Source organism: Lissotriton vulgaris, chromosome 1_1, assembly GCF_964263255.1.
Source record: "Lissotriton vulgaris chromosome 1_1, aLisVul1.2, whole genome shotgun sequence".
NCBI lineage: Eukaryota > Metazoa > Chordata > Amphibia > Caudata > Salamandridae > Lissotriton > Lissotriton vulgaris.
The window spans coordinates 86,194,679-86,266,767 of NC_141685.1; the positions used below are offsets into that span (position 1 = coordinate 86,194,679).

A 72,089-nucleotide genomic window follows, 5' to 3' on the forward strand; every position below is an offset into this window, starting at 1 on the left:
AGCGCCCAGAAGCCAAGGGGAGATTCGCGGTTCGCGCCACCCGCCAAAAAGACAGAGAGTGCCCGGTGGCGCCAAAAGGGCGGCCAATGGGCAGGAAGCGCTATGTTTGCACCCCCCAATCATGGGGCTCCACTGGAGCGCCAAGGTGAGAAGATGGCAAATATAAGTCGCCGCTCGCCCAGGTAGCTCTCAACTTCGTCGAGGAGCAGGGAGAGCGGCGCACCTGACGAACTTCTGCAGACCCACCCACCCACACCTAAGGAGCAGCAGTGTCGCAGGGCTGGATGGTGGCAAGGGCATTTGCGGAAATTGGTACAATGGTTGGCTAAGGAAACACACCGGCGGGCGGTGTGTAGGAGGAGGGCCACTCACTTTTGGATGCCGCACGGTAGGGTGAGGTGGCCGCACCAAGGAGGGGAGTAGCAAGAGGAGACAGCACTCGCGGCCCAGACCCGGCCGGACGGCAGGGCGCAAAAGGTAGCGAGCTTGGGCCTAACTCCAGAGAGAAAAGCTACCCTCCACTACACACAGAAGGCGTGGGTGACCAACCAATGGTGATCCCGGAAATAACCAACAAAGAGGACCACCGAGGACTGACAAAAATAGCTGTTTTTTTGGGGTGCCATTTACGAACTGATGTGTAACACAAAAGTACCGGCCCAGAGTCGGCCCAAGATGTTTTCTGACATGTATGACTTATGACCAACATACGGCAGTTCGCAAATGACAAATGTATAACCAGCATGTGTGTAATACTAATAAAACTGCGGCCAACAATGACCACAACATGCACACGCATTGTTGGCTATCTTTACTGTAAGGAGGGTAGGCGGGCGGGGGTGTCAGAGATATGTTTCCACGGAATGGACACGGTGCGAGGGTTAATCTGACCTCATACTCCGGAGGTGAAGGCAAGTGCGGTATCTCACATTCGGATAATTAGCACATCAGGGCGCCCCTGGTGAGTGCCTGGCTGCAGAGCAGTTATATCATCGTGTTCACAGGGCGGCCCACCCCCTCTTAATTGGCAGCAACTGTGTCTGAGTACTTAATCCGCGTGGCGCGGCAGGAATAATTGCAGCGCCAGCCTGGAGCCACTTGTTACATTGTAAATGTAGCCGCCTAGCGCTGCCGCGCTCTCACTGACTCAGCCATTATTAGGTATTTATGAACTAAGAGCTGCTCCTGGCACTGGCAGCACGTCTCTCGCAGCAGGAGCAGTGCACAGGCACTGCTGGTGGCGCGACCTGGCGAGTCTCAAATGCGTGACAACGCATTTCAGTGTGGTGATACGGAACACCGCACTGAAATGCGTGAGTGTCACACCGGATGCGTGATACTTGACAGGACTGCTCTAGCGCTCGGCTGGACCCACCCCACCCCGTTCGGTGGGAGAGCTGACAGGACCCCTAGGTGCGCCCTGGATGACCGTATCCTTCACCTCTCGCACCCGCCGTCCGGTCACAGAAAGTTCAGCACTTTCCAGAGTCAGCCAACGCCGGGGCAGCAGCAGGGTCATTGGGTCCCTCCTGGGCAGAAACATGTCCCGCCGCCGGGGCAGCCACGTGCCCCACCTGGGGACATTTTGGGAGATCAGTTCCCCCGGGCCCGATCGAGCCGCAGCCGGGCCGACTATGCCTGTTATCGTTTCAGGGGGGCCATGGGAGGTCCGAAGAGGAGAGCCGGCGGGCGCGGCAGTCTAGATCCGAGTTACTGATGATCGATAATTATAAGGCAGCGGTGCAGGTCATTCCGCCGTGACCGCAGGAGCACTGATATCAAAATGTCAGTTTTTATCATGCATAATTAATGAATACACCACAATAAAACATGGAACACCAGGGATTTATTGAAACCTGCGTACACACTGCAGGCAAAATGTTGGAGGGCTGGAGGGGACGACTGAGCCATTCATTCTTCAGAAGCGGATGGCATGTGTTCGACGGCTGAAGTGACTGGCCTCTTTTGTGGAGACGGCGAAGTGTGTGTGTTTTTACATTTTAAACAGATCTTATTGACGGACGTAGGTAATTAAGTGGCGTTTACTAGGGGTTGAGAGCAAATAACAAACATCGCTGGGGTGCAATTAATGCCCTGTCATGGGTCGCCTCACTGTGTGTCCCGTGGACGGGCCTCGCTGCTTTTATTGCCCACTTCCTCTCGACGGCTCCTCAGGCCTGGAGCGGCCCTGTGGCAGTGCTGACGAGAGCTGTGGGGGCGGAGGCTCCATGTCTTTCAGGGGGCCCTGGATGGCAAGCACCGACAGCCTGCAACCAGCAGTGAACTGACGAGTTCCGCATGCGATATACATGTGCAGTATGTACACGTGCGTGCACGTGCATCAGGGAGGATTGTACATACCATGAAGCAGTGTGGATGCCGTGGGCTGGCGCGATCACACGACAATCGGCCCTCGAGCCAATGAGGGCTGGAGTTGTGATTGGTATCAGAACCCCGAGAATACATTACTGGGCCACAATACATAGTGTATGTATTGTTTATTTTACAGCTGGTCCCATGAAATTCCTCCAGCCTACCCTATATACTGTCAACACTGCCTCTAGGACAAGCTTCCCCAGCCCCCTCCAGTATGGATGTGCCCCCTCTCTGCCCGAAGCTTGAAGCGGTAACAAGTTGTGAAGATTTTAGGGGTGGAGTGGTACTTAACGCCATAAGGGTGCCCTGCCGCAGGGTTTGCATTTTGGGAGGAGGCGGGAGTATCCTTCAGTGTCGCCTGGTGAAGGGCCGAAAGATGCGCGGCTCTCTGTACTCCCAGCACTCCAATGGCAGGGGTGGGGGGAGGCTCTCTCCAGTGGAGTCAACAGGCAACTGTACCCCCACATGGTTCCCTTTGACGCATGTGTGTCCCCCAGAGGGGGCTCAGGGGGCGGACATGTAACACTTCAGAAGTCAGATTATGTTTGTTCCTATCGCCCCTCCAGACCTCCAGACTCCCGGTTCAATCATCAGTCCTATTAAAAGGGGGCGCCCCAGGAGGGACGGGCTGCAACTCTCTCCTTGTGAAGAAAAAGAAAGGGGCAGAACAATGGGGCCGTCCGTCCGAGGCACATGTCCAAAATAAACCCCCTCCCCCATTCACTTCACTAGAAAGGTCCAGCTTTCGTGTTTTTTTTTAGGTCTCGACTATTATACCCCACAGGGATTAATAGGTGAGTATATAGTAGGCGAAACAAACATTTGACCAAGTGTGGATTACGTGCAGTTCATGTGAACTAGTTGTGTGAGACGTGCGTGCACGTCAAACCCATCAGCCTCGCACCAAACACCATCTGGCTCGTATCCGACTTCAGAGGAATCCGCTCTCAAGCCTCTCCTGCCCCTGCCATCAGACTTCAAGGAAAAGCGCTCCAGCTCCCCTGCCCCCTCCCCCAGCAATGCTGGCAATGTTTACATTTAACTTGTTGGCTTCCCTCCGCTGTCATACTCCTAGCTGTCCTCCAAATGACGTGCTGTATTTCTAACACACACAGTTTAGTAACCAAAGCACTGCCAAGTAAAAACAATTCTGCTTCTCACAGGACTTACAAAGATTCAATTGCTTAGCGCCCAAACACGTAGTTTAGCGATGTGGCAATAGCATGCTGAAGTCTCCATGTCTGTTTGCGTAACATTAACTTAACTGAATCACATGACGTGAGCAATTAAACTATGTACTTCCAGAGATCAAATTCTTTTTTTTGCTGGCAGTTTTATTTAGCGTGATCTCGACCTGAAGGTATCAGCTTGCTGTACATTGAGCACTTGTTGCATTACAGACGGACATATTCCTTTTTTTAGGCACGGGTAGATTAAGTGGTTTGCGCAAAATCACATGATGTTGAACGTCACTGCCCAGACTCGAACTGAAGCATTCATTGTGTATAAGGCCTGTTCTTTAAGTAAAGTAGTGCTTGCCTCACTGACTTTGACATGACAGTCATGCTTCATTCCTTCTTGTATCCCTTTATCCACACACATTTCGTGCGCGCGCGCCGCGTTCCGCCTCTGCTGCCACTTCAGCTCACCAGGCTGCACATCCCCTCCCCCCTCGCTCGCCAATGTCCCTCCCGCCCTTCCTTTGATCTTGCCGCGAGTTCTCTCAGTCTAATGACCCTCGCCCTCCCCATCACAGAGCGTGCATCGCTTATCTGTTTTTATTGTGTATTCCTTCTTTGATCTTTCCCCTTCCTTATTTTCCTGTCTTCCCTTTGCATTTCTCTTTTGTTTGTTTCCCATTCTCCTTTATCTCTAATTTCTCCTCGTTTCCTTATTTCATCTTTTCCGATTTTGCGGATAGTTTTTGGCAGATACTGGCCGGGTGCAAAACTCATGGTAAATTATCATCAGTTACCGAAGCGATATGCTTTGCTATGGTGTAAAAAAAGAGATGCATAGGCAGCCTCCAATTCATGATAATTTTTGGGTTTTTCATTGTTACCTGGACTTCAGATTAAAGGCTTTCCTGTTGTTCTTGTTTACCATGTGCCACGACAAGATGACAACCTATTAGGCAGATTCACAAAAGTCTTAACAAAATATAGAGTTTGTTCTTTGAAACCATGGTCGATCTTTCTACTGATGTGTTCTGTGTGTTTTGTTGTATTTTTTACCTGAGTTTTGTTGCTTTTTCGCTAGCATGTCATCATATATTTGACTACACGCTTCACAGTGACCCAAGTACTCTGAACTCATACGTTGCAAGTATCAATTTGTTGCTAGCAGACTCTTATACAAATACATTTGACCTGCTTTTATAAGTATAGTTAGTTTCACAGTTGTTTTATTTTTGACATGCCTGATCCCCCAGTTTCAGAATCCCAACCACAACAGGAGCTACTACAGCGAGTACCAGACTAACAGTGGCGCGTTTCTGCTCCTATCACTGGTTATTTCAGCAGGGTTACAGACATTAAATAAGATAGATAGATATTGGACTGCAGCCAGACTGCACAGCTTTCCAGCCCCATTTCTAAAGTGCACCTGGGAGGCCTGCTTAATATTCAAGTCCATATCCCTGTGCATGTTGAATAACACAGTCTTGCTTTTCTAATTTCTGCCCTAGCTTGGTTATGTTTCATCGTGCACTAGAGTAGCAGAATGAAAATCTGGACAGGACCATAACCTGGTACTAAGGACTACACTTGCACTTAGTACTTGGAAACTTGCTGACTCTGTTGAGTATCTGAAACTCCGCCATCCCACAAAGTAAGCCAAGAACATCAAAGTGACCAGCCGCTTTGAGTCTATTTGCCACCATCCACTTCAGGCGCGCCGCAGGTCATAAACAGGACCATCTGCTCGTGAATCGGGATGCTGGCATGGATGCCCAGCCCCCCCCGCTCCACCACCAGCGCTTCCTTTCCTCTGCCGGCTACTTTTCACCCTTTTCTTTTAGTGCTGACCTGCTGCCAAATGCTAATCCGGATTAAAGGTTCGTGATTTAGACGCTGCGAAATGATCTTTAATCAGCTTTATTTACTTAAGTAACACACATTTTTCTCTACCCCCTTCCCCTCTCTGTACCTGCTCGCTCCCTCGCCTCTATTTCTCTCCCTCTCTCTTACTTCCTCGTGCCCTGTTTCCCCACCTTCTTCCTCGATTGGCCCCTCCTCCCTTCTGTTCCTTTAATTTTTTTCTACCTCCCTTTGTCCCTCTCTTCCTCTCTCATCCTCATTTTCTCTAAACGTCTCCCCTCCTACCTGTTTCTCTATCTTGTCACTCTGCTCTCTTTCTATCCATTCTCTCACTTTATTCATGCATTTGTTTCTCCTCTGTCCACACTGTCTTCCCTTATCTGTTATCACTGCTCCTATTTCATTTCTCGCTTCTCCCTCCCCTGCTTTCCCTCCCTCTACCTGCCCTTTTCTGTTGCAGAAGAGGACGCGTCGTCCTTCCAGGTGAGTTGCTGACCGATACCCAGAGTGTGTCTGCAGTGCCTGACCCCTGACCCACTGTTCCTGGATGGAAGCTTCCGGTTCCGCGCCCGTATATGTTCCTCGGTTCTGCTCTGATTTTACATGTGATAAGAGTTTCCCAGTTCACAAGCGCCCTGTGTCTGTGAAGGAAGGTGGTGCTACTGCTGGCACACACTACTGTCCCGTCTCGTGTCTGGCTCTCAGGGGCAGGTGCACTTTCCACAATAAAAGCTTCACTGTGACCTTACAAGCATTGTCCCCCATTCACCAAACTGCTGGTGGTGGCAGAGGTGATTTTACGCACCCTTTGACCTTTTCTGAAATCAGTTGGATCCATCCTCCCACAGCATCTTTCAACGCCACAGCATCACTCAATGGCACAGCATCACTCAACGCCACAGCATCACTCAGCACCACTCAACGCCACAGCACCACTCATCGCCACAGAACCACTCAACACCACAGCACCACTCAACACCACAGCACCACTCAACACCACAGCACCACTCAACGCCACAGCATCACTCAGCGCCACAGAATCACTCAGCACCACTGAATGCCACAGCACCCCTCAAAGCCACAGCACCACTCAATGCCACAGCACCACTCAATGCCACAGCTCCACTCAATGCCACAGAACCACTCAGTGCACAGCATCCCTCAACGCCTCAGCATCACTCAACGCCACAGCATTACTCAACGCCACAGCATTACTCAACGCCACAGCATCACTCAATGCCACAGCATCGCTCAATGCCACAGCATCACTCAGCTCCACAAAACGCCACAGCATCACTCAGCACCACTCAGCACCACTAAAGGCCACAGCATCACTCAGCACCACTAAAGGCCACAGCATCACTCAGCACCACTGAAGGCCGCAGCATCACTCAGCACCACTGAAGGCCACAGCATCACTCAGCACCACTAAAGGCCACAGCATCACTCTGTGCAACCATTAAACAATAACTGGTTCTAATATGTTCTCTCAATGTTTCAAGCTTTATTACAAATGTCACAAAAAGATGTTAATATTTCACTTCTGTTCTTGGATTTTCATCACAATAAAATACACTGAATACAATGTTCCCAAAAGTTATTTACAAAAGTTTAAGCTATTGCCATTATAAATTAAAATAACTTTTATTTAAGTATTAATTATTAAAAAAAATAAAAGCCATTGTTATTTGTAATATTGATAGATCTAAGTCATGTAAATACAACACATATTGCATTACAAATGCTATAGGTGTCACGTTTGCGAAAGTTAAAACTATTGGCATTGTAAATGACAAAGCTATTAATTTCGCTATTTTCAAAACCAACACATAAATAAAAAATGTGTCATTTACAAGACCAATAGCTCAAACTTTCCTAATGCGAGACCTATTGCATTGCAAATGCTTGTTTTAAATATAACTTGTGATAGAAAAATATTTTTAAATCGATGTGTTATATCTATTTTGTGGCGCAATCCATAATGGCCTTGTTTAAGCAAAGGGATTTTTTGGGTAAGCAGTATTTGATGCTGTCTTTGGAAATCAATGTGCAGTTGTTGTTTATTGCCACCATTGTAAAACTGATGTTTCTGGGGATCACTGGGCTATTGATATATTGTTCGATCAGTGTACATTGAGGCTGTTCTGTATGCATAGAGTGCATTGATTGAGGCCACAACAGCTGGAAAGGCTTGGGATGAATGACTCAGTCCATCTAAGTTGTTCAAACGTAAGAGCGGGCGGGCTGGCGTTTCATGCTAAGGCGGGTGCTGTGTGTGATTGTTTGCAGGCTTCTGATTACAGTCGTCAGCGGTTTGTAGAAAATGAATCTCTGGCTGTTTTGTGTCCGTTGAAAATGCCCTTTGTATAATGTGCTACCGGTGGTTTGATTGAAGTTTTTCTGAAGTTTCCACTTGCTATGCTATGCAGCTGTATGCCACACCTGGCCTGGTGAAGCCCCCTCCCCCCGAGTGCTTCCAATGGCTCTGCAGGGCAAGGTGTGGCCACAGCTTCTAGCCGGGTTACACCATTTTAGATGCTGACTTGTGAGACTCGGGAACTAAAAGGGCTCAAAGAAAATCCAGAGTAAAGCCCTCTGCATTGAAAAGCTGCACTGATCGATGGACCTTACGCCGGGCATGGCAGGTAGGCACTGAATCCCAAATTAAAGGTCACTCAGGAAGGCTACTGTCATCTTAGCTGAGCTAGACCTACAACTCCAAGGTTCTTAACTAATGCGAAGGCGGTTGGTGGCAGTCCATTCCTTGAGGCAATACGATAACAAGCATTGAAAATGCAATGGGTCTCGCCTTTTATTAAGTAAAAGCCATTTGCTTTTCTAATGGTATTGTATAGCAAAGCAAGTAGCTTTAAGTTAATTAAAGGTGAGACCTATTGCATTTTAATGCTTGTTTGGTAGGCTGTAGGTTCCTAGATCCGTCCCCAAAGCTGTTCCGTGGTGCCAGGCAGCAGCAGAGGCCTCGATGGGCAGAGCACACAGCTCCTGGGCTTGGCATTATCCCGGCTCCTTCACGCCTCCCCCTTATCAGTTGACACAAGTATTTAAGACCTGGTAATGAAGGGCCTCTCTCTCCCCAAGAAAGAAAGCCGGTTTAAAAAGCCAAACTGCGCATCAATGACATAGGGCTCACGGAGAGGAGTGATGGGGCTGCCTCTTAATTGTGGCCTTTAGGAACCCACTTCCTCCAACCCCTCAGAGCAGATAATCAGGTAGAGTCAGCCCTGCGAGAGTCAGGTATGAGGAGGGCGGTTCACCACGCGACAGCGTCACCGAGGCGCCGGAGAGCAGGTTCTCTAGGCACTAGTAGGCGCTGCTGCACACCCCGTGTTTTGGTGAGTAAAGCAGCAAGCAGTGTCCGTGGCCAGCAGTTTTAGTGTTTGTGTAGTGTAAACACTGTTCTCGAGATTCGCTTATTACGCTAACAAGCAGAAGCTTCACCATTTCATTCTGCTCGCCCACACAGAACAGCAGCCGGTCAGGCAACAGTAGCACAAGCTTCACACACACACACACACACTGGCAGGCACCCTCTGGCAGAAGCAGTGCTGCACATACATGTGCTTTCACAAACATACAGAAACACACACACACACACACACATGACTGGCAGGCACCCTCTGGCAGAAGCAGAGCTGCACATACATGTGCTTTCACAAACATACAGAAACACACACACACATGACTAGCAGGCACCCTCTGGCAGAAGCAGTGCTGCACATACATGTGCTTTCACAAACACACACACACACACACACATGACTGGCAGGCACCCTCTGGCAGAAGCAGTGCTGCACATACATGTGCTTTCACAAACATACAGAAACACACACACACACATGACTGGCAGGCACCCTCTGGCAGAAGCAGAGCTGCACATACATGTGCTTTCACAAACATACAGAAACACACACACACATGACTAGCAGGCACCCTCTGGCAGAAGCAGTGCTGCACATACATGTGCTTTCACAAACACACACACACACACACATGACTGGCAGGCACCCTCTGGCAGAAGCAGTGCTGCACATACATGTGCTTTCACAAACATACAGAAACACACACACACACACACATGACTGGCAGGCACCCTCTGGCAGAAGCAGTGCTGCACATACATGTGCTTTCACAAACATACAGAAACACACACACACACACACATGACTGGCAGGCACCCTCTGGCAGAAGCAATGCTGCACATACATGTGCTTTCACAAACATACAGAAACACACACACACACACACACATGACTGGCAGGCACCCTCTGGCAGAAGCAGTGCTGCATATACATGTGCTTTCACAAACATACAGAAACACACACCACATCAGGTACAGTACATCAATATCAGAAAAAGCTTCACTCGCTCTCTCGCTCACTTGCATATGACATGTACAGTCAGGCAACAACAGCACAAGCTTCACACACATGTAGCAGGTACAGTACAGCAGCTCATGCTTCATACACACTACATGTACACACAATCACAATTATATATACACATTATAAAAGGTACAGTTGTGCATGCAAATCGGTCAGTTTGAGGAGGAAGTTGCTAGAATGTTTTTAAATTTGTGACCCCATGTCTAATTGCATGTAAAACAATGTTGTATTAAAGTGCACTCTTTTTAAAGATTTTCACAGAGGGGACAACCCCCAAATCCCCTTTTGTTGATCAGGCTTGCTTGCTTTGCTTGGTTCCGATGTAACACTCAGCCCCAACTTCTACGCCTTACTACTTTCAAAAGTCACAAGCCGCCACTACAATGCACCCCATTATGTTTAGGAATATGTGGTTCGTACGGCCATCAGTGGCATAACTAATTTAAAACCTGATACTTTAGAAATCTCTTCCAATGATACGCATCCAAACACAGCCCATGGATAGAAATCCAAGGGCCTTAAAAAAAGAATGACATTAATAAGAACGCATTTAGGTGCAATTGTAAAGCTAGAAAATGTTAGATAGATGCTGTTAAGATAACGTATGGTACAAATAGACAACCAGAATGCGAGCAATGCGCTTGGCTGACATTACAATGGCCAGGCCGGAAGCTGATTCTGATCCTTTGGATCACGCACATGCACGTTCTTTCCCGGCGTGTAGGGACCAGAAAGAGCAAAGTCCTATGAACACTCTAGAAAGCTTAAGACAAACCTCAAGGTGACTGTCTAGATGACTCCCCCCAGCACCCCACTCAAGAAGTGCTGAGGATACTGGTCTGTCCCCTTCAGCTTTGACACATGACCTATGCCTCATTGTCACTGATCTGGTGTTTAAAACACCATGGTATTTTCCTCTGTTTACTTTCCTATGTACCACGCTGTGGATTTGAAAAACTGCAAATACATGAGTTAAATAAATAAATAAGCTGCCCAGTTTAATTGCAAAACTGACCGATATGCTCATATATTAATTGAAATACAGATATGTTCATTGAAATACAGATATATTCATTGAAATACATATCATTCATTGAAATACAGATATATTATTTGAAATACGGACTATCACTTCCAGTTGTCCCCTTTCTGTAAATACTCTTTAGTCCTTTACAACAGTGTTTGGAAGAAGATCATCTGAAGTGAAGCTATAAATACTTTTTTACAGCAGCAGCCAAGTGTGAGGCCCTGTACTTGAACTGTCTGACCCTTAAAAACATTCATGTCTGAGCAGGGCTTAATTTGTGCCGGGGCTTGCCGGTGCTTAGCACCGGCACCTAATTATCAGGGCCGGGTCTACACAGTGAGTCACGCATCGCATTAAGTGAGTGCACCGTCCGCACATCAGTTACATGATTTCCTTCGTGCATGTGTGCTGCTGTCACTTAGTTATCCCGTACTGACTGGTTGTGTTGTTTGAACATGATGAGTCATGACTCTGAACAACTTACTGTCTTAATGGTGACGAGTACGAGTCCGACTCAATTTCTCCTCCTCACTCGTCTAATGTTTTTCACTGACAACAGACTTCCGGGCCGGGTCTGGCCCAGCCCAGTGGACGAGGTCACGCGAGTCAGTGTTGCCGGCCCCTAGTGGGCGGGACACTGAGTTGGGCTGGTCTTCTTCTTCTGCGGGGGTTGGCCGTTGGGTCTGTGCGCGGCAGAGGGAGTGACGCATGCGCAGATTTTGTAATTGCTGCATCATTCTCGTCGTCGTGCCCACCACGTTGAACTTAAACGCTGCTGCCGTTGAAAGTAGCGGGAGTCGGTCGGACCTGAGGTTGGCTGACTCGGTAATCTTAGAGACTGACTACTACTGTTGCAGACTAGCTCACCAGGTGAGGTACGGTGAGGCATGGCCTGGGGTAGGCAGCGGCCTAATCATCTGCATCCAGGACTGCCTGCATCATAATTTATAAAACCATAAATAAAGCTGCGCAGGTGAGGCATAGCAGGGGACAGGGTCGGGCAGGGCCTGGCAGGCCGCAGGTGCCGTGATTACTGTCTGGTTAACATTTTATGTTGATTATTTTTGTATTTGTGGGTTGTTCTGATCATGATGGCCTGCTGGGGTAGGCCGGCGGCCTAATCATAATTTAAAAACGTAAATAAAGCTGCCCAGCGCAGGTGAGGCAGGGCCTGGCAGGCAGAGGCCGCAGGCGCCGCCGTGATTACTGGTTTACTTATTTTTATTATTATGTTGATTGGTGAGGGTCTCTCCGGTCTGATGATCATGATGATGAGTGGCCGCGGCCATTAGTTTGGGGCCCTTAGTTTGATCATCATGATCATGTTGCCAGGAGTAGTGTGTGGGGCTATTGACTGCGCAGTTTCAGGCCGGCCCGGGCTGCCTGGATGGATCAGACATTACTGGGCTAGCCCTGGTTTCAGCTTCGGTTCAGGCTCGCTCGTCACCATATCGGTGGGGGTTGGTTGGGGCTGTGCTCGGCAAGCAGCGTGCGCAGATCTAATTTTCACATTGCAACGCAATGTGCGCGCATTCGCTGCTTTGCCGCACCCAGGGGGCCTAGCATACCTGCACTGCCTCTCAGGCACTGAGGCTCCCCAGTCACTCACTACCACTATAGCGGCGATGATGCCTGGCCCTGGATTGATTTTGTCACTTGTTGTGCACGGTTCAACTTCATACAGTATGTTAATGGAAGGGTCCGTCCGACTCCCCCATGCCTTCTTCTCCCCTCAACACACCCCAATGCCATCCTGCTTCCTGCCATTGCCTGCCTTCTAATCGAGTGCCAGCTGCACCCGTGCCGTGCACCATTCATTTCCCACTCAAACAGGGCCCTGTGGAAAAAGCGGCCTTTACCTTTTAATGACGGCACTCCAGCCATAATGTAACTGCGCAGTGCGCACAATCTTGGGGAGCTCGCCTGTGCTGCGTTTTTTGCCTTGTAGTTGTAGGTTATACAACCATCATTTCACTTGCTGCCTGCTACCTAACCCACCTCAACTCACCATTCGTGGTGCTACTCTCATGCTAATGACTGAAGTGCGCCAGCAGCGGTGCCTGAACCCGCACACTTGTCCAAGCCCAGTCTAAGCCACCTCTGCCCTCTTCGCACCCGCACCGTGGCCCGTCCGCCCAATCTCACCCCAGCACAGGCTCCAGGTCTGCGCGGGCAGCGGGTGAGCACTGCTGGCCAGGCATACAGGGAATAAAGAAATGTATTTACTTCTGACTACTCTCCGCACGTTTCCCTGGCTCAAAATTGACTGAATTGCGTGAGCAAAAGCCATGCAAGGCTCGAGCATGAACTGCGTCCAAATATCTCTCCGAGTTCTCCCAAGCACAGTCTCATAGCTCCTTACCCACTACAACTCGGCTGAATCACTACAATGTGTCAACACCTGCTCACAATGCTGACAATATCCTGTGCTCAACGTTGCTGTAGCTCGTTTTCACGGAGCTCAGGGTTATTTTCATTCTGACCAGTTTCATGTAAACTGACTGAAAAGCATCGTGTGAGCCAAGAATTTCACCCGCATGGACCGAAAGGCAGTGTTCCCTTACCAAGCCCTGGCACTCTTATCTCGCGATAATCAAAGCATAAATATGTGTTCATCCCCGCAAATAACAGAATACATGGATGGTCTGCACTTCATTCCCACACTATTATTGTGAAGAAACGTTTGAGTCCATTCAAGGGCTGACCACAATAACCCTACACATTCCTCGAGGCTGCTCCAAAGGAGGGTGTGGCAGGGCTGACTGTATAACAGGCAACTTTGAGATGAGAAACGAAGCCCCTGGTTAGCCTTTGCATTGGGACCCCCATTCTACTTAAAACGTACATAATAAAACCCAAATATGCACTTTAAAAAAAAGGGTTGTATTTATCTACATAGACATTTGTTTGCTTTCATATCCACTTTAAACTTGTTGTCAAACACATTACATTATTACAAATACAATCTTGCTAAATCAACATTATTCTCATAAAGAAATTTATTTACATCTGACTAAAACAGATGAGGCCAGCGCTGCCCCCACTCACAAGAGGCCTCCGTGGTTATTTGTATGGCAAGCATGAGTGTATGTGTAATGCACGCGCACGACCCTTAAAATAACCACAGGCGATAGTCAGACGCCCACCCTGGACCCAATCCCGCTTTTTGTCCGGTGGGTTCTCGTGTTGGGGAACAGGAACACCAAACCCCCCTGCGGGCTTTAAAAACCTCTGACCGCAGCCCGGATTATGAAAAAGGGTTATTACTGCCCTGGCGTTGACCCATTCCCGCTTTCCTTCCTGGTTTCACAGCCACCTTGCCATCTGTAGGGCTGCAAAGAAGCGCCACCCTGGAGTGTGATGTGAAAAGTGAGGGTATTGCGCTGCAACCAGTCAAAGCTGCGCCTTTGTTTGTTTGTGGTATTTCTGTAGTGCGTGCGTTGCCAAAAGACAGTGGATGAAGCTGTGACTGCTTGAAAGGTAGTACAGGGTTATATACCTGCTGCAAAGAACGTCTACTATGCATATAATGTAAAATAGGTCAGTGTGTTTGTTACTGCTTCTGTCGGAGAGATCCTTTTGTTACTTGCAGTTTGTAAGTTAGCATCTTATCATAGAACAGCAAGCTATTAATATTAACTAGTCTGTCAACAAAGAGCTGCATGCAAACGGCAAGTTATATATTAGCGCTATATGTTTTTTGGGCCAATCTTTCATTATCCTAATCTTGCAAAAAGGGTTAATGTGGCTAGAAATCGATTTTTATTGAAGAGAACCCCTATCAATACTGGTATGTTTTAAATTCTGAAATTGCCCTTTTCCAGACTTCGAACTCTTAAACTATATTGCCTACAATGACAATCATGGATGACATGCGACTCCTATACCTTGTAGTCCTGTCTGATGGGAAAAGTGGGCGTGGTCTCCGACAAACATTTGAGCACCTGCACTTCATAATTTACAAATTAAGCACTGTGTCTGTGACATCTGAAATCCCAGGTCTTTACAGGTATAAATGCTTGTTTGTGTGAAATATATTCACTCCTGGAGTATGGAAGCGGCGGTTCCGTCAGTGGCCACCAGAGGGCGCTCCTCACCTGCTGATGAATCTCACTGAGCTGCACATTGGATGAAAGGGAGAAGGGTTTCCTCTTCCGGGTCACCGGCAGCAGAGACAGCACCAGCAGCGGATGTTGACATCACTTCCGGCCTCTCCTGGTGTGTCCAGCCTGCTGCAGAGGAGGAAGGAGCCCTGTCTGGTGGGCAGTTACCGCCATCTATAGACCCTCACAGACCCCTCCCTCAGACCCCAGACCTGCCCGTCCCCCCCAGACCCCAGATCTGCACCTCCCCCAGACCCCAGATCTTCCCCGGCACCCCCCCTCAGACCCCAGATCTGCCCCCCCAACCCCCGGCACCCCAGGAGGAGGAGAGAGCCTGGACATGTCTGCACAGGTCTCTGCTCAGGTAGGAGATTGTCAGCACCTTTTTATTTTTTATTTTTTTATTTTTAGCGATTTGTAAAGCGCCTGGTGACCCGAGGGCATCCCCGCGCTATAATAATTATGAAGATCTGAGGACAGAGAAGGAGGGACTCTATTTAGGGAACAACAGCGTTTTCAGTTTTTTCCTAAACATTAAATGATTAGGTTCAAGCCGAAGGGAGCGGGGAAGTGCATTCCATCTGGTGGATGCTTTAACCGAGAAGCGACGGCCGCCAGTACGTGTCTTCCGGTGTCTGGGGATATTGGCCAGGTTCTCATTCTCCGAGCGAAGGGACCTGGGAGCTTTGTAGGGAGTGATCAGGTCTCTCAAAATGGCAGGGCCAGACACACTAAGCAGTTTATGTGCAGTGCACAGGGCCTTAAATTCGACCCTTTGGCGTATTGGAAGCCAGTGGAGAGCCTGGATTGCTGGTTTGGCTGATACTCTGGAGGGGAGATTCCAGAGTAACCGGGCGGCCGCGTTCTGCGTGCGTTGGAGTTTAGCCATGGTGGATTCTGGGGCTCCAAGGTATACCATGTTGCTGTAGTCCAGCCGTGCAAGCACTAGTCCCTGGACCAGGAGTTTCCTGGATAGGGGAGGAAGTAATGGAAGGATCTTCCGAATGGAGCGCATTAGGCCGAAGCAGGTCCCTGCTGTCTTGGTAGCTTGAGTTTTCATCGACAGCTCGGGTTCTAGCCATACTCCTAAAGTTTTAATTTCTGGTTTCGGGGCGGGGATTTCCCCGAATTCATCTGGCCAGACGGATGGAGGGATGGTGGTCCATTGCTTACCCAGAAGCATAACTTCAGTCTTTGAGCCATTTAATTTGAGCGATGACTCACACATCCAGTTGTGGATATTTTTAAGGCAGTTTTGCAGATTGTCTGGGTGTTTGTCCAGTTGGGAAAGTGAGACGACTAGTTGGGTGTCGTCTGCGTAGCTTACTATTTTAATCCCGAAGGGGGTAACCACATCTTCGAGAGGGGCCATGTAAGCGTTAAATAGGGTTGGGCTTAACGATGACCCCTGAGGGACCCCACTCATGAGGGGGAGGGTGGCAGAATGGAAATTGCCATCCCACACCTGGAACGAGCGCCCTGAGAGGAAGGACTCTATCCATTTGAGCGCTGAACCTGCAATCCCTGCCGCAGCCAGTCGATGAAGTAGGACCAAGTAGCAGAAGTAGGACCAAGTAGCAGAAGTAGGACCTTCTGCTGTGTTTGTAGAAATAGACTGAATAATCCTGGAGGGAATCTCTGCAGAAGCCGAGCTGAGCTGGGCTCTTCTGTCTGGGGCTCCTGGGGCTGAGCTGGGCTCTTCTATCCGGGGCCCCTGGGGCTGAGCTGGGCTCTTCTATCCGGGGCCCCTGGGGATGAGATGGACTCTTCTATCCAGGGCCCCTGGGGCTGAGCTGGGCTCTTCTATCCGGGGGGCCTGGGGCTGAGCTGGGCTCTTCTATACGGGGGCCCTGGGGCTGAGCAGGGCTCTTCTATCCGGGGCCTCTGGGCTGAGCTGAGCTCTTCTATCCGGGGCCCCTGGGCTAAGCTGGGCTCTTCTATCCGGGGGCCCCTGGGGCTGAGCTGGGCTCTTCTATCAGGGGCCCTGGGGCTGAGCTGGGCTCTTCTATCAGGGGCCCTGGGGCTGAGCTGGGCTCTTCTATCTGGGGGCCCTGGGGCTGAGCTGGGCTCTTCTATCCGGGGGCCCCTGGGCTGAGCTCCTTTAAAGCCACATCTCGCCTGTGCTTTACTGCACTTTTATAGTGTGCCCTAGTACTCAAATGAGGTTAGGATCTCTAGGGGAAGCTGATAGGGCAGCTCTGAGTTCTCTGTTAGCCCTGGAGCAAATGTTATCAACCCACCTAGGGTCGGTATAGGTGTAGCTGCGGGTCTGGAGATTAGTTCTTCAATACCTGCGCATAGTAAGATAAAAGCAGAGACTGCCTCTGGGTTAGGGTTAGCCAGTGTTAGGCAAGTCTCACAGAGCGATGGATAGTTTTATACCATCTTTTGGAACACCTTCGTGCAGTCCAATGCTTTCCATTTAACTCTTAGGTTATAAGTGGAAATGTCTAAATTGCCAGCCCCTGCCTCCTTTCTAGTTTTGGGTCTCGGGGCTGCCCAGAAAGAGACTCAGATGGGATTGCGATCCCCAAAACTCGATGCCCTAACCTCTGCCCAAACCAGATGATCTTCTAATTGTGCAGATATAAAAACATAGTCTATAGTTGAGGCTCGACCAAAACCTCTATAAGACAGTGTTGAACCTTCCCCATTATTTACAGAAACAATATCCATAACATTTAAAAGGCTGTTATTTGATAGGTGGTTTATTAATTTGTGTCCTCTCTTACATGGATTAACTGAGATATGATGGGTGGGACTCGCAGTTTTTCCCCCTGCTATCTTCGCATTAAAGTCACCTCCCAAACATATCCCTACCGGTTTATGCTTTCCCAGTAGATTATTCGTGTCTGAAAAAAAGTTAAAAAGATTAACAAAATTAACGTTAGGTGTGATTAAGAAGTCATTATTATAAAAATTAATAAAACAAATAGAACCCCCCGTGTATTAATCAGTACTTGAAAGTTAGCGTTTCTAATGGGAATGAATTTCGGTCTGCCACCTGATGCGATACTGACCCATATTGATAAACCACAAGAGGGTCTACCGTGTTTGGGGTGAGGGGGTATAATATTATAGCACTCATATCCTTCTAGGTATAATTCTTTAGTTGCCCAGGTCTCCTGGAACATGAGGATATCAAATGTATTTACCATATTAACCCATTCTTCAATAAACGTGGCAATTTAGGCTGCGGGTGTGTGCTTGTCTCGCTGAACTTTATTTTAAAAGCTGATCTAATAGCTGTGTTGCAATTTTAACTTGACTGTACAATTTATTCGGTGTTGTATGCTTAAGGGTACTAGAACTCACTTACCTGTTCCTAACGCTCTTGGCCCCGTTCCGCCCCGGCATTGTGCCGTTTGTGCGGAGGGTCGTCTAGTTGAGCGCCATTTTCTGCTCCTAACACCACTTCCGCCCTGCCCCTCCACCTCGCAGGTTAGCGGTCTAGTGGCTGCAGACATTTTTCTATTTTAGGCACGGTAGTTGCACCTTTCCTCAGATAAACGCGGCGATTTAGGCTGCGGGTGTGTGCTTGTCTCGCTGAACTTTATTTTAAAAGCTGATCTAATAGCTGTGTTGCAATTTTAACTTGACTACAATTTATTCGGTGTTGTATGCTTAAGGGTACTAGAGCTCACTTACCTGTTCCTAACGCTCTTGGCCCCGTTCCGCCCCGGCATTGTGCCGTTTGTGCGGAGGGTCGTCTAGTTGAGCGCCATTTTCTGCCCCTAAGACCACTTCCCCCCTGCCCCTCCACCTCACAGGTTAGCGGTCTAGTGGCTGCAGACATTTTTCTATTTTAGGCACGGTAGTTGCACCTTTCCTCAGATAAACGCGGCGATTTAGGCTGCGGGTGTGTGCTTGTCTCACTGAACTTTATTTTAAAAGCTGATCTAATAGCTGTGTTGCAATTTTAACTTGACTGTACAATTTATTCGGTGTTGTATGCTTAAGGGTACTAGAGCTCACTTACCTGTTCCTAACGCTCTTGGCCCCGTTCCGCCCCGGCATTGTGCCGTTTGTGCGGCGGGTCGTCTAGTTAAGCGCCATTTTCTGCTCCTAACACCACATCCGCCCTGCCCCTCCACCTCTCAGGTTAGAGGTCTAGTGGCTTACTTCCTGGGTAGTATAAATGGTGGCCTGGCGGACGCTCAGCGGACGAGCGCAGCGGGAGCGCCGACTTCGCGCCAAAGTTGCACCTAAGTTAAGCCCGTCTGCGCCCGTCCGCGGACGACCGGGCCCTGGGGCCAGTCACATTGCCCAACTCATCACCTATTCCTCCGCTGACCTTTTAATGTTTTGCCGCACGGTACCCTTACAGGCCCGCGCCGCAAGGGCTGCTCTGGATTGTGGCATTCTTGTTTCCCTGGATACTCCTATTTTGGAGACTCCTTCTCCCTGCTCTAAGCCGATATCTTCTCGCCTCAAATCGTCAACTCTGGGGGCCACTCCATTGACCGTGATATATCTCAATACCCGGTCAATGGTGAAACATCAACTCGAAATTTTCCAGCTGCTAGACGATAGAGCTGTGGATATCCTCCTTTTATCAGAGACTTGGCTGACTGAGGACTCCGCCCCTGACATCCTTGCTGCTATCCCCGCCGGCTATTACATCCTGCAATCTAATCGACCAGCTGGGCAAGCCGGTGGCGGGTTGGTAGCCATCACACGCTCCCAGTATATTTTTACAACCTTAGCTTGTGCTAGGATCCCCAAAACGGAAAGTCTCACTATCAAATTCACTTCTCCCAGGTTCTCTTTTATCGTTGTTCTTGTGTAAAGACCCCCTGACCCCATGCCCTCCTTCCCTCAACAGTTTGGTGATCTTATTTCCCAACTCATCATCAACCATGCTAAGGTTATCATTATCGGTGACTTCAATTATTGGCCCTCTGACCCCCGGGAAAGCCGTCTCTCAGAGGAATTCTCTGATCTCTTATCAGGCCTGAACTGTCATCAACACATTAAAATACCCACTCACTGCAAAGGCCACATCTTGGATCAAGTGTGGACGGCCAATTTCGAAATTTCGTCCCCTATAGCGACCCCTTGTTCTTGGTCAGATCATTGCTTTATTTCTTTTTCTTTTAACTTGACTACCCCCAGTCGCCCCTCCCCTACGACCAATTTCACTACTCGGAACTGGAAGAGAGCCAACCTGGTGGAACTTCATTCTATACTAGCCTCCACAGTCCCTCCGACCTCCGCCTTGGTGACTCGCCAGGCCTTCCTTCTTGAACAATGGCTGCTGTCCGCCTGTAATACTGTCGCCCCCCTGAAAACTATAAAAACGAAGCGCCCTCATGACGCCCAGCGGTGGTTTACGGATCAACTAAAGCTGGACAAATTAGCCCTACGCCAGGCTGAGCGCCGCTGGAGGTGTAATTATGACCAACAACTTAAAGCTGAGTTTGTGGACCGTCTGAAAGCCTATAAAAAATCCATCTTATCGGCTAAAACAATGTATTTTTCCCCAAAAATTATGGAGTCTGCTTCCAAGGCAAAGGATATTTTCTCCATAGTGAATGAGCTCTCTTTGCCAGACCGTGTCACTCCTCAACCTCAACCTACACAGTCCTTGTGCGACTCACTCAATGCTTTTTTCATTGATAAAATCATCACTATCAAAAACAATATCCCCCCGCCCTCATCCTCTTCTCCTCCTCCATTACCTCCCAGAAATCCTTGCTGCCTGGATGTCTTTCCCCCGATCTCCCTCTCGGAGTTTTATTCGTTACTGCATAAAGTGAGCTCTGGCTCCCCCAATGATTGCTGCCCTCCCCAAGTCCTTAAGGAAATCTTCTTGGCCTTCCCCGACCCTCCACTGGCATTACTGAACAACTCGCTGGCGACGGGGGTGGTCCCGGACTCCTTTAAACAGACAGTTGTGATACCGATCCTAAAAAAGACCAATGCCGACCCTACGGTCTTGAGCAATTATAGGCCCATCTCCCTTGTCCCCTATCTGGGGAAAATTTTGGAGACACATGTCACTTGCTGCCTGAGTGCTTTTATTGAGAGCGCGTCTTTTCTGGAGGCCCAGCAAGCCGGTTTCCGCCCACTTCATTCCACCGAGGCGGTCATTGTGGCTGTGATGGATACCCTGAGAAGGGGCGCCGACAATAACATCTCTCAAGCACTTGTCTTGCTGGACTTATCGGCGGCCTTTGACACGGTCGATCATGCAATATTGAACGACCGTGTCGGAAATGCCGGCATTCAGGGCGTAGCTCTCGACTGGGTTAGATCCTTTCTGGATAAACGCTCTCAGGCAGTGCACCTGTCTACCTTCTCCGCCTCCTATTCCCCCCTATCCTGTGGAGTCCCACAGGGCTCCGCTTTATCCCCTTTGTTATTTAATTTGTACATGCAGCCCCTAATTGCTTCTCTTCGCAAATCCGCAGCCACTATCTTTAATTACGCGGACGACTTGCAGTTAATTTTTCCTATTGACACCTCCCTTTCCTCCTGCACCAGCTTCCAATTTACCATGCTTGAGATATCGGAATGGATGTACCACATCCAGCTCAAATTAAATCCTACCAAGACCGAGCTTGTGCTGGTGGGCGGAGCAGCCAACCCATGGAATGACAGCTTTTGGCCTCCCTCATTAGGGCCGCCTCCTTGCCCCGTCAACTCTGTGAAGAGTCTTGGCATAGTCATCTCCAGTGACCTATCTATGAGGCCTCAGATTAGTGCTGTCACGTCATCCTGCTTTTTCCATCTGCGCAGGATACGTAAAATCAGCATATTTCTCACTAGAGATGCACTTATCCTTGTCATCGTGGCCCTTGTTATGTCGAGAATTGACTACGCCAACACTCTGTATGTGGGAATTCTTGCATACCACCTCCACAGGTTGCAGCTGGTGCAAAATCAGGCAGCACGCTTGGTTTGCCATCAGCCTAAGCATCAGCATGTTTCGCCGCTGCTGCGGAGCCTGCATTGGCTCCCGGTGGCTAAGCGCTGCATTTTCAAACTGGGCTGCACGATATTCAAAGCTCTGTCTGATTTGGCTCCTGTTTTCATTTCTTCTAGTCTGAAGTGATATGTTCCCTCGAGAGATCTTCGCTCCTCCTCTCACATCCTTTTAGTTATCCCTAAAATCAAACGCAAAAAACATGGTGGTTTATGTTTTTCTTTTTTGGCCCCCAAAATCTGGAATTCCCTTCCGTCTGCTTTCCGACATTGCCCCACCTACGACTGCTTTCGTAGGATGCTGAAAACGTTTCTCTTCCAATCAGCCTTCGAGTAATACCCGTTCCTGCCCTCCGCATTTGTTATGAGCGCCATGAAACCGTCCGGTGACCGAGCGCGGTATAAATAATTTTAACATAACATAACAATGTCTAGTTCAGGAGCCAGACCAGCCACATTCCAGCTCAGCACCAGTAGTAATGAGTCAGAATGATCATTTGGAGAAACAGTTTCCACCTCAGTGTCAATATTAATTTTAGGAGTCTCAAAGGGTGCCGTGAATACAGAAACAGTCGGTTGAGATTTAGAAAAAGGTCAATCAAGAGTGTCTAGGTCAGAGAGGGGAGAGAACCTATTTACCGATTGGGAAAATGGGCTAATGAATGAGCACTGTGTCGGTGGTGGTCTATAAAAGAAGCCGAGCGGTTGTGTACATATGTTTGTGGGTAGGGGGCAATTAGTCTCTCTAACAACTAGTATAGATCTAACAATACCTGGTCGGCGAAAGTTGATGACAATACAATCACCCCTAATAGTTTTTCCTGCTGGTCCCACCCAGCCTACCCTTCGTACCATTAGATTATAATGTATATCCCACCTCCTGTACCCTTTGTATTTAGCCAGCCAATCCACACTTTTGTTCCGAAGTTGTTCCCAGGACTCTAATTTGTTTTTCTCTAATGGAGGTACCCCTGCAAGAACCAAAGCATACGGGCAAGATGCTGGAGGTATATTTAAAAAGATTTAAAACGTCCTTGTTTGGCTCAATATGTTTGCCGATATTAATATCGACAGTATTCGAGCGGACTGTCGGGCCGTCATGAGCACAAATGACACTCATGTTTTGAATATTAGCAGGTCCAATGCGTGCTTTTAAAGCTGCAGAATCATTAGTTTTACTGTTAATATCACAGGGGGCAGATAACGACTTTGCAGTTTGAGGTACATATTGCCCACTCTGGGCTAAATTTCCCTGGGGACCGGCCTTTTCAGGCTGCTGATTAGGTTCCCTACAGGGAGATTTTGCTTAGTGGTTAAGGATTCCAGGCAATCTAGACGCTTCCATAGTTTTGCAAAGCTTTTATCCACAATCCCTTTATCACGTTCATACAGTGTGTCTACAATATTATCTATGGCAGTGTCCCCAAGTGTAAAATTAGAAAAAGCAGCCTGGGTGGACTCCATCTGTGTGTATACTTAAAACATCCAATGAAACTAAATCAATTGAGTCACTGCTAGGGATTGGGTCTACTATGGCTTTCAGCCCCTTAATCCATGTATTCAATGTTGTGCATTTTGAGTTCAAGCGTGGATGTTGTTTCCGTTTGGAGCAAACTGGTTTCGCCGCCTTCCTCTTCCTTTTCACTCCGCATACCTCAGGGTTAGGGGATATGTCCGAATTAACCAAAACTGTAATGTCAATTGGGCAGCTCCTAGATAAAGAGTCCACTATTGCACCTATATGGTCAGAGCCTTCCACGTTCAGTAAGTTATCTCCAATTAATGGGTGTGGACAGTGGTCAGCCTCATTGTATACCATTATTTGAGGGTCACTTATATCAGTGTTCTCAACTTGTACTGCAGGTTGGGGTTTCGTGAGACCCAGGGACAAACGTCTCTCTGTCAGTTCGATCTCGATACTGACTATGTCCATCGCCCTTTCCAACATAGTATCTATAGACATAGCATTACAAGCTGTGGCGGTTGGATTTCGTTTGCCCATGGTGTGTTTTACCCCAGAAATTCAATAGGTACTTTAAAAAATACACTCCACTGACCGTTGCAGTGTCCAGCTGTCCTTGGAATGGCAATATCATGGGGGTGGCCCAGCCCGGCCTCGAACGGTCCAGGATTGGCCCAGACGGGCCCGCCTTTGGCCCGGACTTTGCCTGGGCGAGCCCGAGCACGTCTCGCGCCACGGGGTCTCCCTGGCAGATTTATGTGGTGGTGACGCGGGTCTTCTCGCGCCTCTTCCCGCGAGACCGCACTGCCTTCTGGGGGATGTAGTTCCCCGGCAGTCCGCGGTCTGCGAGGAAAGCGCGTGGATAGCTTGATGTAAGGATTGAGCCCGCAAATCTCAGGAAGCTCTAGGCGGCAGCAACAACGGGCAAAGGAAGTACTTCAGAAGATCAGGTAATCGGTAAACAGCGTCCTGCACTGCGGGGTCTCCCTGGCAGATTTGTCTGGTGGTGACTCGGGTCCTCTCGCGCCTCTTCCCGTGAGACCACACTGCCTTCTGGGGTATGTAGTTCCCCGGCAGTCTGCGGTCTGCGAGGAAAGCGCGTGGATGGCTTGATGTAAGGATTGAACCCGCAAATCTCAGGAGCCTCTAGGCGGCAGCAACAACGGGCAAAGGAAGTACTTCAGAAGACCAGGTAATCGGCAAACAGCGTCCCACGCCACGGGGTCTCTGAAGGACTGGGTTATTCTAAGACCCAGTGGTGCCAGGGATAACACCTGAAACCTTCGTGGGTTACCTGTTCCGGCGTACAAATAACAGAGACACGGGACACTTCCTTCGGCGTCAAGGATTCGAGGTTTATTTACTGCAGGGAACACAGAAGTCACGTGAAGTACACAGCATGTAAGTTCGCGGAGTCTGATTCAAATTGTATCTGTGGATCGCTCTTTTTATACAGTTTTTGAGCATAGGATAACATAGAGCACAAAGGATTACAACCTAATTCCCATCGTAAAGATCGTAAGGGGTCGCTTTCATGTATTCAGGGCCCGGAACATAATTACAGTAGCATTTCGCGGTTCCCAACTGTAAATGTGCATCTTCCCACCATTAGTACATTCCATTTGACAGTAAACGAATCAAGACAGAAACAGGTGCAGAGGAAGACGAGAACAGTGAGCGGATCGAAGAGAGTGTAAAAGGGGAGGTATCAGGAAACACGATTTGCAGGAATCAAAGGACGTGCCTAATGAAATGCACAACTGAGACAATAGACCGGCACGGCAAGATGAGCCTCCAGCGGGGCCATCTGCCTTACAGTATCATCCCCCTCGTCATAAAGACACCCTCAAAGGAACACGTGTCTACCGCAAGAGCTTGGGAATCCCAGGGTCGCGAAGCGGACAGCGTCCGTTCGCTGGCTACTTGAGGGCAAGAAACAAAATGGATGCCGTATCTAAGATGGAACCCGTGGGTTCAGATGAAGAAACCCACGGAACAGACGAACGGTTTAGGTTAGCATAGCGAAAACGCGTATACCCACTAAACTCGTCATTTGCGGTTCATAGATACCAGACTCGACCATATTCGTGCGAGTCGAAAACACCACTTATAATTGCCAAGCAACCTCAGACGCTCCTTTTGCCCTCATGTAGGCAAGCACTAGTCGGAATCATAATCGATCTCGATATTCATTAGACCATCCAGATGCTGCTGTAACATAATTCTATCCATCAGTGCTTCCTTGGTAACAGGTGGCCGCCTCATACACGTCGTAGCACAGTAGCCACATAAGGCAGGACCACATTGCACACAAAGACAACACGTGAACATTAATGCTACAACAACCCCAATGATCATCTGAATCATCCAACCCCAAGTCGATATTAGGCCCCGAAACCACCCGAGTAGCGTCCAATCCCCTATGTCCACGTGTATGGACTCGGAGATCTTATGCTACTTCGAGATGGCTTGACAGACAGTCGGAGCGTTGTCTGGAATGAATATACAACAACTCGAATGGATCACCTTACATACTCCACCTCGATCTGCTAGGACAACGTCTAAAACCATACGATTTTGTAACGTCATAAGCCTGTCCGCCTGAAGCTCTGCTGTGATATTGCCAAGGGCACTGGCAGTGATATTAGCAGTCGATTCCACCACTCGAGTCAACTGTCTCAGGTTCCTACTATTAACCATAGGTCCCCAAAACGGAAAGAAACCCTTGAAAAAGTCTCCTGCCTCTTGACCGGCAGTGTCCTCTTTGCTAATCTCGCCCCTCACAACTCTGGTCTTGTGATAATCCGCAGCAACCGTAAAGGTTGGTGGCAACAAGTTTGCAATATAACAGGTGCCCGCGAAGTCAAGGGGCAGCCATGTATATGCACGGTCGTAGCAGACAAAGTACGTACCCTTGGCAGTCAGGAGAACAGGGGAAGAGAGCATTGGTAAAACATATGTTTCAGAGCAAGCACTCTCCCCGAGATGAGCTCTCGGGCTTCGGCCACGACCTTTTAGACAGAAATTACCAAGGTGGGGTACGATCCATATAGGAGATGAACTTTTAAGCTGTCTATCACCCACTAGCACGCTATACTCAGCCTCACTCAGATCCCTGTAGGCTCGCACCTCTTCATCTGGGATAAGCGATGGATCATAGATATCCCTATCTAAATCAGCAATCGCTATTGCCAACGACTTATGGTACGGACCGGGACCAAAGTGTGGAGAACGCGGCTCTCGATTGGGGTAAGAATCTAGTGCGCTTCGAAACATTGTTTGGAATGCTCGAGCTGAACCCTGGGAACTGTAAGGAAGGACTAAGTACGGAATTCCCTTATCGGTGGTATGCGGCATTAACCCACACACCCAACAGTTGGTAGTGTTTACCACCAACTGATGCTGATGAAGGAGCTGAACAAAGGAATTGTTCATGAACTCCGCACGTCTAACCTGCTCGTGTTGAGGTAAGATGTGAAAGGAATAAGGAGAAACAGTGGTGGTAGATTTAGGTTCAGGAGAAGGGGTAGGTGAGGCAGTAGGCAACAAGGACTGTATTGTGTAATACACCCCACCCACCAATAACAAAGAAACAGTTAAAAATAGAAGGAACACCTGAAACATGAAGCATTTTCTTCGTGCAATTCTACGCAATTCGAATCTTTGAGCCTGAGCCTTTTCCAAATCCGACAGCTTCGAGAAAGCCATCCTCTAAAACCGTCCGCAACGTTCTTGACGCACTTCGTTCTGTGTAGCAGTAGTCAATCCCCAGGAGTTCCTAGGAACCGACGGTCTTCGACCTAGTGTCAAGACCTACTAACCAGAAGGAAGTACCCGTGCGGCCCTACGGTCCACCCGGATGTAAGGTATTTTTAATCAACAATATATACAAAATCTCCTAGCTGTGGAAAAAAACGCATACATGGAAGAAAAGACTCAAAATTTTCAAAATCACAATAATGCAAGTGTGTTCAAAACTGGATAGCGATAATGGGGTAACGTGGATGTCAGGGGAGAAAGCAAAGATATTTGTTTATTAGTCTCTGGTATTGGAGCAAAGAAAATATCGGCTTCTCCCAGGACGAGTCTGATCATCAAACAGTTGGTCCGATGGTGAAACAGAGTTCCGTTGACCAGCTAATTGTTCAGATCTTGAGTTCTGGGATGACAAATCTTCAACAATATCGTTCTGCTGCACTGAGGTGTCTCCGACAAGCTGAGCGTCACTGAATGGAACAAAGTTCGGCAAAACCTCGGTCTCAGATGAAGCGATGCCCTTCCTCACCCACGAGTTCGCTGGTAAAGGGATGGGCACCTTCTTGGTGTGGGTGGCATGCACCCAATGCTTACGCCCCTCCAAACGAACAGCAGTCCTCGTGGTAAGGAGCACCTGGTAGGGTCCGGTGAAACGAGGCTCAAGGTTGCGCTTTCGGCCAAAATTCCTCTTCACCACCCAGTCTCCGGGCTGGAGCTGGTGGCCTGGAACCTCCGTCTGCGTCGGCAGTGCTTCAAAAACCTGTTGGTGAATTAACCTCAGTTTAGCAGTCAGATCATGAAGATAATCAATCAACATTGGGTACTCAAGATCAGAGAACACACTAGGTCTAGGGACCCCCCAAACATTGGCAGGGCGGCCGAACACAATCTCATAGGGACTGAGCCCTACTCGGGAGTGTACAGTCGCCCTGGTTGACAGAAGAGCTAAGGGTAAAGCGTCAGGCCATGAGAGACCAGTCGTAGCCTGAATCTTTGCTAGTTTCAATTTAAGGGTGCCATTATAACCTTCAACCAGACCTGCTGACTGGGGATGATTGGCGCTGTGGAATTTTTGAGTAATTCCAAGGCCCTTACACACATTCTTCATCACACTCCCCACAAACTCACTTCCGTTATCTGACCATACAATTCGTGGCATTCCATACCGAGGAAAGTATTCCTTCAGTAGGATCTTTGCAGTGGACAGGGCAGTGTTGTCTTTAAGAGGGTAGGCTTCAATCCATCGGGAGAATGCGCAAACCACAACTAAAACGTACTTTAGGTTACTGCATCGCTCCATATGGATGAAGTCTAGCTGGATTACTTCAAAGGGACATGAAGGAGGAGCAAAATGGCCAGGGGGTGTAGGAGTTCCCTTACCAGGATTGTACATCATACATATCATACAATTTTTGACCAATCTCTCAGCACATTTAGCGATACCATCATTCTTCCATACAGGGGACAACAACTTACAAATACCTTTCGCACTAATATGTGCCAAGCCGTGTGCCATAGTCACAACAGCCAGCACATATGCATCCGGCAACATCCACCTCTTATTCTCCGACAAATCAATCCAACAGCCAATCGCATCCAACTTTCCCGTACTCTCTTTCCACTTCGTCTTTTCAGACTCAGTGGCCTCGTTCTGAATCGCTTTCACACTCTCGATAGTGTCCTCACAAATACCAGTTTCTGCAGGCCACCTTACCGAACTCGTCACATACATTCTAGTGCTAAGATTCCTTGCGGTCTCCTTAGCAACTTCATCAGCGAACGCATTGCCACGACCAACATCATCCGTCACCTTACGATGCGCACTACATTTAATAATCGCCACCTGCTCGGGCAATGTAAGTGCATCCAAAAGATCATTCACAAGCTGTCCATGCTGAATCTTCGTACCATGCGATGTCATAAAACCTCTCTCTCTCCACAATCGTCCAAAACTGTGCGCAACACCAAAAGCATACTGGCTGTCAGTAAACACATTCACCCGCTTCCCTTTCGACAAAACACATGCTCTTGTTAAAGCAATCAGTTCTGCCGCCTGTGCAGAGTTCTGATTCAATCTCGCAGTCTCCACAACCGTACTCAACGTTACCACAGCATACGCAGTCGTCACATCACCATTCGGCAACTTAAAACCCGAACCATCCACATACAAGGTCCCATCGGGGTTTTCCAAAGGAGTGTTTTTTAGGTCAACACGACCTTTTGTTTCCTCCTCAGTTCGTAAGTAGCAATCATGGGGTGCTACCTCATCTGATTCCATATTGATTGGCAACAAAGTCGCCGGGTTTAAGACATTGCAGCGTTTTATTTGGATGTGACTTGCCAGAAGCGTCAACTCATAACCAGACAACCTTGCACTCGTCAGATGTTGAGTTTTTGTACGATTTAAGAGAGTGTCAACTGCATGCGGAACCATCACCGTAAGCATATTATCCATGACCAATCCTGCAGATTGTCGGATGGACACCGCAACTGCCGCTGTTGCTCTTAAACAACTCGGCAATGCTCTAGCTACTGGGTCCAAGGTCGAGGAAAAATATGCACATGGACGCTGCTTACCACCGAATTGTTGCGTCAAAACACTCAACGCACAACCTTCCCTCTCGTGAACGTATAGTGTAAACGGCTTACTGTAGTCAGGAGTACCTAACACAGGGGCCGAACACAACGCATCACGTAATTCAGAAAAACTTTTCTGACACTCTTCCATCCATGGTAAAGGAGTTGGAACATCCTTACACGTGAGGGCTACCAATGGTTTTGCTAGCAATGAAAAATTTGGAATCCATTGCCTGCAGTATGACGTGATACCTAAAAAGGCACGCACATCTCTCTGAGTTGTTGGCACAGTTATTCGAGCAATTGCTGCAATTCTCTCTGGGGTCAACCTTCTTCCCTCCTTTGACAATAAGTGACCTAAATAGGTTACTTCTTGGCAACAATATTGCAGTTTAGAAGGTGACACCTTGTGATGCAAGTCACAGAGATGCTGCAACAACGACACCGTAGCAATTTTGCAAATGCCCTGGGTGTCCGCAGCCACCAACAAGTCGTCGACATATTGGATCAAGGCCGCACCGGCCGGCAACACAAACGCATCAAGTTGGCCTTTCAAGGCTTGACTGTATATCGATGGACTCTCACAGTAGCCCTGAGGAGCGCGTTTAAACCTAAAACTACCACCTCCTAACGAGAAACCGAATAAGTCCCTGCTCTCCTCAGCAATCGGAATGCTAAAGAAAGCATTCTTCAAATCGATCACTGAGAACCAGGACGCAGATGCTGGAATCAGAGTCAGTAGAGCCGTGATGTCAGGCACCACAGGGAACTGAGGAATCACAATTTTATTCACCTCCCGTAAATCGATAACAAAACGATAAACAGGGGCCTTAGATGGATCAGTGCGTTTCAGAATGGGCAGCACAGGGCTATTACTCACGTTTCCCTGAGTCTCCTCGATAACATCTTTCTCAATCAAGTCGTAGATGATTGCTAACAGCGCTCGCTCACCATCAAGAGAGATACGATACTGGGGAATACGTGGTAAACGCACATTAGATTTCAAGTGAACAACATAAGGGGAGATGTCAAGCAGGCCCACGTCATTAGGGCCCGTTGCCCACAGAGATGCAGGAAGAGAACTCAATTCCGGTGGAAGCTTATCGAGAGACAAGTACATAGGAGAGATGACTCTCTCTCCCAAAGTAAGCTTCACTCCCGCAGGAGAACAATACAAAGTCGCATATAGTCGTTTCAGCAAATCCAAGCCCAAAATATTTTCACCACAACCAGCAGTCAAAATCAAAGGAGCTCCCAGTTCACGTGGCCCAATTGTAAGGGGCAAAGGACGAGAAACCGGATTGCTAACAGGGGCGCCGGAGAATCCAACGGAAACATTTGTTAAGCCAGACAAAGGTGCGCCAGGGAGTTTCGAATGCATGATGGAACTTTTCGCTGCACCAGTCCAACAGAAAAGGCTCAACTACGCCCGAGGTGGCAACTGAGACGTAAGGCCCTCTCTGATCAACCGGAACTGATACTACTCCCTCTCTTTGTCTATGGCTTTCCTAGTAATCACCGTCGTCAGTACCCTGATCGACGTAATAATCATCCACGTTGTACTGTGCGGATCGGCCTTGCGACGATCCACGCTGATCAAAACAATTATTAGAATCGGAAGAATTAGTAGAACGATCATTTTGAGCACCGTGGCCTCTACCACGTGATGCCTGTTGAGGACCACTACGGCCTCCCCTAGATGAATTACCACTATTTCGATCACGCAAAACTGGACAATCGATTTTCAAATGACCCTCCCCCCTACAGTAGGCACACTGATTATACCCCAACGAAGATCTCTGCGAAAAGGAGTCATTTTGTGATTGCGACTTATTTGACTGTGACTGCGATCGGTTCCGCTGCTGCGAATCATTCTGATTCGAACGCGGAGGATACGCTTGTTGCAACAACACCTTCGTTTTGAGCTCTTTCGTCTTTTTGTCTGCTCGATCATTTTCCTCTTTCTCTCTATTCTCATAATATTGGGCTGTAGCCAATATCTGAGCAGAAGTGGAAACAGCCCACACACTCTCTGAATTCTTTAACTTGTTGCTTAAGTCCGGCAACAAATTCGACACAAATTTGTCCACAAACAATCTCTGACCTCCCTCAGTGCCCATATCCTGACCACTGTGATCGATAAATGCCTCCTCAAATCTCGTAAAGAAATCGGAGACACTTTCGTCCTTCTTTTGCTTGCAGGCAGACAATTTGTCCCAATTTACCTTCATAGCTGGCATAAGCGTTTTCATAAGAGTAATTATTCTCTGAGGAAGATCGGAAATGAGCTGGTCAGGCTTAGCCCCACCGACTTGTAAGTCATCTGCAGCTCTAAGTGCAGCCCAGTCACCACCTAAAACTGCTGCATGGTCTTGCTGACGAATCTTTGCCCATACCGGTTGCGGTACGACATTGCCGAACAGCATATCGATGTCGGCAAGATTCATTATCGTAGCATCCACTAGCTGCGACAATTCTTTATAGTACCCTGCAGGATTTTTGCGAGGATCGGGCAAAGTCTGCTTAACCTGCAAAACTTCTGACCGTTTCCACGGAAGATGTATCCACACTCTCTGGAAATGTGGCAAAACCGCAGGATTACCACCAGGGTTACCTGGCATCCACACTGGTGGAACTTCACGCATGGGATACTGACCAGGCGCTGCTAGCGGTTCCTCAATGTCTTCTAAAAACAATGCCCGAGGCATTATGGAAGGACGGAAAGATAGCAACTGCTCGACAGCACGTCGAACATTGCTACCCACCAGTATTCCGCTCGCAAACTGGAGCTGAAGATTAGTTAGAGCAGCCAATACATCATCAGTCGCATCGGCTGATATTTGATCACGTAAAAGTTTGCACATTTCCTCAAACACAAACCTCTGTGTCGGTTCGTTGAATTGAGAAAACGTATCAAGCACCACACGTGGAGGATTCCTAAGGGGGTATCTAATCCAACCCATCGCCATATTATATAGCGAGTCACGTTCCCTACCACCAGGAAGCTGACTTCGTCTTTGGGGACCATCAGAACCAGCGGACTCAAGAATTGGTCCAAGAGAAGTAAAGAAGTTAGCAGCAACAGAAGGGGTACGACGTCGAGCAGATGGGGTAGAAGAGTAAGACAAACGGGTAATAAGAGAAGCGTCAGGAACGGAAGGAACAGCAGGAGTAACCAGAACAGTAGAAACAGCGGGAGCAGAAGTATGAGGAAGTACAAGCGGGGGAGCAGTAGGGACAGGAGCAGGTAAGGGAGCAGGAACAGGTTGAGGGACGGGAACAGGTTGAGGAACGGGAGCAGGAGGAATCACAGGAACTGCGGTACCCTGTGCATACGGAGGTGGTGATTTCAAGAGATAGGACAACAAGGGGTCCTCTACTACTTCCTCCTTCTTATCCGTACCTGTCGGTAAAGCGGGATAACACTTATCCACTGACATACGCTGCAATCTATCAAAAACTTCCTTTTCCTTTTCCTCCTTATCTCGCTGAAACTGCTCTGCGTTTCTAACCGTTGTAACAATCCCTTCTCTCTTATTAAGTTTAATCTGTTTGATTTCTCTCTGCTTGGCTTCTTTACGCCACAACCGAAAGGAATCAAACATGGCCGGCCTTGCTTTTCTTTGAAACAATTTAGCTTCAAGATTATCTAAAATCGGGGCCTCAAAACTACCATGAGGTGGCCAACTAAGGACACCGTCCTTTTTGCTGTAACGAACCCAACACTCATTGAACGTGATCGGACCCAAACCGTGTCGACTGTACAATTCATAAGTTGGAGTTCCAACCGGAGGTATCGGACACGAGTCCTCCAGCCGGGAATCCGTACCGCAACCTTTAAAGCAACTAAACAAAGTACTACAGCCAGGCATCGTGCACACTAACCGAGTTTCACAAACGTCAAGGGTTACGGGATTACACTATATCCCAGCAAAAAGAGCAAAAACCCTCGGTTTTTGGCGACTGCAGACGTCAAATAGCACAACTAAGAACAAATTACCAAGAACCACAAATGCAATGGAACCATGCAACAACTAAGCACCCACAACGACAAAGAACTCTGGGAGCAACCCACAAATACTTAACTCAAAGATCGATGGCGTCACCAGGAAGGCCCGTCTATCGTCTCGCTGTACCAAGGTCTACGCCAGGCGCCAAAACAGGTCTACAGTCAGGGCAGCAGTCCGTCGCAGCCGTCAGGAGGCGGGAATCTTCGCGGGAAAAGTCGTCGGGCCACTTATTTCGACAACAGGATCGATGAAGCGGGGTGCACCTTCCCTCGGAGATTTCACACGAAGTTCCTCACGAACGTCGGGCTTTGGACCGGTACCACTGATGCAGCCCCACGTTGGGCGCCAACTGAAGGACTGGGTTATTCTAAGACCCAGCGGTGCCAGGGATAACACCTGAAACCTTCGTGGGTTACCTGTTCCGGCGTACAAATAACAGGGACACGGGACACTTCCTTCCGGCGTCAAGGATTCGAGGTTTATTTACTGCAGGGAACACAGAAGTCACGTGAAGTACACAGCATGTAAGTTCGCGGAGTCTGATTCAAATTGTATCTGTGGATCGCTCTTTTTATACAGTTTTTGAGCATAGGATAACATAGAGCACAAAGGATTACAACCTGGTTCCCATCGTAAAGATCGTAAGGGGTCGCTTTCATGTATTCAGGGCCCGGAACATAATTACAGTAGCATTTGGTGGTTCCCAACTGTAAATGTGCATCTTCCCACCATTTGTACATTCCATTTGACAGTAAACGAATCAAGACAGAAACAGGTGCAGAGGAAGACGAGAACAGTGAGCGGATCGAAGAGAGTGTAAAAGGGGAGGTATCAGGAAACACGATTTGCAGGAATCAAAGGACGTGCCTAATGAAATGCACAACTGAGACAATAGACCGGCACGGCAAGATGAGCCTCCAGCGGGGCCATCTGCCTTACAGTATCATCCCCCTCATCATAAAGACACTCTCAAAGGAACACGTGTCTTCCGCAAGAGCTTGGGAATCCCAGGGTCGTGAAGCGGACAGCGTCCGTTCGCTGGCTACTTGAGGGCAAGAAACAAAATGGATGCTGTATCTAAGATTGAACCTGTGGGTTCAGATGAAGAAACCCACGGAACAGACGAACGGTTTAGGTTAGCATAGCGAAAACGCGTATACCCACTAAACTCGTCATTTGCGGTTCATAGATACCAGACTCGACCATATTCGTGCGAGTCGAAAACACCACTTATAATTGCCAAGGAACCTCATCTCCCTGGCAGATTTATGTGGTGGTGACGCGGGTCCTCTCGCTCCTCTTCCCGCGAGACCGCACTGCCTTCTGGGGGATGTAGTTCCCCGGCAGTCCGCAGTCCGCGAGGAAAGCGCGTGGATGGCTTGATGTAAGGATTGAGCCCACAAATCTCAGGAGGCTCTAGGCGGCAGCAACAACGGGCAAAGGAAGTACTTCAGAAGACCAGGTAATCGTCAAACAGCGATATCAAACTGGACCAAGGTGGGCTGCAGACAAAACATGGGCACTGTATCAACCTAGAAAAACAATTATATCAGTAATGACGTCCAGTACCAGCTCTTTGATGCAGTCATCTTTAGTAACAAATCTGTAGTGAATAGAAAATATGCGGTCCTGACCATGCATGGGGCTGGTGGAGGAGCCCTTCTCAGTCGGTATTTCTCTTGTTGTTGATGTGTATTTCATGTAGAGTCTAGATTCCTTTCTCTTTAGATTGTGCTGAAAGGTTTAACCTGCAGACCTTTCATAAGTGATCTCTCTTGTCACATGCATTTCTTTGCCCCTGAAGCACTGGGCATTGGTAAGACATTATCTGCAGCAGGAGCAATTGCTATTCCCATTGACGTTGTCTGATGTGCTAGAATCTGATTGCTTACGGAACCCGGACGGCTGCAGATGGGCTCGCCTTCAGTACACCAGTGGCACATCTGCACTTTGAACATCTTAAGAAGCGTTAGAAGAGAAAAGAGTAAGCTGCCCCGCCCACTGCTAAACACTGGAGCTGGGAAGCGAAAGCTTTGCAGTGGAGTTACACCACCGCCATTTGAATGCAGGTAAAATTGATTCAAGCAGATTCAAATTCAAGCAAATCCAGATCGTATTCAAGCAAATTCGAATTGTATACCCCCCAGTAAATTTAAAAACTAAAAGCTACCCCAAACTTGTATGACAACATCGCCCCGTGGCATGTAAGTACAAATAAGCAATGTACAAATGAGTAAGGCATTTTTAAAATGAGAAAGGTACAATGTAAAGTGTTTGAAAGAGCTTAAAAACGCAGTGCGGGAGGCAAGCGGTGTCTCTTACTTTCACTCTCTCTTAGGAATTCTTGTTTCAACAATATCTTTTTTAGGTCGAGCCTAGCTCTATGGGAGGCTTCTTGTCAGCACTCTAAACTTCTCCGTATGGGTCTGACTCCTCCCACACATTGGATTGGTTTTGCGTGTGTCTTCCAATAATGGAAGCGCACAAATGGACAAAGGGGGGTGCATGTCCCACCTCTTCTCAAAGCTTCACTCCCACCTCGTTTTGCTCTCGGGAGCGAGCAGAGGCGCGCAGGGTGGCAGCTGCATTCCTCATTTTGGATCAGGTTACTAATTAAACACAGTGCAGTCACTTTCACTTTAGCGGCGCTTGTTTAATTTCCTGTTACTTTGCTCCCATACTCCCCACCATTTGTCCGTGTTCACCAGGCTATCGTCCTCCTCTGTCTGGATACCCTTTGCTCCCGCCCTCCTCCTTTGTCCGTGTTGAACATGCTCCAGCCCTCCTCCCGTTGTCTGCATTTCTTTTTTGTTTCCTCCTGCCTCTTCACTTGCGGCGGCCCGTGAGGTGCTCCCCCGCCCTTGCCCGCCCGCGGCACAACACTGTTTATTAAAAGGCTGAACAGAGTGAGCAAACACCATTGGCAAAGCCAAAAGGCGTGACCTATTGGCTTTGCCAATGCTTGTCTGCCAAGCCGGTACACAAGGGGCGTCAGTGTTGGGGTAACGGATCCGGTGAGGAGAAGGAGGGGGAGGAGAAGGACTGGGAAAAGGGATGTCCGAAATCGCTGCCTCTTCTGCAGGACCCATCTCTCTCTTTCTTCCCTTAAGGGAGATTTGTCACCTTTGCTGTAAAAGCCTTCCCATGGTGTTGCTGGCATGGCGACCTCTCCCCGGCATGGGCACTGGCTGCCAGTTTAGCAATGGCGACAATCATTTTAAAAAAAAAAAGGCGAGCTGCCAATTAACAATTAACAGTGCCACAGTGCTTGCTGACTCATTATCCATGATATCATCGATTTAGTCACTCCGGGTAATAAAAGAGACGTGCCTAAGACATCTGGCGCAGTGTGCGGGTGGCTCTGCTTGGGCAGCACGAGGAGCTGGGCACAGACTCTGGCTGGCAGATCAGGTGCCCCCATGCTCCCTCTTCATTGCCTGCTTGCACAAGTGTGTATGCTTATACGTGTGCCTGGATCTGTTGCAGCAGCATGACTCCACATACAGTAGCTTCAAAGATTAGTGCTAGTCTAAGCAAACCCACCCCTGCGCTCAAACCCTATTCTCCTGCATGGCTAAACACTTATTAGGTCCCGTTGGCGAGACCTATTGGCTACGCCATTGCTTGTTTATTTTTTTTAAGTGAATCATACTTGAGAGAGGAAGGTTTTTTTTTATGGTCGACTATTATTGGTGTTGATGAGTGTCCAGTGATAGATGAAGTGGTTATGGTGGAAATATAGGATTATTGACCATCTGGAGAGAAACGCAATAGATTATTCAGTTTACTTATGACTGATTGCCTTTTAGGAATTTTTTTAAGTCAATTTGTTGTGGGGTGGCTGATCTAAAACAAGCTTGGTAGTGTTGTAAGATATTTTTAATCCCTATACTGGCACTATTTCATATTTAATGTCTTTTAATTCAATTATTGTAAATGTTTTATGAACTTTTATGCACTTGTATGCGAAACAAAGTATTGAATTGATAGAGAGAGGGAGGTGGTCAATAAAGCAACAAACAAAGAGACAGTCCCAAGTATCAATGCCTGACAGAGTCCGCAAACGTAATATTTTAAGAGGCAATTGTGCTCTTAAACCAGAAACTCTACACCTAATTTGGGCCACAATTTCAATCTTGTTCGAAGATGTAAAACCATATTAAATATAAGGAATTTCCCACATACATAGGAAAATGCGCAATCTTTCCTTAAAATGTTTGTTTTGACACATGAACTATGCCACACACTTTATTTGATCTAGTGTATACAACTGTGTGGTATTTTTCTCTGTTTGCTTTGCTATGAACCGCGCTGTGCATTTGAAAAACCCAATAAAAATCTTAAAAATTGCACCACTGACCAATATTCTCTTTTATTCCATGAAATACAATCTGTCACTTCCAGTTGTCATCTGAAGAACCGGGCCTTCAGTTTTCCAAGAAGTACATCAAGTAGGTTCTCAGGAGACTGCCCATTTTATTAAGGCGAGACGTCTCCTTTTATACCCAATATTCACATTAAAAATGTACACCCACTGCACAAAATTCTAAACAATAAGATAAATTTTCAAACAAAGTATCACATAGCAAAAACTCAATTTACAGTATCCCAACCCAAAAGTTAATTATTACGAATGTCCCAAATTCAATCTCCACAAACCGGACAAACCTATAATTGAAAGCATAACCCATGTAATGAAGAAACATAAAAAAGAAACAGTAACAGATGCTGAACAAGATAAGACATGTGCAAGGAAACTAAAAAGGTTAACAATGTCCTGAACATTGATTGGCAATCGCAGACAAAGATCGATCAGGGAGATTGGCTTTGCGAGGTCAGTTTCAGGTGAAGAGGTCCGTTTCTTACAGTTCATTTCAGAGTCGAAAGAAACCTAGTTAATGTATACAAGAACTGAAAAGGCCAGGCCACTTTGTTCACCAGGCTACCTTTACAGGCCTACGTGAGGGCAACACAAAATGGAGTCAGACTCGAGAATTACAGAACCTCAGCCCTCTTTTTGCCATTACGTAGGCAATAACCTAAGACTCTTGTTAATCTGAATCTAGGTCTATATCGATATTCATTAGATCATCAAGATGTTGCTGTAGCATCATTTTATTATTCTCTACTTCTCTCGGGACAGATCTCCGAACACACATAGTAGCACAAAGACTACAAATGACGGGACCACACTGGATGCAAAGACAACAAGAGAAAAGGATGGCTAAAACCATACCAAGGAATGTCAAAATCTTCCATCCCCATTCAGACAGCAGTCCCCAAAACCATCCCGTCAATGACCAGTCGCCTTCGTCTACATGGATAGACTCTGAGATCTTATGCAACCTAGAGATGGCTTGGTACACTGTAGGGGCATTATCTGGTATGTAAACACAGCAACTGGATCCAATTAATTTACATACTCCTCGATCTGCAAGTATGATGTCTAAAACCATACGATTCTGCAAAGTCATAGGGCGGTCCGCTTGAAGCTCAGCGGTGACATTACTAAGAGCATCTGCTGTCTCATTAATAGTGGTTTCAACAATGCGGACAAGCTTTCGAATATGCCTACTGTTGATCATTGGACCCCAAAAGGGCAGGAAGCCTTTAAAAAATCTCCTACTTCGTGTGCTGCAGTATCTTCCTTATCGAAGACACCTCTACCATATCTCGTTCTATGATAGTCTGAAGCAGTAGTGTATGTAGGGGGAAGCAAAAACGCCACATAACATGTTCCTGAAAAATCAGGTGACAACCATATGTAGGCTCTGTCATGACAAACAAAATATGTGCCTTTAGCTGGCACAAATGATGGAGAAGTCCGGGATAAATAGACATAGGTTTGAGCACACACACTCTTACCTAGCTGAGCTTTCGGATTCCGACCAGTACCTTGCAAACAAAAATGGCCTAGATGGGGTACAATCCAAATAGGAGGAGACCTTTTTCGTCTCTCCTTCTCTGTCAAGCTGGTACTATATCCAGTCACATTCCAACCAACATAAGCCTGCACCTCATCCTTAGGGATAGCATTATATGCATCAATATCTCGGATCATAGCTACTATTCCCCTTATCAAGGAACCATGGCTGGAGTTATTTTTAAGGGAACATAAGGGGTGTACCTCATTTGCATAGATAAACAAGGTCTGTAAAGCCCACACAGACCCATTAAAAGAAAAAGGCAAAAGCAAATATGGTATACCTTTATCCGTCGTATGAGGCATAAGACCACAAACCCAACAATTAGTGGTATTTACTACTAACTGATGCTGATGCAACAACTGTATGAACGAGTTGTTGACAAATTCTGATCTCCTTGTTTGTTCATGTTCAGGCAACATATAAAACTGGTGCAAAGAAACAGTAGTGAAAGAAAGCATAGGTTGGGAGGTGGGTGTAGATGTCTGTTGTGTAACATAAACAATCCAACCCACACAAGCTAATGTGATACTTAAAAACATCAAGAAGCACAATATTATAAAACATTTGCTATATATTAATGTACAAAATCTTGTCTTAAGGTCTATTCTCTTAACATCTCTTTCAGTTACAACAGACTCCATCCTCTAACGTGCTGCTCGCGGCAATTTTCCTTTTTCACTCAATTGTGCGTCCAGGCGTCCTAGACATCCCTAGAACCGCAGACCTTTCGTCAATACGCGGGCCACCCCTTAAGTCTTATACCGCGACCCTGCAGCTGAACCCGGATGGTGGCTCGAAAATGAAAAATAGTCTCTTGTCTGAAAGAGTGTAATTCACAAAAAAATTCAGATTTTATTTGTCCTTTTTAGACCTTAAGTTGTAGCGTTCTTTACCAGGCACAGTTTGGTCTTGAAAAAGTGTCTCTGGATCAGTGGTATCTATTCTGAGATGCGATGGTACAGCTTCTTGCAAAACATCCTTGTCCTCTTTCTCAGTCCGAGTCCATTCTAGGTGTGCATCGCCAAAAGGTACAAACCGGGGAACTCTCTCTCCTTCACAATCACCTATTCCTTCGCGGACCCACTGATCAAAAGGCAAAGGCAAGGGTACCTTTTTGCAGTGCACACCATGGATCCAGTTCCTCTTCCCAACGACCTTTACGGCTGTACGTGTCGTCAGCAGGACCTGTCTCGGATCCCGCCAGCGAGGCTCCAAATTCCTCTTCCTTTGGAAGTTTTTCAGACACACCCAGTCGCCAGGTTGGAGAGTGTGCCCAGGATCCGAGGAAGCCTGTGGCAATGTGTCTTGTACCTGCTGATGGAGAACATGCAATTCAGTGGTGAGGTCATGCAAATAATCAATTAACATCGGGTATTCTATGTCAGAGTACTTCTTGGGTCTAGGGACACCCCAGACATTAGCTGGGCGACCGAACACGATCTCATATGGGCTAAGTCCCACACGAGAATGAACAATTGTTCAAGTTGACAAGAGGGCTAGAGGTAAGGCGTCGGGGCAGGTAAGACCTGTGCTGGATTGTATCTTTCCAAGTTTAAGCTTGAGAGTGCCATTATAGCACTTTACCCAACCCGCTGACTGAGGGTGGTTTGCCGCGTGGAATTTCTGCTTAATACCAAGACCTGCACATACTTTCTGCATAATTTGACCCACGAATTCACTTCCATTGTCACTCCAGACAATTCAAGGTAAACCAAACCTCGGGAAGTATTCTTTCAGAAGGACCTTGGCTGTAGACAAGGCAGTATTATCCTTTTGAGGGTAGGCCTCTATCCATCTAGAAAAGGCACACACCACCACAAGGACATACTTTAGGTTTTTGCATCCCTCCATATGAATGTAGTCAATCTGCAATATCTCAAAAGGATACGTTGGGGGAGCAAAATGGCCTGCTGGGGTTGGTGTCCCTCTTCCTGGGTTCTGCATCAAACAAACAATGCAATGTTTGACAAGATTGTCTACACATTTAGGAATCCTTGCATTCTGCCATACCAGAGTCAAAAGCTTGCATATTCCTTTCGCACTGATGTGGGCTGGACCATGCGCCATAGTCACTACTGGAAGTACATAGGCGTCTGGTAACAGCCAACGTTGGTGTTCAGACAATTCTATCCAACATCCTGTAGCATCCAACATTCCCATATTATCTCTCCACTTACTCAATTCTTTCTCTGTAGCCTCTTCCTGAATCATTTTCACACTTTCTATTGTGTCCTCACACATTCCTCCTTGATTGACCCATCTACCAGGTCCAGCAACATACATATGACTCATTACATCTCTCGCTGTCTCTTTCGCTATCTGATCCACAAAAGCGTTTCCTTCACCCACATCATAAGTGATCCTCTTATGCGCAGTACACGTCACAATTGCTATCTGAGCGGGTAAAGCAAGTGATTCCAAAAGGTCATTCACTTACTGACCATGCTGTATTTTAGTACCATGTGAGGTAAAGAATCCTCTTTCCCTCCAAAGGAGGCCAAAACTGTGGGCGACCCCAAATCCATATTGGCTGTCGGTGAACACATTCACTCTCTTCCCTTCAGCCAATACACAAGCTCTAGTCACGGCTATCAATTCAGCTGCTTGGGCTGAATTCTGCCTAATGCGTGCTGTCTCCACAATCGAATGCAAAGCGGTAACAGCATAGGCTGCAGTCGTTTCACCATTGGGGAGCTTAAAACACGAACCATCTACCCATACGATCCCATCCGGGTCCAGGAGCGGCGTATCTTTTAAATCGATCCTACCTTTTGTCTCCTCTTCTGTACGGAGAAAACAACCATGTTGCTCTTGAATGTCTTTCTCCACTGGGATTGGCAACAATGTAGCTGGATTTAGGGTATTACATCGCTTGATGTGCACGTGACTAGCCAAGAGCGTCAGATCATACCCCGATAAACGGGCGCTCGTAAGATGCTGAGTTTTTGTACTGTTTAGAAGTGTATCCACTGCATGTGGCACCATGACAATAGGCGAATTGTCTAGCACCAATCCAGAAGATTGGCGAATAGAAACTGCTGCTCTAGCTTTCAGACAACTAGGTAATGCTTTAGCTACAGGGTCTAATGTAGCCGAAAAATAAGCACATCGGCGTTGTTTGTCACCAAATTGTTGTGTCAAACCTGACAACGCGTAACCTTCTCTCTCGTGCACATAAAGTGTAAAAGATTTGCTGTAATCCGGAGTACCCAACACAGAACACAAGGAACTAACCAAATCAGTAAAACTTTTCTGGCATTCCTCTGTCCAAGGGAGAGGTTGGGGTGTATCTTTAAGAGTAAGTGCTAACAAAAGTTTCGCTAACAAATAAAAATTCGGAATCCATTGTCTACAGTAAGAGGTAATTCCTAAAAAGGCACGCACCTCTCTCTGTGTGCATGGTACAGACATTTGTGCAATCGCTTGGATTCTTTCTGGGGTCAATTGCCGTCCCTCCTTCGACAAGAGATGACCTAAGTAGGTAACCTCTTGGCGACAATATTGTAATTTAGAGGGCGCAACCTTATGATGAAGGTCAGACAAGTGATGCAACAATGAAACAGTAACTCGTTTACAAATTTCCTCCGAATCAGCAGCAACCAGCAGAACATCTACGTACTGAATAAGGGTGGCACCTGGAGGCAAAGTGAAAGCATCGAGCTGAGTTTTTAAAGCCTGACTATAAATGGAGGGACTTTCACAATAGCCTTGAGGTGCACGCTTGAACCGGAAGCTTCAGCCTCCCAAAGAGAAGCCAAAAATATCCCTACTTTCCTCAGCAATGGGAATGCTAAAGAAATCATTCTTAAGGTCAATGACCGAAAAGCAGGCAGCTGAGGCAGGTATCATTGTCAATAAAGCAGTGATATCTGGGATGACAGGAAACTGGGGTACAACGTGCTTGTTGACCTTCCGGAGATCGATCACAAAACGATAAACAGGTGGCTGGGAAGAGTCAGTATATTTAAGGACAGGAAGAACAGGTCTATTGCACACATTTCCTCTAGTCTCTTCAACCACACCTTTCTCAATCAAATCAAAAATGATAGCCATCAGCGCTCTCTCACCATCACTCGAAATTCTATACTGAGGAATGCGAGGTAACCTAACATTGGACTTGAGGGTGACAACATAGGGTGGAATCTGCAAGAGACCAACATCATTGGGGCCTGAAGCCCAAAGAGTAGTAGGCAGGGAACATTAATCTCTTGCCTAAAGTAAGATGTACACCAGAAGGAGAACAATGCAGGGTCGCATACAGTCTCTTTAACAAGTCTAACCCCAACAAATTCTCACCACAACCAGTTGTCAAAATAAGAGGAGCCTCCAAATCATAAGGACCAATGGAGATAGGTAAAGGACAAGAAACTGGGTTACGAACTGGGGGGCCAGAAAATCCTACAAAAACATTTGTTAAGCCAGACAAAGGTGCCCCAGGGAGTTTAGAGTCCATGATAGAACTCTTCGTTGCACCAGTATCCAAGAGAAATGGTTCTGACACACCAAGCGCAACAACATCAACAAAAGGCCCATTTTGGTCCACTGGAACTAAAATGACTCCCTCACTTTGTCTACGGCTGTCCTAGCTAGAGAAACCCTGATTCTCATCTTCCATATAATAATCGTCATTATAATAATGGGCAGACTGAGTATTTTGCTGATCAAAATAATTCATGGAATTTTGAGGCGGAAAGGAACGTTGATCCTGGTACATGGTACTTCGCCCCCTCTCCCTAGGTGTTGACTGGAAGCCACCTTGGCCTCGTGGCACAGGCGTACCACCAGCACGCTGCAATAATATCTGGCAATTATTCTTGAAGTGACCTTCTTCCTTACAATAGGCACATTGATTAGGACCCAGTGGAGGCTTTGGAACAAAGGGCTCAGGTTTCTGAAACACCTTCTGAAACTGGGGAGTCTGCGGAAACTGGCGCTGAGCAGGTTGAGGGGGATAAGCCTGTTGCAAAAGAGCCTTCGTCTTTAAATCTTTAGTCTTTTTATCCAATTTATCCTTTTCCTTCTTATCCCTATTTTCGTAATATTGGGCAGTAGCCAATATCTGGGCTGAAGAAGAAACAGCCCATGAACTTTCGGAATCCTTTCATTTATTAGAGAGCTCGGGAAGCAAATTAAATACAAATTTATCTACGAATAATCGATGTCCCCCCTCTGTGCTTATATCCTGTCCACTGTGATCAAGAAACGTTTCTTCAAAACGAGTGAAAAAGTCAGAGACACTCTCATCCTTCTTCTGCTTGTAGGCAGCTAACTTATCCCAATTAACCCACAGAGCGGGCATCATAGTTTTCATTAAGGTGATTATTCTACCAGGAAGTTCCACAATTAAATCATCAGGTTTAGCACCACCCACTTGGAGTCTATCAGCAGCAACTATACCATCCGAATCACCTCCTAATTCATTGGCGTGGTTCTCTTTCCGAATCCTAGCCCACAATGGTTGTGGAACAACATTTCCCATCAACATATCTATATCAGCCAAATTCATAATACAAGCATCAACCGTCTGAGACAATTCCTTGTAATAACCCGCAGGGTTTTTACGGGGGTCAGGTAAGGACTGTTTAAGGGCCAGAACCTCAGATCTCTTCCAAGGTACATGTACCCATATACGTTGGAAGTGAGCTGGTATAGGCTGATTACCACCCTGGGCTGGAACCGCATCTCATCCCTGAAGCCCAAAGAGTAGTAGGCAGGGAACGTAATTCAGAAGGGAGTTGGTCTCTAGACAAATATGTCGGGGACATTAATCTCTTGCCTAAAGTAAGATGTACACCAGAAGGAGAACAATGCAGGGTCGCATACAGTCTCTTTAACAAGTCTAACCCCAACAAATTCTCACCACAACCAGTTGTCAAAATAAGAGGAGCCTCCAAATCATAAGGACCAATGGAGATAGGTAAAGGACAAGAGACTGGGTTACGAACTGGGGCGCCAGAAAATCCTACAGAAACATATGTTAAGCCAGACAGAGGTGCCCCAGGGAGTTTAGAGTGGATGATAGAACTCTTCGTTGCGCCAGTATCCAAGATAAATGGTTCTGACACACCAAGCGCAACGACATCAACATAAGGACCATTTTGGTCCACTGGAACTGAAATGACTCCCTCCCTTTGTCTACGGCTGTCCTAGCTAGAGAAACCCTGATTCTCATCTTCCATATAATAATCGTCATTATAATAATGGGCAGACTGAGTATTTTGCTGATCAAAATAATTCATGGAATTTTGAGGCGGAAAGGAACGTTGATCCTGGTACATGGTACTTCGCCCCCTCCCCCTAGGTGTTGACTGGAAGCCACCTCGGCCTCGTGGCACAGGAGTACCACCAGCACGCTGCAATAATATCTGTCAATTATTCTTGAAGTGACCTTCTTCCTTACAATAGGCACATTGATTAGGACCCAGTGGAGGCCGTGGAACAAAGGGCTCAGGTTTCTGAAACACCTTCTGAAACTGGGGAGTCTGCAGAAACTGGCGCTGAGCAGGTCGAGGGGGATAAGCCTTTTGCAAAAGAGCATTCGTCTTTAAATCTTTAGTCTTTTTATCCAATTTATCCTTTTCCTCCTTATCCCTATTTTCGTACTATTGGGCAGTAGCCAATATCTGGGCTGAAAAAGAAACAGCCCATGATCTTTCGGAATCCTTTAATTTATTAGAGAGCTCGGGAAGCAAATTAAATACAAATTTATCTACGAATAATCGATGTCCCCCCTCTGTGCTCATATCCTGACCACTGTGATCAAGAAACGTTTCTTCAAAACGAGTGAAAAAGTCAGAGACACTCTCATCCTTCTTCTGCTTGCAGGCAACTAACTTATCCCAATTAACCCACAGAGCGGGCATCATAGTTTTCATTAAGGTGATTATTCTACCAGGAAGTTCCACAATTAAATCATCAGGTTTAGCACCACCCACTTGTAGTCTATCAGCAGCAACTATACCATCCCAATCACCTCCTAATTCATTGGCGTGGTTCTCTTTCCGAATCCTAGCCCACAATGGTTGTGGAAAAACATTTCCCATCAACATATCTATATCAGCCAAATTCATAATACAAGCATCAACCGTCTGAGACAATTCCTTGTAATAACCCGCAGGGTTTTTACGGGGGTCAGGTAAGGACTGTTTAAGGGCCAGAACCTCAGATCTCTTCCAAGGTACATGTACCCATATACGTTGGAAGTGAGCTGGTATAGGCTGATTACCACCCTGGGCTGGAACCGCATCTCATCCCTGAAGCCCAAAGAGTAGTAGGCAGGGAACATAATTCCGCAGGGAGTTGGTCTCTAAACAAATATGTCGGGGACATTAATCTCTTGCCTAAAGTAAGATGTACACCAGAAGGAGAACAATGCAGGGTCGCATACAGTCTCTTTAACAAGTCTAACCCCAACAAATTCTCACCACAACCAGTTGTCAAAATAAGAGGAGCCTCCAAATCATAAGGACCAATGGAGAAAGGCAAAGGACAAGAAACTGGGTTACGAACTGGGGCGCCAGAAAATCCTACAGAAACATATGTTAAGCCAGACAAAGGTGCCCCAGGGAGTTTAGAGTGGATGATAGAACTCTTCGTTGCACCAGTATCCAAGAGAAATGGCTCTGACACACCAAGCGCAACGACATCAACATAAGGCCCATTTTGGTCCACTGGAACTAAAATGACTCCCTCACTTTGTCTACTACGGCTGTCCTAGCTAGAGAAACCCTGATTCTCATCTTCCATATAATAATCGTCATTATAATAATGGGCAGACTGAGTATTTTGCTGATCAAAATAATTCATGGAATTTTGAGGCGGAAAGGAACGTTGATCCTGGTACATGGTACTTTGCCCCCTCCCCCTAGGTGTTGACTGGAAGCCACCTCGGCCTCGCGGCCCAGGCGTACCACCAGCACGCTGAAATAATATCGGGCAATTATTCTTGAATAACTCAGTTAGACTTAAGACCAAAACTTAAATTAAAGTGAAACAAAAGTCTAACTTTACTACACGTAAATACCTTTTGTGAATACCAAAAGTTACAAAGTTAGACTTTAGTCTCAGTTTACATTTGTGAATCGGGCCCTAAGTGCGGGCCTCTCCCAGGCTGCCAGTTCACAAGTGCCTTGGGGAATGTGCCTGCCCATTGGAGCGCTTCACTGGTGACGTGGCAGTGGTGCTCATGCTGAGGCCCCGGCTCAGGGCTGCTGTAAGTCCACCTGCATGAGAGTCTGCTGGCTGCAGACATGAAGTCATCCCAGTTGTCACTCTGATATCTGGCGCTAGGATGCAGCAGACACTTGACCTGACTATGGCAGGCTCAAGCACACCAGGAAAGAGTACATTCACTGCTGCTGCCTGCTGCAAAGCTAGTGGCCCTTTTGGGTTATAGTGGAATGTCTGCCTCGCTGCAATTATGAATAAGCGTGGCAAGCCTTGCCAGAACATATCAGCAGGCAAAGTGCAGCCTCATGGATCCACGTGTGCCTCGCGCTGTCTGCAGGTGAAGGCAGTTATGTTATCAACATTTGAGGACCAGCTACGCATGCCGATAAGACACTCAGCTTCTAATAATAATTTTGGATTCTTTTTGCCTTCCCCAGAACCCAGACCAGAGTAAAATCGACAACATATTGCAAACGCCCCCCTCCCCAGGATTGGGGCTATAGGACATAAATACCGGTTGTGGCAAGTACTATTGTGATAGAGCAAGCCACGACCCGACTGGAAACCGAAACCGCCCCTGGCCTCGGCACCCTAACATATTTTTTTTCCTGTTCCCATGTCCCTTCCCCTCGCGTTCTCCCTCATCCTCCTTCCCTGATCATCTGCTGGATTTTCTGAGCCACATCACCTCTATCTAGAGGGTTTATTTCATTTACTGTTTTTCCTGTTTTCAATGTCTTCTCACAAGTTCTAGTTTACACAGTATCTTGGACTCTGCGGAATCGATAAACTTTCATACCTATTATATGCTCATTGTATATGAAAAATCAATAAAGATTTGAGGTATTTAAAAAAAGACACAGGGAGTGGTGTTACTTAACATTTGACTTTGACAAATCCAAAGGAAGAGACTTTACTGAATTTATAGACATCATCAGAACACATGTAAAGTGATGAAATTGCAACCAAGTCTCACTAAAACAGACATTCAATTTAACATTCTACTGAACTGTGTGCAGTACTCATGGTGAAATATGAGAAACGTTTGCCACCAAAATGTGGGACAGATGGTCTGCTCTGTGCAGAATAGTCATGTGTGAAGTTCTAGTTAATCGCCATAGTTTGGAAGAATGGGCCAGGTTTGAGTGAGACCTCAGCACGACCCCCAAATGTGTTAGTGTCACTCGTGATGAGTGAGGTTTGAGGGCTCTGATGTATGCACGTCCAAAATAATGTCACTGTTGAGGCACTCAAGGCTTCTTGCATGACAATGCTACAAAGAGTTGACACCCTCGCTAATCAATGGTGTATTGATGACGAGCGTACTGTGATATAGGGGCCTATGTGAAGGAGAACAATATTTTAGAGTAGTGAAATGCCCCTCCCCTGTTCCTCAGATCAGTAACACCCACTCATTTGTATGATACAATGTAAACTGTGTGAGACATTTCTGGTTCATACTTGGTTGCCCTATCTTAGGAATTAATTGTTTCAAAGATATATTGCTTTATTTTTTGTCAGTGAAACTTTGTTGAGAGAGGATGCTGGTTACTGGAAACAAAACAACAAAGCCTGGAAGAGACCGCTATCTTAATATTTTAGGAGACAGTTGTGCTCTTAAACCAGAAACTCAAAACCTAATTAGAACCTACAATTCAGTCTTGTTTGAGGATATAAAACCGAATTAAATATAAGGAATAAGCCACAGACATAAGAAAATTAGAAATAAGCTCCTTCAATTATCGCTTTGACACATGACCTATGCCTCATTGTCACTGATCTGGTGTCTTAAACTCCATGGTATTTACCTCTGTTTACTTTGCTATCTAGGACATTGTGGATTTGAACAACTGCAAATGAATTATTTAAAAGAATAAATAAGCTGCCCAGTTTAATTGGAAAACTGACTGATATTCTGATATATTCATTGAAATACAGATATATTCATTGAAATACAGATATATTCATTGAAATACAGATATATTCAATAAAATACAGATATATTCATTGAAATACGGACTGTCGCTTCCAGTTGTCACCTTTCTGTAAATACTCTTAAGTCCTATACAACAATGTTTGGAAGATGCTCATCTGAAGTGAAGCTATAAATGCTTTCTTACAGCAGCAACCAAGTGTGAGACCCTGTACTTGAACTGTCTGACCCTTAAAAACATTCCCGTCTGAGACATCTGAAATCCCAGGTCTTTACAGGTATAAATGCTTGTTTATGTGAAATGTATTCACTGCTGGAGCCTGGAGGCGGCGGTTCCGTCAGCGGCCACCAGAGGGCGCTCCTCGCCTGCTGATGAAACCCAGCGAGCCGCACATTGGATGAAAAAGAGAAGGGTTTCCTTTTCCGGATCAGCGGTGGCAGAGACAGCACCAGCAGCGGGGGTGACATCACTTTCTCCCTGTGCTCTGTGTCCAGCCTGTTGCAGAGGAGGAAGGGGCCCTGTCTGTCTGTGTTTGCAGTTACCTCCATCTTCAGACCCTCACAGACCCCCCTCAGACCCCAGATCTGCCCCTGCCCCCCTCAGACCCTAGATCTGTTCCCCCGCAGGCCCCCAGGAGGAGGAGAGAGCCCGAACAGGTTTCTGATCAGGTAGGAGAGCTGCCAACTCACTTGGCTGCAATTTATGAATCCATGGATCCGATCCCCCCAAAGCCTCCCCCTGGCATTCATGGTGACATCAGGAGAGCTCAGCTCTTCATGCTGCTGAGGCTGAGTGGGGAGCGAAGGAGGTGAGGCCTGTCCAGGGGTGCAGAGGAGGAGAGGCCTGTCCAGAGGAGGGGCAGAGGAGGAGAGGCCTTGAGCTGGGGTTCAGAGGAGTTGGAGCCTGTCCAGAAGGGGTGAAGAGGAGGTGAGGCCTGTCCAGGGGTGCAGAGGAGGTGAGGCCTGTCCAGGGGAGCAGGGGAGGTGAGGCCTGTCCTGTAGTGCAGAGGAGGAGAGGCCTGTCCAGGGGTGCAGAGGAGGCGAGGCCTGTGAGGCCTGTCCAGGAGTGCAGAGGAGGCGAGGCCTGTCCAGGGGAGCAGAGGAGGTGAGGCCAGGGGTGCAGATGAGGTGAGGCCTGTCCAGGGGTGCAGATGAGGTGAGGCCTGTCCAGGAGTGCAGAGGAGGTTAGGCCTGTCCATGTGTGCAGAGGAGGTAAGGCCTGTCCAGGTGGGCAGAGGAGGTGAGGCATGTCCAGGGGTGTAGAGGAGGTGTGGCCTGTCTAGCGGCGCAGAGGAGGAGAGGCCTGTCCAGGGGTGCAGAGGAGGTGAGGCCTATCAAGGGGTGCAAAGGAGGTGAGGCCTGTCCAGGGGTGCAGGCCTGTCCAGGGGAGCAGAGGATATGAGGCCTGTCCAGGGGTCAGAGGAGATGAGGCCTGTCCAGGGGTGCAGAGGAGATGAGGCCTGTCCAGGGGTGCAGAAGGGGAGAGGCCTGTCCAGGGTTGCAGATGAGGTGAGGCCTGTCCTGTGTTTGGGTGGTTCATAGAAGGTGGGGCCTGTCCAGGAGGGATGCAGTGGAGATGAGACCTGTTTGTCCAGGCAGGGTGGTCGAGAGCTGAGTTTAAGTTTGTTAATTGTTGTTCCAAGAGATTTGTGGAATGAGTGTAAGTTGTTTGTAAACTGGCCAATTGAAGAGCCACAGAGTGAAGGGCCTCCAAATATTTTATTATATATTACAAGAGATTATTGCAGATTTGCAGACAATATTGCAAAGTCGAAGACCGGGTAAAAGAGGACGCATCATTTAGCGTTGCATCCAGATGTTAGTGCACATACCCAGCAAAATGTGAGGCGCTGCAGACCAACATTCTGGATGAGATTTTGTTGTAACCAAAGTACTCTAGTGACAATGTTATTACTAAGCAGAAGAAGATCAAAATAAAAATAATGATGGCTCAGACAAAATTTTTCCAAACTGTTGACGAAATTGGTTCTCACGGATTGTATTCATCTTCTGATTCTGGGTTTGTTGCTTTTGTGAATTTGGATATGCACGGCTTTGGTGTGCAGAATAATGATGTTCAGTATATGCAAGAAGGAAATGTTGTTCCTCTGGGTCAGGGCCGTACTGGGAACCCAAACCAGGCCTGACAATTTTGACGGACCAGCTCCCTGCCTCTTTTGTAGCTGGGGGGTGATATAGCAGCACCACAGCAAAACCAGCCCCCAGTGACCAATATGTTTCTCAAGAAAATTACAATTTGTCCCAATGGGAATCACTTAAAAACTTTTCATAAGTTCTTCATTAGTCACAACAGTGATCTATCATTCAAAAAATGCAAGGAAAATACACTTTTTACTGTTATTTATTCTTTATAGATTATTTTCTTTATCAAAAGCATATAAAATGGCAACATAAATACTACTCTGTATACTGATTTCGTTTCTAGTAGTATGTAACACCTTTTGTTTTTAAACACAGAAAAAGAAAATACCATGTAGAGAGGAATATATCTCAATCAATTTCATTCATTATAACAACACAGAAAATTGGTATGAATGACAACAAAAAGGTGTTAAGCGTCGACGTTTCGGACGATAAGAAAAATCTTTTTAATATTTAGTATAGGTAGTAAGAACCACACAGAGCACTGGTTGTCATGTTTTGGTGTGGTGTTGTTTGTACACTTTTAGTCACATGTAGGGTGCATGTCGTTGGCTTGTTTTCCCTTTGTTCCCCTTTGGGTGACTAGACGATACCATTGATGCAAGGAGTGTATTACTGATTTTTGTATTTATTTGTAGATATATTTGTGCAACTTGTCCTGACGATGGTCCTATGGAATTTATAAACCGACGAGGGACCGAAACGTCGACGCCTAACACCTTTTCGTTGTCATTCATACCACTTTTTTGTGTTGTTATAATGAATGAAATTGATTGAGGTATATTCCTCTCTACATGGTATTTTGTTGTTCCGTGTTTAAAAACAAAAGGTGTTACATACTACTAGAAACGAAATCAGTATACAGAGTAGTATTTATGTTGCCATTTTATATGCTTTTGATAAATAAAATAATCTATAAAGGATAAATAACAGTAGAAACTGTATTATCCCTGCATTTTTTGAATGATAGATCACTGTTTTGACTAATGAACAACTTATGAAAAGTTTTTAAGTGATTCTCATGGGGAAAAATTTTAATTTTCTTAAGTATTATACCCAGTCCTCTCGGGATTATTGGGTGGCTCTGTTTTGTCCAATATGTTTCTCAGCACTGAACAATCGGTCCCCACTGTTCCAGCCTCCCGGGGAAATACCGGAAGCCTGTTACGGCCAGTGCGGCCCCGCTCAGGGTATGGGTTTTACTAACAGTGCCAAATTAAATACCTCAAACACTAATAATGTGCAGAATAAGACATGATCTGTGCGATGTTTGCAGGAACCTGGGAAACTGGAACATGAATCCGATGGCAACGAATGGGATGTCTCAGTCAATGGTCCCAGCCCAAATGGCCTCTGTGATGAGCATGCAGAATCAAAGACAGGTATATTGGAACATGCCTTCAGTCCTGATAGTCCCACAGTCCAATGCAGAATAGAACGCCAAATTCTCAACAAATTCAGGATTTCAACAAAATCCTTTAGTGATTAGTAAGGATTTTCCACAACTTGCATCTACAATAGGAGTTTCTACTGGACTGAATCAGACACAATGACGGTGCCTGAGACGGGAGAAGGGTTGCATGTTTGGTGCAGTCCTGGAGGTCACCCAGAGCGGCCCTTTTGTAAAAGAAGTAAATTGGAATCCAGCATCACTTTTAATCAATAAATGTGCTACCCGTTCCACAGTCAGACTGACGGGAGCTCCCAACCCACCCCTCTTGGGAAAGGAGTCCAAGTTGTAGGCATTTCTAATGAACAACTAATAAGCTGTCAGCAAATGTTCCCGTACAAATTGGGTCATGAATGAATGGCCACAAACTTAAACTGTGATTAAGATCCGGTTATTATTAATTGAGGTTTATTAAATTACATTTTGTTGTGCCATGTTTTCATGAATATTCATTGATTGCTGTCATTTTTACCTCATCATGAACCATGTCAATAATGTGTTCTTTCTGTCTAAAATCTTAAGAACTTTTCCTTTATTTCCAACTAAGCAGGTTCCATGTCGGTTTGCTATTTGATATTATAAAAAAAGTTTTCTTATTTCTTAGCACACATTTGTTGTGGTGGTCTGTCTATTGACTTTACAGATAGAGTTAGTTCTGATTCTGGCTTTTGATATACTTTGGAGATTACCTTTATGTGATTCTCGTGCAAATATTATGATAATTATTTCTCTGACTGAGTAACCATATTTATGCCTTCAGTAATTATTTGAAACCTTTAATTTAGCTTTGAAGCTTGTTGTAGCTCCAAGGGAACAGTCCTTTAATGGGCAGTATTGCCTGCTATGGCTGACTATAAGGTCATTACACTGTTTGCCCCATGAGGGCAGAATGTGTTAATTAATAAAACAACAGTGTCCCAGAGACCGAGGGGATTGAAACACCTCTGGTACTCCGAACTGCTGTAAGTGTGAATGTTGAACAGTTAACACCCGCATGCAGGACCACAGTGGCTAATTGTTGAACATTCACAGCAATTGCTATGAAAGGAGGCTGAAGTCGGCTCCTGGTTCTCCCTGGGCTCGGCTAAACTGCTTTTCATCATTCAGGTGAGTCGGGAGATGTAGGAGATGAGCAGGACCCCCCCCCCCCCCTCCTTCCGAGATGCCAGTGGCACTGCAAGCTATGGGAGGAGGAAGGGGGGAGGCTCCTGTGTGTCCTGCTCCAGGCTCTATCTTCTGCCTTCTCCTGCCCAATCCATGTATTTCGGAGAGGCAGAGGTTGTGTATTAGGACATTGTAATGTTGAGAGCAGCGGGCCTATATCAGGTTGAATAGGCTGCTGCTGCTCCGTTGTCTTCAATGGAGATCTCAACATTTCAATGTTCCAAGCTTTGTCTCGTGAAGGATTTATTTATGCTGACCCTCCGCATCATCCCTTCAGATAAGTTATTGATAAAAAGCACCAACACATTGATGCTTTGTTGCTTCCATTGCTCAGCATTCAAACTCTGCATCAGCTTGAACGTGAATTGCAGTTGCTCAGAGAGCATGGTTTGTATGAATCTAAGAGTCTGGTTGACAGATTTATTAACGGGGCAGAATTATGTACAAGGACATTAACATACCTTTGCAAAGCAGATTGTTTTGATATGCAAGTTTCATGGTCTGTAAATGGAAAGATGGGGTTTATGAAGACGTGGACTGGGTTGTTAGGGTTTGTTCTCTGAGACTGTGTGTGCACTCCATATTCACAGAGACCTTTTCCAGCATGGGATCATGGTTCTTGGTGAACCAAAAAAGTATTTATTCATACCCATATTTGCATCACAATGGCCTCCAGAGAACAAGAGATTCTTTTGTTTTGCAAGTACAGGACGTTTTTTTGTAAAATGGGATGAAGTGTGATAGTCGTCTGACGCAAAACTATTTCTTTACTTCCTCTCAAGGTATTCCGGGATGACCAGGCAGTGCAGCGTGGGTGCCACCCTTGGAGGAACAAAATATAACATAACTGTCGGGTAAGGATTCCTATAACTCTTAAGTTTCCTTTTCCCTTGTTTCTTCTTTCTCTATTCCCTTTCTTGATCTCTGTTTTGTTTTTGTCTCTTCAGCTTCAACATTTGACTCCCTCTGTGCACTATTCTTGTTGTTATCAAACTTCTGATAATAATATGATGGAGCCACATTCCTCCTGGAAATGTTGGGGCTGTAGTGCAGGTCCAGTTCCTTCTTAGGTCAGTTTTGCCCAGCAGTTCCTTAACTATTGGCACATTTGTCTTCTCCTCTACACCAGGTGATACTCTCCCCCCTCTGACTGTTCTTTGGGCGTCTTTTCTCTCTTGATCTGACTTCCATCTCTTTACTTCCTCCTAAACTATCCTTTTCTGTCTTATCTACTACAACCAAAAGACACAGTATATGTGTGTGGACACACATGCACACAAGGCTTGCTTTAGGGTGGTGCAACCGGTGGAGCCGTACCTGGTGCTGACCTTGGAGGCACTGTGTTTATATGTAACGTATGGGTTCACAAGCATCTGCTGCACAGTTTCCTGTGCTGGACCCCTGAGGTCAAAGTGGAAGATAGCTTTTTTTCCCCTTTGCTCTATTTTGTGTTTTTCTTTTCCTGACCCTTTTTGGTTTCCTTTACTGTTGTGCTGTTTTTTTCTCTTTTGCAGGTGTTGCAGTGCCTGGTTCCTGTCGGAGGAGCATGATGAGTTCTGAGCCTCCAAGTAAGTCCTTATCATCCGCACAATTTGAAATAGTGAATTCCACTGAGCTAACTGGACACAGCGTCAGTCTACAGTGGCATTTAAAGCATTGATTACAACTAGGCGAATTCCTTTTTTCAATAAAATGTCCCTTCCTAGATCCCTTGAAAAAAGAATAGATGAATAGTTTAAGTGAGTAGGGGAGTAAGTAACATCTAATAATTCATTAAAAGAATTACAAATACCTCACTATCATGCCAGCCTCTTTCACAGAGAGTGTAAATTGATAGTGTTGGCTGCTTCTAAGAATCTATGTTGCAATATATGTGCAACTTGTGTTTCTTTCTTAATTATTAAATATGTTTTCTCTCACATCCATGAGCTCCAGTAATCCGAAGCTCCCAATCTACAGTGTCCCCAAGCTGTTTCACCACTATCAGAAATGATACTCAACAGATTTCCTGGCTTGTTTTTGTCAATACTTTCTTTGTGCAAAGTATAAGGTCACATGTGCAACTTGTGTTTCTTTCTTAATTATTAAATAAGTTTTCTCTCACATTCATGAGCTCCAGTAATCCGAAGCTCCCGATCTACAGTGTCCGCAGCTGTTTCACCACTATCAGAAAGGATACTCAACAGATTTCCTGGCTTGTTTTTGTCCATACTTTCTTTGTGCAAAGTATAAGGTCACAAATATTTTTTCTTTGTAATCATTTACAATTTTTGACTCCATTTCTACAGGTGACTGAAGCATGAACAGAAAAAAGAAGGTTTAAATTTACTGAAACAGAACGAAAAGGATTATTTTAAGGAAAGTTAAAACATTCTCGAGCTCTTGAGAAGAAACGCATTCTATGTGCCAGGAATGGTGAGGATGTTGGTGCAGAAGAAACTGGTGAATGAGAAAGTTGTCAAATCCCTATAGTAAAATGGCCATAAATGTTTACCAAGTGTCAGTAACTCAGATTGAGGAGAACATTGGCCACAATTGATCCCCACGCAGTGCACTTGAGAAAACTCAGTGCTGTACATTTTGTTTTTATGGTTTATGAGAAATGCTTTGGAGACCTAAACCCTCCCCAACCGATCAGCATCTGTAGACGTGTTGTGATGTGACAGAACTGTCAAAAAGACTAATATTCATGGTTTACAAGTGCAAGCTTTTGTCTCTGTCTCCTGAAGACGAGAGGAGAGAAAAGATTGTTTAAAAGAAAGTCATTGTAAATACTCTTTCTCAGATGTCGTTACAGCAAAGATGCTGGATTATCATTTCCAATGTAGGAAGATTTTCTCCACCTGCTCTGTCTCTTGGGTTGATCCGAATGGTTTCAAAGGGTCCTGTAACTCCAAAGTCTATCATGTTCCTGTCTTAGCCACTGAGCAAAAAAGCATATACTGGCACTGAAAGTATAAAAGGGGCCAGTGTTACGCTATTGATAATTCATAAACCACCCTGGCATGCCCTAATCATCTGTCATTACTTGTATGAACAAACATACCTAACAGTCAAACACTAAACCCCAAGGACCTTATCAGTGCTTTTAAAACTCCTAAATCAAATGAGATAAACTAGAATCACTAAATGAGACTAATTAAACAAGAGAACATTCACCCGGCATAACTTGGAGAAAATGAATCCATGAGAGGTCTCTTAATCAATACAAGGGGCTCCTCAGTGAAAGTTAATAAAACAAGTTAGATCGGTGCCTTTAAAGGTAGGAAAATAATTTCCAGGTAAAGACTATAATTAGTTGAATACATATGTTAAGAAGAGCATCTGAAATGTATTTTAGAAGTTAATGCTGAGTTGTAACATAAACAAGTACACAATCAGAAATCATATTCAGTCTTAAGATGGCATGTATCCAGGAACAAACCCAACTTGGAGAAACAAACAACTTGAATAAGAGCAATGACTGTGAGAACAGCTTTAGTTATCAATCCCACCTCACTAAACATGAGAAAACTAGCGCTGGACGAAAACCCTATCAATGTCCCGAATGCCAGAAACACTTCAATCACAAATCCAACCTTACTGTACATGAAAGAACCCATAATGGGCATAAACCGTATCAGTGCTCTGAATGCTGTAAAAGCTTCAGTCAGAAATCCAGCCTTACTGTACATGAAAGGACCCACACTGGACAAAAACCTTATCAGTGCTCTGAATGCTGTAAAAGCTTCGGTCATAAATTCAGCCTTACTGTGCATGAAAGAACCCACACTGGGCAAAAACCGTATCAGTGTTCTGAATGCCAAAAAGGTTTCTATCACAAATGCGGTTTAACTCAACATGAGAGAATCCATACAGGGCTCAAACCCTATCAGTGCTCTGAATGCCAGAAAAGCTTCAGTCGGAAAATAACTCTCACTCACCATGAGAGAACTCACACTGGGCAAAAACCTCATCAGTGCACTGAATGCTGTAAAAGCTTCAGTCATAAATTCAGCCTTACTGTACATGAAAGGACCCACACTGGACAAAAACCTTACCAGTGCTCTGAGTGCCGGAAAGGATTCAGTCTGAGATCCAGTTTAATTGAACACGAGAGAACTCACACTGGACTAAAACCTTACCAGTGCTCTGAGTGCCGGAAAGGATTCAGTCAGAAATCCATTTTAATTGAACATGAGAGAACTCATACTGGACTAAAACCTTATTAGTGCTCTGAGTGCCGGAAAAGCTTCAGTCAGAAATCCAACCTTACTGTGCATGAACGAACCCACACTGGGCATAAACGGTATCAGTGCTCTGAATGCCACAAAAACTTCAGATTGAAAACAACTCTCACTAGACATGAGAGAACTCACACTGGGGATAAACCTTATTAGCTCTTTGAATGCTGGAAATGTTTCAGTCGGAAATCTGTTCTCACTTAACCTGCGAGAACTTACCTGGAAAAAACCTCATAATTGTTCTAAATGCCAGGGAAGAGTCTGCTGGAGATTCAGTTTCATTCAACAAGAGAGAACCCACAATGAGAAAGAAAATGACTTGTGCTCTCAATGTGACAAAAACTTTAGTTGTAAATGTAACCTTTCTACATAAGAGAGACAATGTGGGAAAATAAAAGGTGCTCACTGTAAACCCTGGGGGAGGAGCTTTCAGACTCGCAAAACATTTACATGAAGCAGCCACAAAGACATTGATTGTCCATCAAACTGTCTACTGAGAAAAGCACACAGTGTGGGATGGACATGCTTGAATTAACCTCATTCTTTTGTAACTATTTGTGGCCTCATTCCATTCAGCGTGTTTTGTTTGCTGAGTGTTTATAATCCATGGCTCTGACTCACAGAGTCCATTCGATCCTGAACTTTGAGGCCACGCCTCCAAGGATCAGGAATGCTTGAACCTCAAACTGTTTCCAGCCTTAACGAGCCTCACCAGGGGGCTGCAGCAGGAGTCCCTTTGTCATAGGTCTCTATGGGACCAACATCTGTTTATGTCTGTACCACGTAGGGTTGATCATTGAGAAAAACTAAAGGTGATGGATGGACTGGTAGTAAATCTCTGCAACATCCCACCACATCATTCTCTAGTCTTTGTGCAACTACAGACGAGGTCAGCCATATGCAAACCATTCTTGGCCCCATCCTAAATAGTCCTAATTGTCACGTCCTCTCTGGCTCCTCAGGATCAGGGTGATACTATATGGGGTCCACCTCCTGACTTCCCCCACACTCTGACTATTGAAATATACAGAGTATAGAGATAATCAAGCGAGGGATGGGAAAGGGTAGGAACTGCGGTGGAAAGGGATTACCTGTAACAGAAAAGCATAACATTAATACTGTACAGCAATCCTTTCTACTCTCATATGTTCTCGCTTTAATCCTAACTATACCTTATAGGTCTTTCCCAACAAGATGTTCTTCTTGCGAACAGATAAACAACACCACCTGTAAAAGACAATAACCATTCATCAACACCACACCAGTAACCGTGTATTGAAACACAAAAAATCCTTTTACTCAATCATACTCACATCCACACCCCGCGGATCCCAGAACAAAAATAGAACAAAATTATCCTTCTCCAAAGATTAAAAATAGGGTTCAAATCCAGTAAGTTCTTGGTGGAAACAACTCAGTCTCAGTCTTGAGCCAAGAAAGAAAAAACACACAGTTTGGGGTTCCACCCAACGTGGAAAAAACACAAAAGGAAATCCAGAGCTTTAGTCTCCCACACGTATACTGTCTGAACAGGATAGGAAGTCACTCAGGAATATATATATATATCTTAGCATATATCAATGAGGTCAAGTGATTGTCAATGAAAAGGTACAACTATACCTTTTGAAGATCGAGTCCAGGGTGAGATGCTGCTGTGGCTCTTTATCTGAAAATCACCAGACAGAAGGAATCCACAAGTTCTCCGCAGCCGCGAGAGAACTCACTTCTGTGATCCACACGCTCAGAAGAGCGGTGATCAGGAATACAGCCCGACGCAGCCGCGACCGGGAGAGGAACAAGAGCAGTTCACGCTCAGCCGAGCGGAACACAAGAAGACGCCAGCCGCAGCCGCGGGCAAAAATGAAGGAATCCGGATTGCGTCCTCACGGAAGATGAGATGCGAGGTAGTACAGCGGCTCAGCCGAGCCTCCAGCGATACATGGATCTAATCCCCAGGAAAACAATGGGAAGGAACACAGGAATCCAATCCTCTAACAGCACAGCTGTTGACAGAGTCCAGGAAAGCCAGAATCACGTACAACGCTATCGCTTTGTCACGTGATTTTTATCAACTAGCGCTGCTTCCGCCTGAAGGCATTCTGGGACATGTAGTTCTCGATGTCTGTAACAATGTAGGCGCATGCAGATCTCAGTTCCTGACACTAATGACTTCTGTTCCAAAAGGACACAGCCTCGTATTACAAAGATCCACATGAGTGGCCTCTTTCCATCTTCTTTTTGTTTCAAATGGAACCTGCTATCCCCTTAACCATGTCTCAGGCCTGCCACGTTCCATGCTTTGGCTCTTATCCTCAACCTTGAACCATCTCCATAACTTGGAAGCTCCGAAGACTTCGCAGCTGTTGTAACTGCTTGAAGTTTCACACATTTTGATGGCCGTGGATTCAGGTTCAACTTGATGACCCAACTCTACTCTGTGGGAATTTTGCACTTCAAGCCACTTCTGTACAGCTCGTCACCTTCTGAGACTGATTCAGCCAAAAACCTTGCATCAAATTCCAGTGTTAATCATTACCTGAGACTAAACTTATCTTTGTCCTTTTGTAGGTGACTTCCTGATTGATTCAGTAGAACTGCTTGTTTTTTATTTATTTACGTTTTTGTTTGGATTTGACAGTTGTTTTTGCTAATTAATAATCCTTAAATCACAGCCCACCTTTAGATTTTGCTTCTGAATAATTATTAAATATTCTTTTTGCTCTAAACTTGGTTTGAATCTTACAGTTCCTTGTCTATTTTTAATAAACTGTATTGAAATTTGTGACTTCCACTGTTTTTCTTTTCCTTCGAGCGTGTCTTAGGCCATACTGCTCAAGCCACGTTACCAAAAGCGAGCTAAGAACACTTGAGTAGAAGACACATTTACCTTTGCTGACCAAAGTTTGGAAAAAGCAAAGCAGACTGACTCTAGAACGCACACTACCTAGCTGGAAAGGTTACTCTCTTAGGTGGCATCTGCACCACCTGTAGATGCAAAAATCAAGGATTATGAGGGAAGCTGTTGGTAGCTGTGCCCTGGGAATTTGAGACTGCCTCTCAAACAGTCTCAAACAGTTGAAAGAGCTCAAGAGGCAGATTCATGTCCTAGCAACTAAGACTGCTCGCTCCTGTCATACAACACTCACACTGAATAACACTCTCTGTGCAATGTACGAACTTTTACATAAAGAAGTTGTGTTGTGCTTTGTGAACAGGCTTTCACCCCCCTTTGTATGCAAATGAGTTTCTGTGATCAGACACCCCAGGCTCCCATCTCTTCTAGTGCAGATGATAATGTGAGAACTGTAACGAGATCACAAACAAGGGCTGTATTGAGAAATAGTCACACAGTAGTTTGTAGTTCTTTATTAGTATTTTAAATGTACATCCCCCATCCCGTTCCAAGGTAGAGTAAAGTTTGCGAAGCGCGACTCTCTTGGGGCCTGCTCCCCAGATTAAGTCCATAAGAACAGAAACAGAGTCCAATTTCCTGAAGAAGTGCAGAGGCAGGTAAACTAGAGTGGTCGAGAAGCAGTATAAATGTATTAACAGCATTTTTGCATTTCCACTCTACCCATGGGTTGATAGTTGCAGGGAGCCCCAAAACAACAGGGAGCTGCAAACCTTGGATATCACCTAAGTTGCCCTGCACACGTTCATTGTCGTTTGGTAAGTTCATCGCCTAATACCTGAAGATGTTAGGGTGCCACCCCAGTGCTAATTTGGGTAGCACTTCCTGCTTTAAGTTGTTAGTTTGCGCATGGGATATAAGCTGGATTTGGTCAAATTTAGCCTTAGTCTAGAAACCCTACCAAAATCGTCTAGAACATCCATCACCTGTGGTAGATACGAATGCATGTTCCTGAGGTACACAAATGCATCATCAGCATACAGTGATATGTCCTCTCAATTTGACTCACTCGGTATACTGATTGCTGGGTCCTGTGACCGAAACAGGACAGCGAACAGATCCATGGCTAGGGCGAAAGTAATCGACAGCAGGCATCTTTGCTGCATTCAAAAGAAACTGAGAACTCTGCCTGTCTGGATGCGGGCCAGCATGTTTGTGTAGAGGAGATTTATCCAGTGTAATATTTTTGGGCCTAGTGTCATGCACATCAGCACTTTCATTAAGTAAAACTACTCAAGGGTGTCGAAGGCCTTCTCTATATCTAGTGAGAGTGCTGTGTATGCAGACAATTCTTGAAGATTCTTTTCCATCAGCTGCAGAGGCGCCATAGGTTAAGACATTTTTCTCCCAGGTACGAAATCATTCTGGTCTTGGTGCCAATGAAGAGAGGCAGGGGAGCAACCTGTTTGCAAGGACCTTCCTGCAAATCTTGTGGTTGGTGTACAGTGGCCAGTAGGAGCGTAGCTCCAGGGGGTCCCTGTTGGGCTAAGGCAGGACTAATATCATAGCCTCCCATAGGGATCCCGGCAATGTGCCCACCTGCCAGGCCTGTTGGTACATTTGGAGTAGCTTTGGAGAGAGGGTTGCTCTGTAGGTGAAGTAAAAGTCCACGCGAACCCGACCATCCTAGGAGTTTTGTTGCACGAGATCTAGTCAATCATGAAGCAAATTTCCTCAGTGGTCAGGGTTTCATCTGGTGTATGTCCCTGAAGGGGGTTAAGTCTGGGGATTGTCAGTCTATTCAAATACTCATCTAATTGGGGCACTTGCACTCTCAACACAGCCTAGTATACAGACGTCTGGTACTACAGGAAAGCCTGGTTTATATATGCTTGTACATTCAATATCACGCCCACCTGGGATCTGCTGGCCTTTCTGGGGGTCTTTGGGGTCAATGACCTTAGTAGCCATGCTAGTATCTGATAGTGTAGTGTTCCTAGTCTGACCACCGCCTCTCTTTACTCCTTTCGCAGAGGGGTGATTGTGTTCTAGTTTCATGCAGCTACCTCACATTTATTTCTGTTGTTCATATTGTTTGTTCAAGAGAGAGGTTCTGGGCTCGCAAAGGCATGTTTTACACAATGCTACATCTTGATGCACTGGCCTTATGTGAGACCCTTAAAGGTACCCCACTCTATCACTGTTGTATAGGCAGTCCCTTCCTTCGTCTCAAATATGGCGACATGTGTACCTTCAGTATCACAGAAGACTCTGTCCCGTAGGGCCGGGGCACACAGCCTCCTAGTTGATACTGGTGCATGTCGTCTGCCCCACTGAATCATCATTTTGAGGTGGTTGTGGTCTGAAAGTGTGCGGCCTAGACATTCAGGTCACAAGACCAAGGAAGCAACAGAGGGATTGCATAGGAGCAAGCCGATTCTGGTGTGCAGTTAGTGTAATGGTGAGAACAACGAGTATTCTCGTGTACGAGGATTCATCTGCCACCGGATGTTTCACGTCTGGGTAAGCATAACCCAGTCCACAATGCATAGGTCATTCTGATTACATTCTCATGTTGTGGTGGGGGAGGGGTCTATTTAGGGAGGTGTCGTGGGCAGAATTAAAGTCCCAACCATATATACTCGGCATTGCCAGGGCTTGTATCAAGGGCTTGGATGAAGTACAACTGTCTCAAACGCAACACAGACAAGATGGAAGTCCTCATTTTTGGGAACAACACCTCACCATGGAATGACACATGGTGTCCTACGGAGCACGGCATACCCCCCATCAACAGACCATGCCCGCAACCTCTGCATCATTCTGGATAGCAAGCTATCCATGAAGAAACAAGGCAATGCAATCTCATCCACCTGCTGCCACACCCTTTGCAGGCTCCACAAGACCTTCAGATGGCTCCCAGCAAACACCAGAAGGACCATCATGCAAGCCCTCATCACTAGCATACTGGGCACTGGAAACACAATCTGTGTAAGAATTACTGCACACCTCCAGATGAGACTCCAGACAATACAGAACTCTATGGCAAGATTCATACTCCACCTCCCAGAAGGACCCACGTCACACCCCATCTCAAGAAACTACACTGGCTCCCGATTCAGAAGAGATGCCAGTTCAAGATGATGAGTCATGCCTACATGGCCTTGCACAACGTAGGACCAGCATACACAACAAATGCCTGACCTTCCACTATCAATCAATCAATCAATCAATCAATCAATCATTCAAAATTACTTTATTCGGTATACAGCAATACCATAAAAGTACAATAACAATTAGAATTTTAAAAAAACAAGAAATAAAACCTTCTAACGGGTACCTAGACATTTGGTACAAAATATTAGCAAATAACAGAGCAAATCATCGTGGGTAATAAGGTTGAAAATGTGCTGAAAGTTAGAAAGTCTAACACTCCTGAGCAGATCACATTCAAAAAGGGCAAGTTACGAAACAAGGGTGATATAAAACCAACATGTTAAAAAAGGAAAAACCCCCAAGCATAAAATTCATCTGGGTAAAAACCAAGGAGAAGGGCATCATAAGTGTTGGTACCAAAGAGAAAAAAGGATAATTTAACGACCAGTGTCATAATCCCCTGTCCTTAGTATTTCTCAGTCTTGCGGCCATCCTTAGGAAATTAACAGTGCAAAAAAGTGTGAAGGCCTCCTCAGACAATTTCAAGAACAATAGCGCAACCTTTCCGTGTTTGAACCTAGCATTCTTTAAAATGCTCTTTAAAAACAACTTCCTGGGGTGAGCGTAATAGGGGCACACCTAAACAAAATGGAGCCGCAGGGGCCCCTCAACTCTGTGGATGATAAAAACCCCGAAGGACACCCCAGTGTGTGATGGAGTAGGTTCAACCTAAATCTAGTCATCAGGAATCTGTCCTGAGCATTATAAAAATAAGACAGGTATGGTTCCAAACCTGGGCTGGATTTAGCCAAGAGGTGGGCTCTCCCGGATGGTTTTACCATCTCTGTGTCTTCCCTGATGGAGGCCTTGTTCTTTAAGAAAGCGGACTGAACAATCGCCTTGTCCCGGGCTTAAAAGGATCTCGGGGTGTTAAAATAATCAGCAAAACCCAGGCCCAACAGGGTCTCCCTTACATATTTAGGCCAAGGGATATTGTACCCATGCTCCCTGGTAATGCAATCAGTTATTATCTGTTTGCTTGGAGCCGCTTCAGGGTTAGTCCATATTTTAAGCCAGCAAGTGAGAGGTTTCAATTGAATCCCATCTCTGATGTAAGTGAGACCTAACTCTTCGTGGATTGAATAGGAGGGGGTGCTCTGTGGGACTCTAAGAAACCGTCGAAGGAATTTATTTTCTTCTATTTGGATCCTTAATGGGTCAATGAAACCCCAAACCTCACTGCCATATAGTGTTGTGGCATTACAGATAACCCAATACAAATTCAAGATTTGCCCAGGAGCCCAGCGACCCAACCTGTGTGCAAAATTCATGATTGCCCCGGAAGAGCTGATAAGAGATCTGCATTTCTCATCTGACAGAGTATTAAACCTGATGCGGCTATCACATAAAATTCCAGGTAAGAAAATGCCTGCACTTTTTCTAGACAGTGGGTGCCGATCCTGAAGGTGAATTTCCTGCCTGGCCTTTTTCCCATCTCCATGATGTATGATTTGGAGAGATTAGCGGACAGGTCCAGGTTCTCCATGCAGATGACAAAGCCATCAATGAGGTGCTGAAGGCCCCACTCAGTGCGTGACAGAAGTACTGGTCGTCCGCGTAAAGCAGAATCGGGATCCCTCTTCTACCTATCCTCGGACAGTCCACCCCTAATGCTCCCAATGCCTTATCTAAACCATTAATATATAAAGTAAATGAGAAAGGCGCCAGGATGCAGCCCTTTCTCACTCCTCTAGAGCAAGGGAAAGAATCAGAAATGTCTCCCTCGTCGTTGTATCTGACATGGGCTGAAGTGTACTGGTGCAAAGTGCTTAAAATATTAACCAGTCCTGAATCCACGCCCATGGCCCCAATAGCTCCCACAGTTTCTTACGGTTAACCCGGTCGAATGTTGCTGTGAGGTCCATGAAAGCCAAGTACACCGTCTCATCGCTGGCGACAGTGTACTTGGCGACAAGGAGATAAAGGTTGAGACATTGGTCAGAGGTTGAGCGACCCGGCCTAAAGCCATACTGTATATCCGAAATGATGTCATGTTCGTCTGCCCAATCCATAAGCCGATTAAGAATAGCTCTTCCCATGACTTTCACTGTGACATCAATGAGGGAAATAGACCTGTAACCTTGTGGGTTATCTTTGTTACCCTTTTTGAAGATTGGGACAATTGTCGCAGTGGACCAGGATGACAGCATACCTGCCTCCACTGCCGTATTGATCACTCTTAATAAAATAGAAGCCCCGAAGTCTACCAGGGTTAATAGGAGATCTGGAGGGATCCCATCCGGGCCCGGGGCCTTATTGCGGGTTAAGCCCTCAATTCCCGCTTTTATCTCACCTAAAGAAAATGGGGTTTCAACAACCCTTTTATTTCCTATCCCTGCTGATGGTACTAAATTGCTCATACTATCATGATTATAGAGGCCTTGAAAGTGCTCCACCCAAGCCTCTGGCAGGATGTGGGAGACAGGCTTGGATTTATCCTTATCCTGAAAACAGGGTTTATTTAGAATTTTCCAGAAGGCGGTCATATCCCTTGATTCAGCCACTTCCCTCAGATTCTCCCAAGCCTGCTATTGCAATGAAGTTTTGCGTTGTTTTAGTGCCTATTTATACCTCCCCCGGCAAGTGGACACCGTTGTCTTATCTTTGGGAACAATCTTTAAAGCTGCCTCCAGTTCCCTCAAGGCACTAGAGCCTTGCTGATCAAACCACCTGTGAGTATCCTCATCCTCTTTTGGCGTTCTACGTCTAAGCAGGCCGTCAATACAATGTGCTACTCCCTCAAATGCATTGATGTGGTCCACCTCCTCTACTTTTGGGTCTAGACACTTCCAGACCTGCTGGGTTTTCTCCGTCAGTAGTGCCCTGTAGAATTTATCACAATGGATGTTTGACCATCTCAGTCTCCTTCCCAGTCCATGACTGTAAAGGAGCCTCTGGTCTACTTACGATGAGGATGTTTAACTGAGTCAGGGTCCCTTAGGATCAACACCAGGGGGTTAGGGTCACTGTAGGTGCTAAACTCCACATTCAAACTTAAAATCCGACATATTAAGGAGCTTGGAACAAAAATAAAATCAATAACAGAGCCCCTTCCCTTCCCTTTAAAGGATGGGAGGATACAATAGTCCCCCGCTGCTCCTATCAAATCCATCGTGTCATGTGTGCCCAACAGCTTGCTTAACTCAAATCCCTCCCTGCTGTGTTCCATGTGCAGTCCCTCTTCCCTTGGGCAAGCGGACCATTCCCCCTTACTGCTAATTAAGTGGGGGCACAAGTGACAATTAAAATCTCCCAACACCACCAGTTGGGCGCTAGCAACCCCATGCAATTCTAATCCTATCAACCTATGTTCCAGCTCTACCAAGCTGGCTAATGTCTGTCCGCCTTTGATGGCATTACAAAAATTAATAAAAATTAATTTTAATCCCTTGTTCGTATACCGTATTCCCTGTGTGCATTCTGAATCCCAAACTAAGTCCTCCCATTTCCGATGTAACCTCAAATCCACATAAGTAATTAGGCCTCCCTTGGCTCGCCCTGAAGAGGATCTACATGCTGGAACAGAATACATTTTGTAGCCTTCCAGTGCTAGTGCGCTACAATCTGCCTCCCACGTTTCTTGCAGACAAATAATGTCAAATCTCCTGATATATCCTAGCCAGTCCTGATTTTTAAGTTTACTGGACAGGCCTGCTATGTTCCAGGAGATTATATTAATATTTCCTTGCCCTCCTACTACTGGGGGATTAGACATTTGGTCAATGTGCCCAGGTAAAGATGCAAGAAATCTACGTGGATTTGTCTCTATATCCAGCGGGCTATGGGCTCCATGAATAAGGGGCGGTTTTGACGTCACCGTCATCTCCTAGACTAACCCTCCATTATCCCTGCTGTGGTGCACATCCTCCTGTGCCACCCCTTGTCCTAGGATTGGCCCCCCAACCAGTCAATCTAATTCACTTAAGGCGGAAACACTTTGGAGTGGCGCGTATCGATTAAATATTGGTTCCGGACGATCCCCCCAGGTTGACCTTGCAGGCTTTCGCCTCAGATCTTACCTGTTCATAGGGTGTATCAGGTCTCTGTAAAAGAAACTAAGTGGGAGCAGTCTGATGCTAGTACCACACTCCTCCTGGTAGGTCCCCCCACTTTTGGTAATACAAAAGTTCTCTGGCCATTTCCGGATACCTAAAGTTTAAAATTACACAGACTCCCGGGAAACCCTTCCTGCTATTTCCGATCCATGACACTCTTCTGGCCATTAGAATATGCCTGTGATTCTAATGTTAAAGCCTAAATTATTGGCCAACCAATGAACTGCTTTGTTGATCAAGGAGCGTGTGGTTTCTTCCCTCGCGTCTCTACATGCTGGGATCCCTGTCAGAACTACTGTGTAGGGGCTTGCAGCTGGTGGGAGGTCTAGTACGGGTAAATCCAGGGTGTCCAATGCCTGGTCCTCTAGTGATGACCCTGGTTCTTCGGGTTTAGCAGGTCTACCCCCGGAAGATCTAGTTATAGCACCAGTGTTAGATCTGTGCTCTAGAGTAAAGTCCCAAGACATTCAACTGATAAGAAACCTTTAGTGTATTTCACTTATATCTCAAAAAGACAGATTGACACAAATGATGTACAGTGTTATGCAATTAAAGCCATGTGTTCAACAAATCAAGAATCCTAAGGAGTGTGTATGTTATAAATAATACAATTTATTACAAATCAATTAAAACAATGTAGTACAATAAGATAATAGTGCCAAATATTCAGTGCAATTACAGTATAAAGATAAAATCAATAGAAAATACACAGTTAAAAATGATCAAAGAATCACAGTTGTTGGAGTTGTCGACGCAGCGTTTCGGTGTATGAATGATACCACCTTCCTCAGGACAAACAATTCTATACAAAAGAACATTACAATTAGATACATATCATGGCATTCTTTAGCATTCTTTTTTTAAAAAAACATGATTATTACTGTTTTTAGGCACATTTTTAATACACACAACAATAGGTTATTTCTATTGGTCAAATAGGGCTTCTCGTTGGTACATCGTTCAGGCATTTGAGGTATAACAGGCTATACACATGGTTCTTAAATATGGTCACAGAAGGTAACCATTCTAGGTAGCATCTGAGGGAAAATCATAATGCATACCTGTGAGTTAGTCATTTACTATCCCTCTCATATTCAATTTCGGAGGCGATTAGGAACGATGTCCCTCAATTTTGTAGAGCATCTGGTCTGTTTAAATCCAGTAAACGGTCCCTTTCTGCAAGGAATACAAGGTCATCATGCTTGTTTTTTTTAAATTCTAAACAAGAAGTTTGTTTTGTCCAATTGGACCCCTTGATAATAGTTAGCCTGTGTCTATTTACCTTATTATCTCAGGAACTTTGCATTGATGAGGATAATGCTGGAGGGGGGCCACCGTATTATAGATATAAAACTGGAAGTAAAATGAGGCAGAAATTATATTTTTTGCACAGTCTATACATCTGGGTAATTGTACATTATCCCTGGTGGTCTCAAATGGATAGGTGGAGTAGGATACAATGAAACTAAACGATATTAATTTTTTAGAGAAAGGGGGCTATGGTGATAGGTGGTAAACCCCAATGCTCCTGTTAGTAGTACATTGCCATTAGTTGAGAATTAGAACTCTTGCCACGATTGATATTCAGGGCTTTAGCGATTATATAGTTTTACTCACACGCTAAAATGGGGTTCTATGTCCCTCAATGCAGCGTCGCTGGATACCTTTAATTCTGCAGGCAGCGTCGGAGACTCTTTGAACAGGGTCTTTCCTCAATTTGACCTGTGTGGGGTTACAATGCAAGCATTGTTTCTTTGTTTATATACTAAAGAATGGATACATTAATTTCTATTAATAGAATTGTCTTTTTACTTTGCAGGCTAAGGGAGAAGATAAGTTATCCGGTGTTTGTATAATTTTGGGCACCTCTCTTGTGATGTTGTGAGAGAATTCTATGATCAGTGTCGACCTTTATTAATTTTGGTCGCAATTAGATGTTATTCTAATTCGGTTACCCCCTGTTTTTGTCTGTAATACAATACTGATACCAGAGGTAAGTGTCTTTTGGGGCACTCTACCGGTTTAGCCTTTTGGTTATTTAGCCTGTATCTACAACAACAGTGTCATTAGGGGTTTTTAAAAAAAATCCGTATTATTTTAGTTACAGGTCTCATTCTCTGTCTCTGTGCATAAACCGTGCTATGTATTGTGTGTCCTTAGTGGGGTAGCTGCACACCCTCTTTGACTTTGCTTATATTGTCTGGATTCCTACTCTGAAACTTATTGCAAATAAAACTGCTGCTGGTTATATTAGCAGTTACTACTACTTATTGGGCTCATTGCACTACTTCTACTTTTAGATCTGTGCTCTAGCCTCTCCTCCCTTGTCTGCCCTTTGTCTTCCCTAGAACTAGATGGGCCTAGGTCCTTGCTCTTATTGATTCCCTCTGTTGGATTCTTCTTTACCACCTCTTGCCTAGACATGTGCAGGACTATGTCATTGTTTGCCCCTCCCATGCGATCTACTGAATGTGCTACCTTGGGGTGTGTACTAGTCTCAGCGTCCCCCCTCCCCATAGGCCATAGCCCCTTCTCCATTGAGGCAACAGTACTACCTTGTGTGAGTAGCTACGAAAGTTGCCCTTCTATCACGTTCAGTCTCTCATACAGGCCCCCCAGATGAGAGGTTAATAGCGTCTCCAACTTTGACATTAGTTCTCTGTCCCTTCCCTGCGGCGTCGCTGTCTCTCTGCAGTTCTGACACAGGGTGGGGGTTGTAGATACCCCTTCTTCAGTAACCCCCTTTACTTTCACTCCTCCCCTCTGCCTTGTTTTTTTAAAAATATGTTGTCCCCCTCTCCTTGAGCTGTTAGCTAGGGCCTTGGCCTCAGCTAAGGCGATGGTCATAGTTGATGTACCCTTGGCCTGCAGGGCCTTTTTGGATCGGGTGACCACCTCACCACTGGACATTGGGGTGAGTTTTTTGTCTGCCACGTCTATAGATATGACATCCTCCTCTTCCCCTAACCCTACTAAGTCAAGTGTCATGGAAATGCGGCCTGTTATACCCTCCCCCTCTTGTGTGGTGTTATGCGTCTAATTACGGTCATCGTCCATTGACTCAATGGCTTGTAGAGATAGGTCCACCCTCAATGGTGATAAGGTAGTATGAATTGTAGCCTTAGTGATTGCACTGGCTACCGTGTTGTGTTGACCAGGGGGAATCCCAGTAGTGGGGGGTGGACACCTAGCTATAGAACCCATGGACAATCTCTTGTGTTCTATTAGCTTATCCAATGAGAGCCTCTTTTCAGTCAAC

The 72,089-nt window shown here is 46.1% G+C and overlaps 1 pseudogene across 1 annotated transcript; it reads left to right on the forward strand.

Moving 5' to 3' along the window:
• Positions 1-15,064: 15,064 nt before the first annotated feature.
• On the forward strand, positions 15,065-60,544 carry LOC147737472 (uncharacterized; annotated as a pseudogene). The gene is made up of 4 exons (XR_015299090.1): positions 15,065-15,311; positions 55,268-55,339; positions 56,000-56,053; positions 56,774-60,544. The product of XR_015299090.1 is annotated as an uncharacterized LOC147737472 (transcript).
• Positions 60,545-72,089: the final 11,545 nt, after the last annotated feature.